This window comes from Piliocolobus tephrosceles, chromosome 2, assembly GCF_002776525.5.
Source record: "Piliocolobus tephrosceles isolate RC106 chromosome 2, ASM277652v3, whole genome shotgun sequence".
Classification (NCBI taxonomy): Eukaryota; Metazoa; Chordata; class Mammalia; order Primates; family Cercopithecidae; genus Piliocolobus; species Piliocolobus tephrosceles.
This window is the reverse complement of record NC_045435.1, coordinates 186,165,629-186,237,717: the sequence shown is the minus strand read 5'-3', so window position 1 is coordinate 186,237,717 and position 72,089 is coordinate 186,165,629. Positions and strand designations below refer to the sequence as shown.

The following is a 72,089-nucleotide window of genomic DNA, read 5'->3' as shown; positions in this document are numbered from 1 at the left end:
CTTAAATGGACCTTACCCTTAGAGCAGGTTAAAGTCACCCTTTCATGAATATATATTTAATACCCATTAATGCTGATAGGATTGACTTCTGTTTCTATGTATGTACCTGGAACATTTTTGTGTGTGAAAATAATACTCACTAATAATGAACCGCTGTCCTCTAGCTAAAACATGAAAACAAAAAATGCAAGGTGCACAAAAGCTCTTTAGAGCAAGCAAATCTGCGTATAGAAAAAACAAAAATTGTCATAAAATCCATTTATATTGGTATGTAGAAATGGAATCTGGTTCAAAATATGTATCTTCTGCCACTGCTGAGCTTAAGAATCCACCCAGAGATTTTTTTCAATTAAAATTCTGTGTACCAACAATAAAGTCTGCTACAGAGCTTTTAATTAAAAAAGCAAACGAAATGATATAAACCCACATTGTCTCTAGGCGCTGCTTGTATTAAAGGATTAGATTGATGAGATGTTTGGATTTTATTGTTCTAAACATGTGTTTCAGTTGGAGCTCTCAGACCTACCATGTGACGAAGATGAAATGTAAGTAAACACCAAAAAACTCCATGTTTTTATTTAGCATTAAAAAAATTCAAAGTATAAAAAAGGCTCAAGTCATTAGAAAAAGCCCAGCTGAGTTACAAATGATCATTATAATCAGAAGAAAAGTAAATAGTTTGTAAATGCAGGTTGCTCAATTTTTTTTTTAAACAAGAAAGGTAATTTTCATTACGATCAGCTTTGTTAAATAGGTAAGAGGTCTAGCTGATTTCTAGATATTTTTGCACACTGAATTTCTCTTCCACAAGGTTTCAAGGGTATTTTAAGTTCATAAAAGAATCACGATGTTATCTATGGCTGCCTCCACACTCAAAAATCACAGTGACCAAGGGAGGCAGTTTTCTGTATAACTCGGTGTAAAATATAAGCAAACTAATCAAAATTCTAACCTGTACTGTGTGTATATTTCAAAGTGCTCGTGATATGAATTATGTGAACAATTGACTCAGTTTTTTCACTTTTTGTGCTATAGACTTAATGGTTCTCAGAATTCTATTCAGGAGATGAAGAGAAAGTGCCATTTGTAATGGTACCGATAATTAATATCTGTAATTCATTGTGATTTAGTGTCAGCAAAGCACTTCCACCCAGCACTGTCTTCTCCTGGTTGCAGCCCTTACTGTTAGTCAGCTGTTTTCATTGCCTGCTACCCTCAAAGCCATGCTCTGTGTATAGCAGGAGGCTTATGCTTGTATTGCACAGCAGGGATTGGGACCATTCACCTGTTTCTGGTAGATCATCTTATGGTTAACAATCTGCTTATTAAATTTGTGCTGCTCTTTCAGCTTTTGCATGGCTCTCGATTGCTATTTCTTTACGTTAATTTTGGAACTGCTTTTTCCCTCTGTCTTATGCTGTTTGTGATGTAACAGAGGATTTGATTGCTTGCATGCTTATCTGACTCCGGATTTCCTGGCTGCCCTTATCTTATCTCCTCATCTTCTGCCTTTGACCCACACTAACAAAATACAGAAGTTCAGACTTGGAAAGGATCTTAAATGTTGAATCTAACTCTAATCAACGTGACAGAAAAAATATGGTATTAAGAAAGTTTTTATGCTGACTTTAGAGCTACTGAGGCTACTGCTCTCCCTTTTAGGTGAAGGAATTGAAACCTAAGAGAAATAGTAAATTAGTAGTAGGGCTTCAACTGGTACTTAGGTATCACATTCTTTGGCTACATCATTTTGCATCTAAGTGTCTGTAATGTTTGTCATTATTTAGTACAATCCCTTTTGAGTAAAAACAAAACAAAACCCTCAAATGAAATGTAAATTGGCAGAAAATAAAAACAAAAAGGAGAGTGGCTGGGAATGTAGGGTGGTTGTATAAGGTAAGAAAATGTATTGAAGATGGGCACAATATCTCAAATCTTTTGTTATCACAAGACAGTGTCAGCGGAATGAATCTAGAAGGAAAGTCACGCTGTTTTCTGCGGAAGTAAAAAGTCCCCTCCAACAAAATCCTCTTTCTCTAACTATATTTATACAAGAGACTTCAGTTTAGAATCACTTCTTTGATCTGGGACATTATCTCCTGTTAACATACACTACCCAGCCAAGAGACCATATTCATCCATTTACCAGCACTGCTATTAGACAGTAATGACACACAAACATGGCAGATTACAGTGAAAAGGACCATAAAGATGGCCTACTCCAAATGTCTTTGAGAAATAAGAAACACAAAAGGACAGTAACTTGTCCAAAGTTCACATGCAAAATGGACACTGGAAAGGGAGACTTGGATTGGGATGCAAGGGAGTATCAAAGTAAAAACATGAAACATGGGTTGCCTAGGTAGAGGCCATGGTGGAGGAGGAACTGATTAGCTAGAAATAAAAACATTGTATTAGTCAACTTCCATGTTCCAAGAATTGTGCAAAACAATTTGCATATATTTTCCATTAAAAAAAAAAAAAAAAAACTGGTCGATCGACCGGGTGCAGTGGCTAACCCTGTAATCCTAGCACTTTGGGAGGCCAAGGTAGGTGGATCACCTGAGGTGGGGAGTTCGAGACCAGCCTGGCCAACATGGTGAAACTCTACTGAACATGGTATTCTCTACTGAAAATACAAAAATTAGCCAGGTGTGGTGTCACACACCTGTAATCCCAGCTGATCAAGAGGCTGAGGCAGGAGTATCACTTGAACCTGGGAGGTGGAGCTTGTAGTGAGCGGAGATCACAACACTGCACTCCAGCCTGGGTAACAGAGCGAGACTCCGTCTCAAATAACAACAACAACAACAACAAAACTGGTCTATTTTATTATTACCTATTTAAATTTGTTTTCAAACACCAGGGTATGTTTTTCTGATCCAATCCAATTATTTTACTTTTATAACTCTATTTTTTAACATGAACAAAGCATTGCTGTGCTGTCTTTGTATAAAATTTAAATGCTAACAGTAATTTATTTTATGAAATAAAACATGACAGAGCCCCTCTTATCATACTTCTGACTTAGTCCTCTTCTGATAAATAGCCAAGGACACTGATGTGCATGAATCTACAAAAATAGATTGATTTATGAAACATAAATATGACTATACATATAAAAGATTCTGTAAATTAACTGCATTGATAGATTTTCTAATGACATACCACATCTTGCTTGGCTTCGATAAAGAGAAATAGTTTACTTAGGAGTAGGAAAGCAAGTTAAAATGCAGAGCTTGGACTTGGACCTGGGACTGACTCCTGAGGCCAGAATTTCAACCACAAAGTTATACTGTATATCCAACATTTAATCAATTACACATCTGATGAAATATCTGAGAGATACACAGTCCATTCATTCTTTGAGATACTGTACAATTTACTACCAGTTTCTGGGTGATATGATTGTGACTCATCTGTCCCTCAAATTACTGTAGCTGAATTGCACTTTGGCCTACTTTGAGAAATGATTTTTTAAAAATAACAACAAAAAAAAAATCATGAAATTTATTGTTGAATTTATTCTGAGAATACTATGGAAAACATTGTTCTTATGTTAACAGTGCTGTCTTTGTGAGGCCTCATAGCTTGAATTTTTCTCTCGGTTCTAGGCCAGGAATAGTTGTACATCTGGTGAGTAATGCTGTTCATTTTGTTAATTTTAGAGGACACTATATAACCAATATTCTCTCTCATTATGTTAGCTGCTAGGAAGCTTAAGTCAGATCTACAGTTCAATTCAAATTTTATATATGGTATTTACTATATTCGGTTTACGAACTGATCTCACTATTGGCCTATTCTCTTTGTCTGATCCTCACCAGGCTCTCATTTCCATTTGTTTTTAAATTTTCAGTATTTCCTTAAAGCATTTGGAACACGGGATACTGGATTCACTCAGGCAATACTCCACACAGTAATATGAGGTTAGAACTGGCTATTACTGTTCCCAGTTGCACCACTATATGGTGCTAAGAGACATGGACTCTGCAGCCAGAACATTTGAGTTTAAAACCTAGTTCTACCACTTCCAGCTATGCTAACTTGGGCAAGTTACTTAATGTCTCTGTGACTGAGTTTTCTCAGTTGTAAAAGGAGAATTATAATAGTATGACCCAAACGTATAGTGATGGAAGTTTGAGAGTCCGTTATTTCACATATAGTTACACATCTGATTTCTTAGAAGAGTGTCTGCCCTAGAAAATGCTGAGTGATGTAACAGAGAAACCAATGGAGCAACTCTGCATATTTCTTCCTGAATTTATCAAATTCATAAATGTATAGTTAATCTAAGGTCCACAGATTCTCAGCACCAAGAAGAAGAATAAAGATCAACTCATCTAAACATCCGTGTAGCACAGAAATCATCTCCATGACATCAAAGTAACAAAAGGAAATCGTTCTGATAAGGACAGAAATGATCTCCTTCAACAACTAATTCTAGATAATTCTTATTCTAAATGTCTTTCTCACACGTCATAGTCAGCTCTCACTGCCCCCTGATGATTATATTTCTTTTTGGCATAATCATACCGATTTGACCAATCTCTGAGGAATAATTTCATTTTCAAAAATATAACATTTCCCATACTGACTATCTTGGAAGTAATATTTGAGTAATTAGAATACTCTTACCTTTTTAGGAACTCAAAAAGTATCTGTTTAAAACTTGAATTTAAGAGAGAAATGGAAATAATGTTTAGGGAGGGGGGCATATGGAGCCAGAAGACACATGTGTAGTTCTCTGACTAGGCAGTGACCTCCCCACTTCCTTTCTCCACCTTAAGTCTTAGTGGTACACTGTGCAAAATCCGAAAGGTGAATAAACGATCTCAAAGGTGCCTGCAATTTGGAACTTACATGATTACTGCATTTCTCCAGCTAACTGCTTCCTAGTCGTGTTACTGCTTATCAGAAGCTCCACCAGAGGGTGCACCAGCTCAGAAAGAAAAAGTGAAACAAGTCGGTTTGGAAAATTGTTAGCCCAGAAAGAAAAAAAAACAGAGGGCCTTAAAAATTAGATTTAAGAAACAAAATGAGGTGGTTAATATTTAGAATTGAGTTCAACTATAAGTAAAGGGGCTATTTTAAAATAGAAAAAAAGAAAAGGAAGAGGAGGGAGATGGAATAATCCGTACTCCTGGTCATGAGCTTAGATGTCACAATTCAAAACAAAACAAACAAAACAAAACAAAACAAAAACCCTTCTGCTTTATTCACTGAATCAGGACACCAAGAGAATTTCCCCACTTCTGCCTCTTAAAAAATCTGTATTTTTAATGTTTTCATTTTTTAATGTAATATTTTAAAGTTCTTTTTACTACAAAGTGATTCATGTACATTACAATAATTCAAACAATAGTGAAGGGATAGCGTTCTTCATAATGCCATCCTCAGGAGAAGTGGGCACTTTAGTAGTTTGGTGTATATTTATGTCTGGTAGTAATTTTGGTGAAATCACTGTACTTGTGAAAAATAATATATTCAAAGTAAGATTGAAGTCTCTATACTACTTAGCAAGACTTATTTATAAGCATGTCTACATTATTTTTGATGATTTGATGATTTAATAATATTCCTTTGTAAGTATATCCCATTAATTATTTTTCACATCTTTTATTGGTGGTCATTTGTCTTAGAATGCTTTTTAAAGTCTTACTTCAGTTGCCATTTTTTTTCCAGCCATACCTGTGGATTTTTTTCTTTTTTTTGAGATGGGGTCTTGCTCTGTCGCCCAGGCTGGAACGTGGTGGTGCTATCTTGGCTCACTGCAAGCTCCGCCTCCCAGGTTCACACCGTTCTCCTGCCTCAGCCTCCTGAGTAGCTGAGACTACAGGCGTACCTTGTGAATTTTGCTGAACACTCTGTGTGCTCAGAACAAAGAGCAAACAAACAAAAAACAGATAAAAAAAAAAAAAAGCAGCAGAGATTTATACGTGGAGGGGGACGAAATCATCTGTAGGCTGGGTGATTGGTTTTTGTCTGAAACGTTTGTGATAAAATTTTTAAATGGACACTTCACATACGTTAAAAGTCATTTCTGACTGATGTGATGATGGGATGACACCCTGCCTCCTCAGGGAAGAGGACGCAATAAATTAACTGACATTTATGAATGTCTTCAAACTGAAGTGAACTGAGTTATTTTAACAACGGCTGAAGAAGATATGATTAAGTATAGTGTCTTCTCAGAAGCGTATCTGACGGTGAATAACAGATTTCCACTGCTGAAGCACAGAATACTTTAAAAGTAGTTCGTACATTGATGTATGAGAAAAGTCCATCAGCACATTTACATTTAGTGTGCCATGTTAGGCATAGTGAGGGACTCTACACTTGCCGAGTTATACCTTCCAAAAATCACTCTGTGAACTTTGTCTGTGAGCTTTTAAAACTTGTCTCGAGAATGATTGAGTTGTGGCTAGACACACACAGGAGGGTCAGCTTCCTGACTGAAGGAATCGACTTCTAACTCCTTGGTAAATGGTAGGTATGGCCACATTCATTCATTTTCCTCCTAGCCTAATTTCTTTCCTCACCGACTGTATAACAAGAATGCAAAGAGTTGTCCAATGCCTCCTATTCTCTACCAAGATATTCTTCCCTGGAGAATTTGAGTTTTACGTGACTGTGGGTTTCTAGATGAACAGTATATAGCTATAATGGTTATCTGCCTAACACGCAACACCTGTGATTTGTTGTCCCTGAAGAGTTAGTCACTGCCTTCCCAGTGCATAACAGTATTTGTAACTCTAGAATCAAACCCATTATAATGCAATTATCTGTTTATATATCAGTCTGATAATTTCACATTTACTTGTATTCTCAGTGCCTTGAATTGAGTGGACATAAACATGTGCATAATTGTGCTGGGTGTGGGGAGGTGTGGGCTGGTATGGGAATAGGTAGGTGATTGCTCTGGAGAAACAAGTGTGATCAATACCAATTTTATTGGGTAAAATAAATAGGCTTTGGCTCTCCAGAGTTCCAAGACTAACCCTCTTCCTTTATCACCAGGTGTGTAAATTATAATGATCAACACCCTAAAGGCTGGTATATCTGGTAAGGATATCTTCCGTTTGTTTTACATGACAGTTGGTGGTATATACACACTCTTTCTCCTAAATAATTCGAGATGGTACCTGAAATCATACAGCTTAAGGAAAGATTAGGGGTCATGCAAATGAATATAGAGATATCACTTTCAGATTGTTGGCCAATGTTTCCTTAAACACTTCTTGTGACAAAGGGACTCACTATTTTTAAAAATAAGTTTATTCTAGACTTGAAAATCTTTAACAGCAAAATAATTGTTATTTTTGAAAATATAGTAGAAAAAAACATTGTTATTGAAATCTCCCTAAATGACCCTCCACTGATTTTAGTTCTGGCCTTAAAAGCCATTCCAAATGACCACTATCTCTTCTATGAGATAATCCTACAGATTTTTTTTTTTTTTTTTTTGAGACAGAGTTTTGCTGTGTCACTAGGCTGTAGTGCAGTGGCACGATCTTGGCTCACTGCAACCTCCGCCTCCTGGGTTCAAGCAATTCTTCTGCCTCAGCCTCCCAAGTAGCTGGGACTACAGGCATGCACCATCACATCCAGCTAATTTTTTGTATTTTAGTAGAGACAGGGTTTCACCATGTTGGCCAGGATGGTCTCGATCTCCTGACCTCATGATCTGCCCGCCTCGGACTCCCAAAGTATTGGGATTACAGGCATGAGCCACTGCACCCGGCCCCTTCAGAAAGTTTAACCTCTTAAATCTTGACATTTGTATATTCTAAACTTAACATTGTCAGTTCACTCAATTAGCTGGTTATCTCCTTAAAGGCAAAGACCCTCTCTGCCTACTTTTGAATTCCTAACCCCAATATCTAAAGTGTGTGCAGTTGCTTAAATACTAACTGGATGGATGAATGGATGGATGGATGGATGGATGGATGGATGGATGAAGGGATGAATGAATGAATGGACGGATGCATGGATGGATGAATGGATGGATGGATGGAGGGATGAATGAATGAATGAACGGATGCATGGATGGATGGATGGATGTCTGAAAGGAAGAATGGATGAATGAATTAAGACATTGCCTTTTAGAAGAAGCCTCTAATTTCTAAGGAGAAAATGATTATTACCACCTGAAAAGATTCACCCTTTCTGAGGCCAGAGAATATTTCCAGTTCAGTGGAAATGTATGGGTGGTGGTAGGAAATTGTTTAAGGAACTCGGCGTCCCACATTGCTTGTGGCCAGTCTAGCTGAGTCCTCACCTCACTTCTAGGTAGTAATGGAAGCTCTTAACTTCCCCGCATGCTCTACCTCATTCTTTTCTCGGTTACTTTTGGAGTCAGGATCCTGCTGCTGGTTTTGGTGGCAGCTCTTCTCTGTGGAGCAGTGGTTCTCTGCCTCCAGTGCTGGCTGAGGAGACCCCGAATTGATTCTCACAGGCGCACCATGGCCGTTTTTGCTGTTGGAGACTTGGACTCCATTTATGGTGAGTTGTCTGTACACTTCTGGACTCTTTTTTGATCCTTTGCGGTTTTGTGGTGAATTGAAAAACTGTTCTCCCAAAAGCAGATGTGTGAACTTAGAAAAAGATGTGGCTTATTTGGAGACACCAATGACTGCATTGAGGAGACTTTAAAGGAGAAAATGTCATAAGAAAGGCAATCCCAGAAGAAAGAAAATGTGTCTGGGGAACTGACTCACAGTAAAGTATAAGGAAAGCAACTAAATAGTTTGTTGTTCAGCAAGCAGAAGAGAAGAAGTATGCAGGGTTGGGCAGTCCAGGTGAATGGTAGGGTTTAGGGTACCGAAAAGCATCTCTGAGCTTTTATTATCAACCTATCTTAACTTGTATTTATAATCTCATTTACTGAGTTTTCTATGCTTTACTGAACTCATCTGAAGTAACATTGAACAACACTTTCCAGACTGTCTGTGGTCAAGGCAGAATCTGAAATTCCGTGAAGTGGTAAGGGGAATGTCAATTTTCATCCCCTTTCATCTCAGCATCCTGATCCTGTCAGCTTCTGAGCCCCTCCCAAAACCATGCCCTTCCCTTCATTTTCCGGTTTGCATAAGGAAGTAAAGACTGCAGGAAATTAAGGGCTTAGAGTTATTTGTAGCTGCCAGCCTTAGCTGTGAGCAGAAAAAAAAACAACTTACTGATTTCTGGGAGGCCGTAACTGATAGCTATTTCCTCATCTTAAGTATTGTCTCAACCAGGACTGTTGTGAGACTTTATTCTAAGGTGCTGCATTACACACCACAGTTACCTCGAGAGCGCTTAACAGAGATCATAGCCAAAGCCGTCTTTCAGAAACTTGGGCCACCATGAAATTTGCAACAGATGGAGAAGGGTGTTCCCTGAGGAAAACTAACAGCAAGATGAAAAGTGGGGTAAAAATAAACAAAAATGTGTTAACATCAAACTTAGTTTTCTAAGATAATGATTATATTCACCTCCAGCTTTTTTTCTCCTTCAAAAGTTATTATTTAACAGAGGCAACACATTATCAGTTTGGGAAGGGGTTATTTTAGGAAGGATAATTAAAGTCTCCAAAACAATAGTTCTTCCTCCTACAATAAAAAGCACCTTCCACGGGGCATAGAGGGAAATAGGGTTACTGATCTTTTAACAAAATATGTTAGTCAAAAGAGTCAACATGGTAACATTGGACTATTTTTCTTTATTTACCTAGAGGTATTTAATAAGTCAATGCAATCATGCTTCTTTTATCTGAGCTTAAGTTTCTAAAAAGAAAAATGCAGCCTAGTATTTTCAGCTCTTCTCTCACTTTGAGAAAGACCTTTTCCTCAACTATCTTGAATCTTAAAAGAATTTTGTTTTTAATTTTAAGTGTATTATTAAGCTAGACAGTTATACTGTTAAAATTTTTAAAGCAGTTTATGTGCCATGGTTTTATACCTCTTTATCTAATGTTTTGCTATTTCTTGCATGGCAGTTTCCGGATATGCTCTTGAACTTGGCTGAACAGTCACGAGTATGAGAGAAGGTGTTGAGGCTGATGTGCTGCTTTAGCACACTGCATGTGCTAGCACTGAGTGATGGACGATAGACTCACATTCTCTATATTACTCTGAAATCATTCAGAACAGGCACAAAAAAAAAAAAAAAAAAAAAAAAAACCCTTGCGGGTAAATTGCTTTTTTAAAAAAATATGGTCACAATTTTTTTTTACGTCTGTCAAATGCTAAGCAGTAATTTGAGGATTTTCAGATATTATCTCTAACTCCTAAATATCAACTTGGAAAAGTGACTATTATTTATCTTAGAGGATGTTATTTACTTCTCACTCTCAAGGGGAAGCATGCATGCATAGATGTTTACTGCAAGTCAACGAATCGAGCTTAAACTGTCCAGAAGTTGGAATAGGGAACCTATGAAAACGTAGGCTGGTCACTGACAGCCCAGCCCATCCCTGGACACTAAGTACAGCCTCACTATTTGAACACCTACGCTTTTCGATAGAGCAGCTTTTCAATGGTAGGGCTTGTGCTCCAGGATCTTCATGCTCATTCTCACTCTATTCTTTCCTCCCAATTCCACTGGCTTAACTTCTGGATATCATTTTGCTCAAGAAACATTTAAACTCTTCCATCCTGAGATGCACTGCAAATCTCTCTACTACTGATTCCCATTACTTACTCTGTCCTATTTATCTTTTCTTGTGCCTATGCTGAATTGATTGTTAGGTTGTTCCACCCACTGCCCATGTTCCATCGTGTCCCAAGGATGCTCAGGATGGCAGGACAGGCAGGGAACAGCCATTCATACAGTCTTTGATGTGGATACGGTGCCCAGAGCTGAGCTTTGTGACATTCCTGTTTCTCTTCTCCAAAACAAAATACAAAAGAGCAATTTAGGAAGTGGTGATCTCCCATCTCTAGCGACTTCTTACCTAGTAATTTCTGGAAGTAAATTTCAGGGAGTCAATATTTTAAGACAGTTTGAAATCTGGACCCATGCTAAATTTATGTTCCTCACTGGATCTTCATGATACCTTCACTTCTCCATACAAATGATTCTTCCTACCTAATATTTCTACAAAAAGAAGCTGCTTTCCAAAAGGGAAGTTAGAGAACCCCTTGCTTTTGTGGCTACAAAGGAGGTGAGGGTCAAAACCGCAGCATCTACCTCCGCAGCTCCCACAGAGTATGTGCTCACAGCTAAGAATTGAGTCCAGCTGCCTCAGGATTCATACACCCACACTGAGGTTATGGGACTGTGCTTCTGAATTTCCCTCACAGTCCCTGTTCAGAAGAGAGAGAGAAAAATGAGAAATCTCTGGAATGACACAGGTGACACGTTAGAATATAAAATAAGGTTTCTGAACTCGCTGCCATTTCTTGAGCACAAAGGAGAAGATGGGATGTTCCCCACTGAATACAGAATGTGGGAAATGGGTCATTTGAAACATTTTAATGGAGAGACTAGATTTGATATATTAACATTGGGTTCCTCCCAGAACTTAAGTTTTAAAATTTTTATCCAAACTTATTTTACTTAATTATCTCCAATTATTGAATACATTAATTGAAATAGCTTGGCTCTTCTGACCTGTAGAGCAAACGGTTTGACCCTCAGGATCTCCTGGAAGCTGCCCTCAACTAAGCAGAACTCAGAGGAAACTTTTGACTGAGAAACTGAGGTGGTCAAATTGAGCTAATGTTAAAATACATAAAATAGAACATTTATTTCAATCAGAACTACTGATACTATTACATGGCACAGGTTGCCAGTTATTCTGATGAGAAATACTAAACAGAAAAAAGAAAACACTTGGCTTGGATTCTTCTAAGAGGTATTTAAGGAAGGTGTTGCCGACACAGCCCATCCCAATGTCTGGTGAGATTTCCTGTCTGGGACAGGTCTGTGGGATCTCACCCAAACACCACAGACCCCAGGAGCATTTCCTGGACGAATGTTCCTGTCTTTTCACAGTGCTCTGCTGATTCGGTCTTTAGATAACTGGTCTTCTTTCCTCGTCATAGGATCTATACCCCTGAAGTGTGGGTCCTTAGACTCAGGGGCTTCTCAAAAGTCTTTGGATTCAGTAGGAAAGATCTTGGCACTCACTTTGCTCAATGAACACTCTCCGTGTCCACAATATGTCAGGAAGCTCTTTACCCTTTAGAAAGGGAAAAATATTCCCTCTGATGCCCCCTGTTGTGGGCTGAGGTGTTTCCCACCCAATTTCATATGTTCAAATTCTAACCCCAGTTTCTCAGAATATGACTACATTTGAAGATAGGGCCTTTAAAAAGACAAAGACAATGAAATTAAAATGAGGTCATTGGGATGAACCTTAATTCAATATGGCCAGCATTCTTATAAGAAGATATTAGCACACAGACAGACAGGCACAAAGACCATGTAGAGACACAAGGAGAAGGGTGGCCATCTGCAATCCAAGGAGACAGGCCTCAGAAGAAACCCACCCTGCTGACACCTTGGTCATGGACATCTAGACTCCAAAATTGTGAGCAAATAAATCTCTGTTATTTAAGTGATCCAGTCTGTGGAACTTTGTTATGACACCCCTAGTAAACTAATACAACTCCTCTCTTGGGGAGTGAGGAGGAAGAAGAGGGGCTGTCAGAGAAAGAAGAAGAGGAGAAGATCGGAATAAAGTCAACAAGGCAGAGAAGGAGAAGATGCAGAGCAGGAGAAACAGGAAGAGGAAGAAGAGAAGAAACAGTTTAAAATCAGAGATATTTTAAGGACTAAAATTCAAACCTACTTATTTTATACAGACTCTAAATTCTTCTTTTTTTCTTCAGCCCCACTTCCTCTTCCTGGTCACAGCTCCAGAATCTCCTCCTCTTTCTTCTCCCCTTGTTATGCTCCCGTGAACTTAACTCATCTTCTGTATCTGGGTCTCCTTCACCATCTCTGCTATAAGCCAGAGAGCATCCACTCAATGCCCTCATGTCTTCTCAAATGGCATCATCCACGCCGTAGCTTCTGAGACCTTCTTAGTTCCTTCTCTGAACCATCAAAGATGAATAATTCTAGTATTACGTGGGTGTGTTGTTCAGCATCCATGTTTAGGTAATTTTTTTTCATTCATTTCAATGTTTTCTTATCTTAGTGTATCAGTCCATTTTCATGCTGCTGATAAAGACATACCCGAGACTAAGCAATTTACAAAAGAAATAGGTTTAATTGGACTTACAGTTTCATGTGGCTGGGGAATCCTCACAATCATGGTAGAAAGCAAGGAGGAGCAAGTCACATCTTACATGGATGGCAGCAGACAAAGAGAGAGTAAGGAAAATGCAAAAGCGGAAACCCCTGATAAAACCATCAGATCTCATGAGACCTATTCACTACCACAAGAACAGTATGGGGGAAGCCACCCTGCCATTCAGTTGTCTTCCACCAAATCCCTCCCACAACACATGGGAATTATGGGAGTACAAATCAAGATGAGATTTGGGTGGGGACATAGCCAAACCATATCACTCACTATCTTACCTAATTTAATAATGCCTTCAGAATATCTCCTAAGTGATAATACAAATGAAAACACAGAAGCCTTCCTGTATTAGTCCATTCTCACATTACTATAAATAAATACCTGAGACTGAGTAATTTATGAAAAAAAAAGTTTAAAATTGGCTTATGGTTCTGCAGGCTGTACAGGAAGCATGATGCTGGCATCTGCTTGGCTTCTGGGGAGGCCCCAGGAAACTTAAATCATGGCAGAAGGCAAAGAGGGAGCAAGCACTTCACATGGCTGGGCCAGGAGGAAGAGAGAGGGAGTGGGGAGGTGTTACACACTTTTAAACAACCAGATCTCATGGGAACCCACTATCACAAGAACAGCACCAAGGGTATGGTGCTAAATCATTCACAAGAAACCATTCCCATGACCCAGTCAACTCCCAGCAGGCCCCACCTACATTAGGGATTACAATTCAACACTGGATTTGGGCAGGGACACAGATCCAAATCATGTCAATGTACAACCAGTTTTTCCTCCTCTCTAAAATGTGGAAATGGGAAGTGAAAACACACATTGAGCCACAGACAGTGATTTTTTAAAAGGATTGTATGCAAACTTTTAGTAAAGATTGGGGGGAAAAAAGAGAAAAATCATTAAAATTCTCACATGACTGTCTGCATCCCAAATCTCTATTGTTTGTGATCATTGCTCAGCAGTTGATAAATCCAAGGACTGTAATTATGATAGGGTAAAACAGATACTAAAAATAGTTTTTAAAAAAAGATAAGGAGTTTGGTTTTGATTAGGTTAATTGTTTTGTTTTGTTTCTTAAATTTGTATATTAAAATAGGCAATGTCAAAGGAATTTTGGAATTTATTAAAAATGAAAGGTTATTTTTAATTACTAAAAACGAGGATGAAAGTAATGTTTTATTAAAAATAAAGTTGTAATGCTGAATAAAAACCCATATTAATGAGGAAGCAAGACATTTAAAGATAATGGAAAATGTTTGGAGTTTTGGAGGTGAGAAAAGGACAAATAGAGCTTGAGGCAGAAAAACAATTGACTATGCGTTAGAAAAGAGAGAATTGGAGAGCACAGGAGAGGGACTTCACAACTGTTTGCCCGTGTTTTTAATAAAACATAATCAATCACAGAACATTTAAATAAGGGTCCCTTTGCCTCTATGCCATGAGGTCTGTGGATTGCAGCTGGGTTCCCTCAGTCTTGACAAGGCTTCCCGATGAGGTTCCCTGCCTTTCCTGAGCTAATTGCAAGATGAAGCCCAAGGGGACACCCGTCCTAGGGACACTTACCTTGGCTTAGCTTCTCATTGGGGCAGATTGCTTGATAATGCAACTATACAATCTCTCTGACCCCATTTCTTCTGCAGTTTCAGGGATACTCTTCCCTCTTTTTTATTTCTGGGAAAATAGAAATACCAGCATTCCAGCAGTGATTATATATGAGTGCTCTGAGCTGGGGAGAAAAAAGAGGGCTCCAGAGAGGGGAACAAGAAGCAAGGTCTTACAGGCTGTGCTCTCTTCTCCCTCCAAGTCTCCCAGGATTCTTTTATTTTATGATTTTTCAGAAATGTCATTTCCCTATGTTTCATGTTGTATGTGTAAATATTCTGTGACTTATTTTCAGTAATAAAAAAGGAAGTATTTCATTCACAGATTTTCATGGAAAGACATGATAATAGTAATGACTCATTCATTGAGCATTTCCCAGGAGCCATGCCCTGTGCTAACACTTGACATCCTGAATCTCATTTATTCTTCCTTACCACTCTATAAAAGTTCACTGTCATTCTGACCACTCTAGGAATGAGGGAACAAAGGCACTTAGAGATTAAGCAACATAGTAAGTAGACGGCAGAACTGTGACTCAAATTCAGTCCTTCTGGCCACTCCCGTAGAAGAGAAAGGAATGAGGTAAAGGAAAGAGAAGAAATAGGTAGAAAGAACATGTAGAAAGAGGTGAAGTCTATTTGAGTGATTCTTAAAAACACAGGAAATCTCAACTCTGGCTATAAAAACTAAGCAGTAAGTGTATTGGTTTTACAAAATTAAACAATAAACTCTGATATCTTAGATAGCAGTTCTGTAAAAACTATAGGATTTTTGCTGGCATTTTTTATTCAGTTCTCTCAGTTTCTTAATTTGTCAAAAGATAAAAATGTCTGCTCTCCCCAGTATCCAATCACTTGATATTATATGTAAACATGCTTTGAAAAAAAATTGAAAACTGATATAACCTATATTTGGTTTTCAAAACTTCCTGAGCACATTGGCTTAATTATGTTTACCCTTGTGGTTTTAATAACAAGTTTAAGATCAACAGCAAACTTTGTAGTAAGAAGATAATGAAAGTTTTCTACGAAAGCAACTATGGAGACTCTATCACTGAGAGCACAATATTGACAGTGGCAATCGTAGACATAAATTGGAGCTAGTACAAATATTAGATGTGTCAAGTAGTTTGGTTGACCATTTCTAGGCAGAAAGAGAGTTACTTTTGACTTTGTACTGAACACACTAGGTGCAGTTCACCAAGGAAATAGCCATCATTCATTGCAAGTATTCACAATGGAGGAAATTACTGGGACAACTGTATTTTACCAGTCAGTGTTAACTCTGATTGATCAAGTCCCACAGACTTATCTGACATCAACCCAAACTTACAAACTGCAAAGGGCTCTAACTCCATGATACTTTTCATTTAATAACTTCTATATTATAATTAATAATGATAATGTCTAAATCATTATTTAACTATGAAAAGAGGATGGACTGAAAAATAATATTGTAAATAAAAGAAGATGCATGCACGTTCCTAGCATTAGTACAGTTCTTGACATATTGTAATAATAATAGTAAACCCTGATGCATAATTACTGTGCCAGGCCTTATTTTAAGGACTTTATGCTCATTTAGCCTTGCTTTTATAGAGGTAGACACTAGTATTATACCTTTATTGCCTAAGAGAAAACTGAGGTAAAAAAAATTATGTAATAACCCAAAAGTAGACTATTTAATCAAATAGATAACTCTAAGAAAAGTGCTAAACCAGAAGGTGAGACATATATTCTAAATACGCCCCACCCTTTACATACTTGAATTATTAGTCTTTGCTCTGGTATCTGTGAGATAAGAAATAAGACAAATGCAACTGTATGAAAATCCATCATTCTAAATTAACATTATCCGCTTCAAAGTAATCATTTTGAGTAATCTCCATATGGATCCTAGTGAAGCAGCTAATGTCTAATAATCAATTACTCTTTGAATTCTTTTGATCATTGTGTCATGTTGTTTGGAATATTCCTAATGGCATCAAATCTTACTCCTTTAAGGAAGGTCAGTAAACTTTTTCCATTAACAGACAGATAGAAATTATTTTTGGCTTTGCAAAATATATGGTCTAGGTGGGGACTACTTATCCCTGCCATGGTAGTACAACAGGAGCCATAGACAATATGTAAATGTATGAATAAGATTGTGTTTCGTAAATTCAATATACAAAAACAGCTGGAGGCCAGATTCAGTTCAAGGGACTAGTTTCTTTTTAAAGATGAATTTTTGGTGGTTGCTATTGTTTTGGCAAAAGGCAGTCAAAATCATTTAAAGGTGGGTAAAGATCCAGGTGAATATATCCAGGTGAATACCTATTCTTTATATATAAGCATTTATATATATGTGTGTATGTGTGTGTGTGTGCATGTGTGTGTGTATATATAAACCATCTTTATATATACAGCCATATATTAATATAAAGATGGTTATAAAATAGCACTATTTTTTTTGTGTGTGTTACCCAAACACCATCTTTCAAGGAAATACTAACAGTCAATTTCCAAAAGAGCCATTAGAGTAAGCATATTGTCTTTTTTCAAAGTTACCAGTTAGTGAAAGAAAAGGCCAGTTTGTAATAGTTAATGTCCTGTATTATGCCTAATGTAGAAGTCACGAGGTTTGATTTCAAAGTATTTTTTTAAATTTTAGAATATATTCCTTTATTGTGTGTGTATACCTTAAATACATGCTTTTCATCACTGAGCTTAACATTTTTACTATTTACTAAAGAGGAATAATTAATTATTTGTATTAGTTGAAGTTTGCAACCATAAATGTAAAATAATACAATTTTAAAAGTGATATTTTAATTTTTCTAATGCAACTTACATTTCCCATGTTGGGAGCATTAGCTGAAATGCTATTAGTGTTGAGGAATCCTGTTTTGTGATGTACAAAAGAGAATATTCCTTCTAGTTTCAGCTGCTAAATTGTAAATGCTTCTTGATGGATTAGACAATGATGATTTCATTGGTTCAGGTAAGCGATTTTTTTTTGCTATGGTGACTAAACCTTCCCTGCAAAGAGCAAGATAGTTGTAATTTTTTCTCATAGATACAAATAATTTTCTGTTGCTTTAGAAATGCCCAATTTTATTGGGCAGTTCCTGTACCTATGTTTTATGCTCACTAGAAAGATTACAAGTCTTCATCTTTCTCTTTCCAGGGACAGAAGCAGCTGCGAGTCCACCTGTTGGAATTCACGTTCAAACTCAAACCCCTGACCTATATCCTGTTCCTGCTCCATGTTTTGATACTTTAGGCTCCCCACCTCCATATGAAGAAATTCTAAAAACAAGCTGATTTTAGGTGTGGATTATCAATTTAAAGCATTAACGACATCTGTAATTCCAAAACATCAAATTTAGGAATAGTTATTTCAGTTATTGGAAATGTCCAGAGATCTATTCATATAGTCTGAGGAAGGACAATTCGACAAAAGAATGGATGTTGGAAAAAATCTGGGTCATGGAAATGTTTAAATAGTAAATTAGTGGGCTCTTGATGTGTCACTGCTGTGTCATACTTTTATGCTACACAACTAAATTAATGCTTTTCCACTCATACCCAAATAGGCAAAGATTAGGTGCTGAAAGTTGTTTCCATCACATTTAGGACTCCACTGCAGTATACATCACACCATTTTCTGCTTTAAACTCTTTCCTAGTGTGGAGTCCATAAAAATTATTATAATTTAACAATAGCCCAAGCCAAGAATCCAACATGTCCGGAACCAGAACCAGAACCAGAAAGATAATACTTGAATGAAGGTGAGGGGAGAGAGTAGGAAAAAGAAACATTTGGAGTTGAAGGGTAAAGGATAAATGAAGAGGAAAGGGAAAAGATTACAAGTCTCAGTCTAAGAGGTTTTATGCCTCAGCCTGAGGAGGAAGAAATTGTAGATAGAAGGTGAAGGAGATTGCTGAAGATTTGGAGCATGTTTAATGCCAATATGGGGAGAAAAGAAAAGTTCCCCTTTTATAGGAATGAATGTGGACTCCATAGTCCATAGTGTTTCCCTGGAGCCTCAAGGCTTGGCATTTATTGCAGCACCACGCTAAAAACCTTTGGCACAGATATCTGTTCTCATGAGGACTGCAGAAGTAGCAATGAGACATCTTCAAGTGGGCATTTTGGCAGTGGCCATCAGCAGGGGGACAGAAAAAACATCCATTGCAGATGCCATATGATCTTCAGCTGACAAATTTGTTGAACAAAACAATAAACATCAATAGATATCTAAAATTTAACTTGACCAAACTTATTTCCTAATCTTATTTTTCCAAATCTGTTTTATCCAAACCTTCCCCATCTCAGTTAACTGCAACTGTTGCTCAGGCCAAAAAATACTTGGAGCCATAGAAACTAGGGTAATCCTTTGTAATAAACTGTCTTAAGAGCAGTTTTAGGTCCAAAGGAATATTGAGCAGAAGGCAGAGAGATTTCTTATATACACCCGGCTTTGACACTTACATAACCTCCCCCATTACCAACATCTTTTGCCAGAATGATACACTTCTTACAACTGACGTGCCTATACTGACATCATTATCATCCGAAGTCCATAGTTTATATTATGACTTACTCTTGGTGTTGTACATTCTCTAGGTCTGGCAAATTCAGAATGACACGTACCTACCATTACAGTGTCCCACAAAGTAATTTCACTACCCCTGAAAGTCCTCTGTGCTCTGCCTATCTATCCTTTCTTCCCTCCCTTCTAAATCCAAACAACCACTGATCTTTTTATTTTCTCCATAGCTTTGCATTTTTAGAATGCCCTATAGTTGGAATCATACAGTATGTAGCCTTTTCAGGTTAGTTTCTTTAACCCAGTAATATGCACATAAGTTTCCTCTATGTCTCTTTTCATGGCTTGATAGCTCATTTCTTTTCAGGGTTAAATAAAATCCGTTGTCTGCTTTACCAGAGTTTATGTATGCCTTCACCTGCTGAAGGATATCTTGGTTGCTTCCAAGTTTTGGCAATTATGCATAAAGCTACTGTCAATATCCATATGCAAGATTTTGTGGAGATATAAGTTTTTAACTCCTTTGGGTAAATACCAAGAGCATGTTTGTTGGATTGTATGTTTAGTTTTGCAACAAAACCACTAACCTATCTTTCAAAGTGTCTGTACCATTTTGGAATTCTAGTGGCAATGAATGAGCATTCCCGTTGCTCCACATCCTCACCAGCATTTGATGTTGTCAGTCTTCTGAATGTTGGCCATTCTAATAGGTATGCAGTAGTATTCCATTTTTGTTTTAATTTGCAATTCCCTAATGACACATGATGTAAAGAAACTTTTAATATGTGGAGTAATCTTTTTATAATATAAGGAGCATCATGTACTTTTCTACTGGTAGTCTGGTATGTTTCTTCCAGGGCTATAATGTAAATCTTCAAGTGAAGGAAATCATTGCTTGTACTGAAACTAAGTTTTAAAGTAATGTTTCCTAGTTCTGGAAATCCCCAAAAACTGGAAGAGGATTTAATGGGGGTAAGGCCTTATGAAAGTGAGGGTGAGTAAAAGCCAGAGACAGCTGACTTAGTGCTGTTAACATAATCTCACTTGTATCTGCTGATGAAAAAGATCTGAAGAAGCTTGTGTTTATGTACTGCAGTAGTCCCTGGTGTGTGTGTAGGGATATGGTGAACAAAATGCTTTCATACATGCTATCAGATTTTATTCTAATGACAATTTTGTGACCTGGCTATTCCTAACTTCAAGTTAAACATGGTAGAATGAAGACGTCTACTCTCTTCAGAAACCTACTAAGATTATAGGAAAGAAATTAAAATGTTTTTAATTCACAGAGACAGAGATAAGAAGATGACAGTAAGAAGAAAGTTAATCATAAGACTTTAGTACTTGGAAAGATGAATGAGATGGACACAGACGGTTGTCATGATTGACTGAGACTTTGAGTTTCTCTACTTTGCTAAGTGTCATGGAAGAAATAGAATGATCAAGCTAATATTTGCTACGGCAATCCAGAAATGTCCAAGAATTAGAGGCAAAAGAAGTGAAGAGAATTCTGAAAATGATAATGAAGTTAATCTACAGGAAGACAGCATTGCAGCAGCCCGAAGAAGAGCCAGTTCCAATCAGAACATAACAGCAATGAGCTACAGAAAATAAGAGGAATGATTAAAGAAAAATATATATGTAACTTTAATGTTAAATTAGTAGTAAGTAGAAAACAGAGGAAGTAAAAAAAGGCATTTATTAAATCCATGAAAAACAAAAATTAGATTAACTATAAAATGGTTAAGCTATGAAAATTACAAATAATTGGTACTGTTAAAAATGGTTACGTGATGAATAATGTAAATCATATTTAAATTAATCAAAATTGTTAATATTTTAAAATATGTATTATTTATATTAACAAGATAGGCAAAGGGAAAAGGTTTGTGAAGGAAGGTGGCAGGATACAGTAAGAAACATAAATGCTAATCTCAGATTGTGGAAATTTAATTAATTAAAGGAAAAACCAAATGGTGCTAAAGCACATCATTTTAAAATTAGATCATAAATATTTGTAACAAAATACTAAAAGAGTTGAAAATTGTCGTCTCAAGAAATTGGACTCGGAGATAATGTGTGGGATTAGGTATGGCAGAAAAGTACTGATTTCTATTACGATTCTATAGCACTACTTGACTTTTAAAATGAAGTTAATTTACTTCTTAAATAGAAAGAAATATAAAATTAAACAAGTACATGAGGTTTGGCACTGTTATAGCTTGTGATTCCAAGCCAACAAAGGAAGTCATACTATAAAGAAGTAAAAAATGTAAAACATATCTTCAGATAATGGGGCTACAGGTGATTTTATTTTTTATGTTTCTTGATTTTCTAATTTTTCAATAATGTATATATATATACTTTTATAGTTGAAAAGCTCACAGATTCTACTATAAAAAATAGACATAAAAGATATCTCTCTATCTATCTATCTATCTATCTATCTATCTATCTATCTATCTATCTATCTATCTATGCATGTGTGTCTGCTTTCATTTAACAGATGAGAAAGTGTGGACCCTGGAAGAGGATTTGACTTGCCCAAGTTGTATAGCTAATTAGTGTAAGAAGCAAAACTAGAGACTAGGTATTGTCATCTTCCAGTTCCTATTTCAGGTATTTTTCCACTATGATCTTCTAACTTTAAAAGTGACTATAATAAGTAAACATCAGAGAATGATCAATATAACTACATTGACCTCAAATGACTGACTCTAAGAAGAAGTTTTTGTTTGTATCCTATGAGCTACATATGTTACATCCCATTCTGTTTACAGAGCAGGCAGTGGTTATAATTAACCCTTAGAAAAGTGTAAGCACATCTAGAAACAGGGCTAATGATTTAGCAGCTAATTTGCCTAAGACAGTAGTGAAAGTCAGAGTTGAAGTAATCGGAATTTATTTTAAAGTTACTTGCATTTATGGGTCAGTGCACTTCAAACAAAAGTACCTGTTTGGTGTTGGTTGGTTGATTGGTTTATTTCTGTGTTTGTAATAGGACTGAATTTTTTTTCTTCCCATGTTAAAGAAAGTTATTTATTTATTTATTTATTTTTGGAGACAGAGTCTCACTGTCACCCAGGCTGCGGTGCAGTGGTGCGATCTCGGCTCACTGCAACCTCCGTCTTCCAGGTTCAAGCGATTCTCCTCCCTCAGCCTCCCGAGTAGCAGGGATTACAGGTGCCCCCCACAATGGATGGCTAACTTTTTTTTGTTTGTATTTTTAGAGGAGATGGGTTTTGCCATGTTGGCCAGGCTGGTCTCGAACTCCTGACCTCAGGTCATCCGCCCACATCGGCCTCCTGTTATTACAGGCGAAGCCACAGCGCCAGGCCAAGAATGTTCATTTTTCTAAAATGAGGGTTTTTTGGGTTTTTTTTTTTTTCTTCCATTTTTACTAATGAGTGTAGCAGTTTCTTTGAGCATCCACCAGAGGGCATGAAAGCCAATCTATGATTCCAGCCCATTAGCTAGATTCGACTTAATGTCTAGATGAAACTATGAAGCTGAGTTACTACTGATATCAAATTTTTGACGGACCCTACCAGAATGGAATAATAATGAGGTTCACATTTGCAAAAAGGTATCTGGTTTCTTTCACAAGATAGCTGAGCATCAGGTGAGATGCCTGGCATCAGAATGTAGAAAATTTGAAATAGAAACCATCTTTCTAAGGATGAGGCCTATGAGTTTCAGGTGTCTACAAAGGTAGGCTAATTTGTGCATATAATGCCCACGTGGTATGCAATATCTACGACACAAGCCTTATAGGTCTAGCCTATATCATTGTTACCTGACTGCAAGTTACTTTTTTATTTTCAGTTTCGTAGTTCCAAATTTGTGTCATTTACGTTAAGACCACAACTTTATAAGAGACAACTTTAAAATTCAGTATCTTTCACAAAAATGAAATAGAGCTGGGATAGAGTTAAAATAGCATTCATGTGGACAATAAAATGAAACTCACTCAGAATATTATATTTAAGGCAAAATGTGAAATTCTTCAGAATTGCGTAAGAGAAAATGAAATAATGAAAATGTGTTGGCTATAAAATCACTCTGTTGAGAGTGATTAAAAAAAAAGAAGAAAGTAAATAAATATACTATACATTCCAAGGGCATCTTTTACTTTCAAATTCATTTTGCTTTGTGATTTTGTACAAAATAATCCTATGCAGGCATTTTTGAATGATTGATTAGTATTAGATGATGATATAAAGTACCATTTTTGTTATTAACAGAACTAGCTACAGTTCTGTGAAAATGAAATAAATGTAATGCCCCTTTACAAAATGGAATAGGTTGATAATAAACGAAATGAAATTTGTATTTGTGCATTTGGAAAATAGTTATTTTTTCTCTGAAATTATGCCAATTTATGCCTGTGATCTAACTCATGAAGAAAATAATCTGTATCAATCAAAATGCTAGATTTTTATGTTATTAAGATAAAAGTGGCATTGCTCAGAATTACTGACACTGTTGATGAACGCAGGTTGCTTAACTTTACTATTATGTTTGTTGGGGAGGATTTCCTCTTTGGAAAATCCGTTTTGAGACATGATAAGCAAAAGTCATACGAGTTCCCTTTTTCTAATAATTAATGTAATAATGGGTCTCTTTATATTTAATAAATAGCCAATTTTTTCCCATACTACAGAAAAGCTGGCCATACAAAATGAAGTCATATCAATTTAGATTATTCTCTCTTTTATATACCTACACCTAGGTAAACTTATAATGTTAGAAGAATCTTGGGTACTACTAATTGTCTTCTACATTTAGAAGGACTAGAGCTATTATCTTATTTTGAAGAGTATTGAGAGGTGCAAAATTTTTTTTAAAAGCCTAAATATTTATTAGAAATAATCAGTGTACAATTTCATGCTTATCTAATATTCTGTGGACTGCTTTGCCACCTGTGACATGGTCAAAAACTATATTGATGCTATATGAAGAGAGGTGGAGTAAGAGATGTAATGCCAGTCTCTTAAGAGTGGCAAGGCATTGCTAGAATGTTAAGTATCCCCAATAATGCAAAATTTCTTCCATCTTTATTTTTTCTGCTTTTAGCAAGGTTTATTGACTGCTTCAGTTTCTGCTATATTAACTAAATTAACTTATATGGTTCCTATTTACAAAATTTGAAGATTTCTCTTTCTGCTGTAGAGATCCCCTCTGACACCCTCCTCTAATCAATACTTGCCATTCAATAGCTTTATAAAGAAAAACCCCACACACACAGTACAATATTTATTTTAATTAAGAAAAAGGAAAACTACCATTTGAAACTAAGGGATTTCTCAATCTCTTTTCCCAATTCGCTTAGTTACATGGGCTTAGCTTCGCATACAATAACCTAATTTAGAAAACAGCAGAAAAATTTGATGATTTTAACAACTATTTTCCATCTATGTTTTGTAGCTGACTTAGGATGACAGTTAAAGGGGTCAATGTTACTTTTCTTTGTCTTACTTTATCTGTACATTATTAAATGTAAAGTCTTCCTTACAAAAGCATCCCGTTTACTTGATTTTTGCTTCTATTTTTCTTTTCAACTCCAATTTTGTTTTTCTCCCCAATTATCATCAACAAATATTAAACTTGCCAGTTTTGTGAAGGCAGGCTAATTTCTGCAAAAGTAATCTTACAGTATTTCACATCTTCCAAAAATCTCCCAAGCCCTGAGGCAAATAAAAACTACAGAAATTAAAATTACAGTACTCAGGCATGACATCAACCCCAAAGTGTGAACCATTTTCGTTGCTGAATTTTGGATCCAGTTGAAACATAGATCTTACAGACTACTGCAACAAAATAAACATGGAGAAAATTTATATTAAGGAATTGTTGTTAGTATTGTTGAATGTGATATTGTATTGTGGCTATGTTGATAAAGTCTTTATTATATAACTATAATGAAGTTCTTATGAGTGGAATTATATGACTTCTAAGATGTTTTAAATAAATATTTTTACTTTCTTATATTTTGGTTGTGGATAAAGCCTATACATTGAATGTAAACATATGTCAATTTGTACTTGCTAACTCTGATACTATACTATTCTATTTATACTTGCTAACTCTGATACTATTATGGCTATGCTTTGCATAAGCAATGAAACTTAATAAACTATCTTTCCTCTTGCTTAGAGTATATTTAATGGTGAGAATAATACATGGATTAACCCAGTATGTACCAAAATTCAGTTACTCACATACAGACTGAAAAGTATTTCTACTTATATTACTTAATGTATTTTAAAGTCAAATTAGTTTCAAACTGAAATGTTTTTTAAATTGAATCTTTGAATTATATTACAAATAGAAAGTGACTTTTTCCCGTCTACATAAATATAAATAATGGCTATAAAATAAAAATATTCCATGTACCACCTAAATACGTTTCAAATGCCATTTGTAGTAAGTATGTCACCCTTTGAGAAATTCATTCATATATATGCTACCAAATTGGAGACACAACAAAGGATGAACTAGGAACAAGAACAGTATCTTTATAATTCCCCATTTTCAGAAACACACGTCCAAGCAATTAGTGAAAATAGAAAAAGTTGCTCAATTGGCTCCATTGTGCTCAATTTAATTAAATAAATGCATATCAAAACAACAATATAATACTACTGTTTATCCATAAGATTAGCAATATTAAAGATGTTTAATATCTTGTTTTGGCAAGAGTATGGGGAACCAAACACTTTTATACAGTGTTAGTGGATGTATAATATAGTGCAGCCTTTTTTGAAGGCCAATTTGGCTATGCGTATCTAAAATTTTGATGGATATTAACATGCTGTCAACATTTCTACTTTTGGACACAGTTAGATATTAATTCTACAGCTATAATGCTATAGGAAGGCAAAAATGTTTCTAAAAGTATATTCATTGCAACATTGTTCATAGTAGCAAAATCTATCAACAGTGATGATGTTTAAGGGATATTTTAGACAAATATTGGTATATTGGTACAATGAACTATGTAGCTATTAAAAAGGTCATATAAAACAAATATCAATGAATAATTAACTCTAGTCATCTTACTATACAGTAGATCTCTTAAATTTATTCTTTCTGTCTAAATGTAATTATGCATCATTTGACCAATATCTACCTACCCTTCTTCCAACTAACCAAGGATCCAGGCTCTGGTGACCACCACTCCACTCTCTATTTTTATTTATTTATTTATTTATTTTTAGATGGAGTTTCGCTCTTATTGCCCAGACTGGAGTGCAGTGGGGCGATCTCAGCTCACCACAACCTCCGCCTCTCAGGTTCAAGTGATTCTCCTGCCTCAGCCTCCCAAGTAGCTGGAATCACAGGTATGCATCACCACGCCCCGGTCATTTTTGTATTTTTAGTAGAGATGGGGTTCCTCCGCGTTGGTCAGGCTGGTCCTGAACTCCTGACCTCAGGTAATCTGCCCGCCTCGGCCTCCCAAAGTGCAAGATTTCTGACTCCACATGAGTGAGACCATGTGGTATGTGTCTTTGTGTGCCTGGCTTATTTCACTTAATGTAATGTCCTCCAGGTTCATCCGTATTGTCATAAATGACAGAATTTCCTTTTTTTTTTTTAATGGCTGAATAATATTTATTGTGTATAGATTCTTATAGACTTAGACATAGCATTATTGCATGTGATGCCATTATTTTTAAAGTCTCTATATTTTTATTATGTTATTATAAAAAATAATGGAAAGTAATCACCTTTGTAGAAAGAAATAGTTAAACATGACTTCAAAAACTTGTTCTAGGGATAAATCGGTATTATTATATACTTCTAAATCACTAATATAGTAATTCTCTCCTAGCTTTAAATTTTTTCTGTTACATTTTAAAAGTTTTGAAAGAAAATATCTAAGTTCATTAATGTCACAGCATGTGTATATAAATTTCTAGTTCTATGAAGAATTAGCTAAGACACTCTGTGGCAATTAGAGTCCCATTTCTGTATTTACCTCTTTCTAAAGTTAGATTTAAATGAAAGCAAATTGATTCAGATAATTAAACTAGTAGATGTCAATATAGAAGACTGCTTTGCAAATACAGCAATAATCTAGATAAAATTATCTTCTCTATATACTGTTTTAAACATGTTTTGTAATTTTAGAAAATTTTCTAGAATATCTTTATCATCATCTTCTTTCTTTCTATATTTTATATTCTTATATAGTATCTAACTTTCAATAAGAGCCACTGAAAAAAATACTAAATAAACTACTTTTATAAGAAGTATGTTAAAGCCAATACATCTTCTTATAGGAGGCATATGTAAGTTATTTTTTAATGACCCTGTTATTGGCAAATAAAATGATGGCTATGGTAATCATTCATTTTATTTCTTAAAATATATTTCTTCAAAAATATTTAGATTCATATTTAAATTGAGCAGCAAGTCAATTTCTAAAGTGAGTAAGTGGCAGAGATTTCTACTGTACTTAAAAAGAAACAGTTGTTCATGCTTTCAAGCAAATTCAATTTTGAGCCTTTATGACATCTCAAGCATTCATAAAATAAAACCTATGTTTAGAGGAAATCAAAGAAATACTCCTTGACTTTATAGTCTGAATAGACTACTTGATTTTAATCCCAATAAGGATCGTGTATGTGTATACCTTTTGACGTGTATGTATAGTCAATTATTTTTAGTAATATATCTGTATGTAAGCTAATATTGATTGTTAGGTTTTAATTCAATGTATTTAATAAGTTTAAAGCTTCCAGTACTATAAACCAGAAGACTGGCTGGGCGTGGTGGCTCACACCTGTAATCACAGCATGTTGAGAGGGCAAGGAGGGTGGATCATGAGGTCAAGAGATCGAGGCCATCCTGGCCAACATGGTGAAACACCATCTCTACTAAAAATACAAAAATCAGCTGGGCATGGAGGCACATACTTGTAATCCCAGCTACTCAGGAGGCTGAGGCAGGATAATAGCTTAAACCTGAGAGGCGGAAGTTGCAGTGAGCCGAGATCATCCCACTGCATTCCAACCTGGTAACAGAGTGAGACTCTGTATCAAAAACTAATAATAATAAAATAAAATTACATGATGAAAAACATAATTAGAAAGCTGAATAGTTGTACTATTCAGTTTCCTTATATGGAAACAACTTTAACTCAGATCATCTTCTTAAAGTAATTTTTAAACTTGAGTCAGTTAACTGACACTATGCAAGCTGCAGAGGAATCATGTAGGGAGTGTATAATAAATAACTTCTGGAGTTCTGGTATAATATTATTTCTTGATCTTGATGCTAATAGTGTTTTCAGTGTGGAAAATTCATCAAATTATACACTTATGATTCATGTACTTTTCTGTAGGTATGTTATACTTGAATAAGGTTTGCACAAAATAAAATACAAGTAAATATTAAAACACATAATTTAGAAGGAAACAAAAGAATATTATCATGACTTTTGGTAGGTAAAGAATTTTTGTCAGAGCACAAAATCTGACAGCCATAAAGGAAGAAAATAATAAACTGGACTACATTAAATATAATTTCTCTTTATCAGAAAATATCATTAATAAGAATGTGACACATAAGCTAAAAGGTATTTGCAATATGTATCTCTGATAAACAACTCATATCAAACGTATATAAAGATTAGCTACAAATAAATAAGAAAAATACATACAACCCAATAGAAAAATTAGAAAATAAATTGACCATGAAATTCAGTATATATGATATCCAAATACATGATAAACATATTAATATGTACAGGACTTCATTACTTATCAGAAGGATGAAAGCTAAAGCTACAAATTTTTATTTGTGGATAGCAGTACATATAGACACTAGAATGGCTAAAATGAAAAAAAAAGATAGATTATACTAGGTGTTGGGCAAATATGTGTAGCATGGAACTCTGATATACTACTGTGCAAGGGTAAATTGGTACAAATGCTTTGTAAAATTGTTTGGTAATATCCACTATATATGAACATTTCTATACCTGTTATATGGTTTGGCTCTGTGTCATCACCTAAATCTCATCTCAAATTGTAATCCCCATGTGTTGAGGGAGGGACCTGTAATCCCCAAGTGTTAAGGGAGGGAGGTGATTGGATCATGAGGACAGTTTCCCTCATGCTGCTCTCGTGATAGAGAGCAAGTTCTCATGAGATCTGATGGTTGTATAAGTGTTTGACAGTTCCTCCTTCAAACACTCATTCTCTCTTGCTGGCCACCATGTAAAATGTGCATACTTCCCATTCTGTCATGATTGTAAGTCTCCTGAGGCGTCTCCAGCAATTCAGAACCATGAGTCAATTAAACCTCTTTCCTTTATAAATTAGTATTCTTGGGCAATTCTTTATAGCAGTGTGAGAATGAACTAATATAGTTAATTTGTATCAAGGTAGTGGGATACTGCTATAAAGACACAGAAAATATGGAAGCAACTTTGGAACTGGGTAACAGGCAGAGGTTGGAACAGTTTGGAGGCCTCAGAAGAAGACAGGAAGATATGGAAAAGTTTGGAACCTCCTAGAGACTTGTTAAATGGTTTGGACCAAAATGCTGATAGTGATGTGGACAATGAAGTTCAAGCTGAGGTGGTCTCAAATGGAGATGAGGAACTTAGTGGGAGCTGGGAAGATTACTCTTTCTATGTTTTAGCAAGGAGACTGGTGGCATTTTTGCCTTTGCCCTAGATATCTGTGGAACTTTGAACTTGAAAGGGATTATCTGAAATTGGATCTTACGTTTAAAAGGGAAGTAGAGCGTAAAAGTTTGGAAAATTTGTAGCCTGATGATGTGATAGAAAAGAAAAACCCATTTTCTGAGGAGAAATTTAAGCTGGCTATAGAAATTTGCATGAGTAATAAGAAGCCAAACATTAATAGCCAAGACAATTGGGAAGATATCTCCAGGGCATGTCAGAGACCTTTGAGGCAGCCCCTCCCATCACAGACCTGGAAGCCTAGGAGGAAAAAATGGTTTCATGGGCCAGGCCCCTGGCTCTGCTCCTTTGTGCAGCCTTGGGATTTGGTGCCCTGTATCCCAGCAGCTCCAGCTCCAGTTGGCACTAAAAGGGGCCAAGGAACAGCTCGGGCCATAGTTTTAGAAGCTGCCAATCCTTGGCAGCTTCCACATGGTATGGGGCCTGTGGGTACACAGAATTCAAGAATTAAGGTTTGGGAACCTGCACCTAGAGTTCAGAGGATGTATGGAAATGCCTGGATGTCCAGGCAGAAGTCTGCTGCAGGGGTAGAGGCTTCCTGGAGAACCTCTGCTAGGGCAGTATGGAAGGGAAATGCAGGGTTGGAGCCCACACACAGATCCCCACTGTGGCACTGCCTAGTGGAGCTGTGAGAAGACAGCCAACATCCTCCAGACCCCAGAATGGTAGATCCACTGACAGCTTGCACCATGTGCCTGGAAAAGCTGCAGACACTCAATGCTAGCCCATGAAAGCAGCCAGGAGGTGGGCAGTACTCTGCAAAGCCACAGGAGCGGACCTGCCCAATGCCATGGGAACCCAGTTTTTGCATCAGTGTGACCTGAATGTGAGACATGAAGTAAAAAGAGATCATTTGGGGGCTTTAAAATTTAATGATTGCCCCACTGGGTCTTGGACTTGCATAGGGTCTGTGGCCCCTTTGTTTTGGTCAATTTCTCCTATTTGGAATGAGAACATTTATCCGATGTCTGTAACTCCATTGTATCTTGGAAGTAACTAACTTGCTTTTGATTTTACAGGCTTCTAAGTGGTAGGGACTTGCCTTGTTTCACATGAAATTTTGGACTTATACTTTTAGATTAGTGCTGAAATGAGTTTAGTCTCTGGGGACTGCTGGGGAGGCATGATTGGTTTTGAATGTGAAAGACATGAGATTTGGGAGGGACCAGGAGTGGAATGATATGGTTTGACTCTGCGTCCCCACCCAAATATCATCTCAAATTGTAATCTCCATGTGTCAAGGAAGTGATCTGTATTCCCCATGTGTTGAGAATAGGAAGTGATTGGATCATGGAGGCAGATTTCCTCATGCTGTTCTTGTGATAGTTAGTGAGTTGTTATGAGATCTGATGGTTTTATAACCATGGGACAAGAACCTGGAACTCGCCAAGCTGTGTGTGGCAGGAACAAGAAAGAGGTGTAACATTTGTTGATACTCAGATCTCAGGACGCCCTGTGCGAGAGCTGTAACACTCCTTGGGGCTTCACAGTTGTTGGCATCTCCAAGTTTTCAGATGCCACCACATTACCCTTGTCTAGACACCAATGCTCAATGTGGAAGCTGCTTGTGGCATGCCTGGTCCAGCCACAGGCTGAGTGCAGAACCTATGGTGGGTATGGGATCCGGGCCAGGGCATGAGCTGAGTTCAGTCTGCTGAGCTGAGTGGACAGAGTGAGCCTAGCAGGCTGGAGCACAGCCCCGGGCAGAGGTCATGGCAGCCAGAGATTTCAAGCTGGAGAAGCAGCACTGGAGGAATTCTCTAACACAGTAACCCTCCTTCCCGCTTGCCAAGCAATGGGGGAAAAAAAAGCTACTGGGTGCCATTCCCTCCTGCTCACCAAACTACAAAAACTGCAACACTATTTCTTAACATAATATTGATTGTATAGGTATATTCACACTGTAAGAATCTAGCTATAAACTTGTCATTTTCTACATACACTCCAACATTAAGATTATTGAAAAAAATATTAATAGGCCTGTGTCGAGAACACATAGGAGTTAGCTTAAGAAGTCTCTATTGATCAAAAATTTAATAATTTGAGTATCAAAACAATAATGATTAGAGTGGATTAAACATTGAATTAAAGAAAATCTATAATTCTATAATGATACTCAGAAATGGAAAACTAGTAAAAAATTGTACACATAACTCTTTAAGAGAGTGACCATATGGCCTTGCTTTCTGAGGAACATCCTGACTTCATGATTAATGGCACTCACTTTTGTTCTCAAAAGTGTACCAATTTGGAAAATAAATTATCTATCGTATCACTAACAAACAAGCTTCTTAGTTTGTATTAGTAAATTGGTGAATAGAGGGAAAGAACTGAGTATTCATCCTACCCTTTCAGGCTAACTTGAACAGACTCCAGTGAAGGGGAAAAGGCTTATTTTACAGAAGAATTTCTATGAAAGATGCAGATGCAATAGAATTAGAAAGTTCTCTTTCTACAAATCTTTATGAAAGCATTAGCTCAGTTAAGAATTACCAGTTGTTAAAACTATCACGTATATGGTTGATGAGTAATATGGTATTCCCATAGTTTCACAATAACACTACATTGATTACTTGTTTTTATTAATGAAATATATATATATATACTTCTTTACTGTGGATTAATATATGAATATATAAAATACTGCCAATTGGAATGGCAGATTCACTGACAGCTTGCACCCATGTGCCTGGAAAAGCTGCAGACACTCAATGCTACCCTGGATATATAAACTCCACCTATTAATCCATATTAAATCCATATATTATATATCAATATATTTATATGTATCCCTTTATATAGATTCCATATATATATATGTATATTCTCTCTGTGTGTATATATACATACACACATGCACAGAAAAGTTGAGGGATCAGCTCACCAACTTTCTAATCCAGTGAACAATGTTAGCATTTAAACTAAGAGTAAATCAACCATGTATTAGGTCTCCAGCTATACTGTCATGTCACCTATGGTGTATTCTACAAACTATTTAGCTTGATTCCATCTAGTCTTTAGATTTAAACTCCAGTTACTGAAAATATAAGGCATTGACAAATTAAGCAAGATGACATCCCCAGACAAATCCAGAAGGTGGAACAAAGGGTACAAAAACTGGTCCTATTGTTTTAACAAATCAAGGTCAGTGGAAAAAATGTAACTTGATTAAGAGAGACTTAAGGGACATAACAAAATGAAAGGCAGATCCTTGTTTGGTCAAAGTAGCTGTGTAGAATATTTTTAAATGTTTGAGGAAATTTAAACATAGACTAGGTATTAGATATGAAATGTATTGTTACCATAAATCAGAGGTAGTTAAATAAGAAAAAAGTAAATATAAAGCAACATATGAAATGATCTCTTCAAAAAGAGATACATATTTATATGAATGTCTTTATGGGTATGTGCATAAATGGAGAATATCTGGGAGGCTGTGTAGAGATTCAATAAATTTTAGGAGTAGTGATGTCCCAGGTAGAGAGAATATGGTGATAATTTTGCCTTAGTATTTAAATAAGATATATTTTTGAATATTTGTGTTTTTTACATAAAGATTTTACAATGCACATATATTGATTTTACAATAAGGAAAGGCTAATTTTAATTTAAAAAGTTGATCTTAGAAAGAAAGTAGTTACTTAAGGGGTGCATAAGTAGCACTGTCCAATTAAAAAATTTTTTTTTCTTTTCTTGTATTGCAATTAATAGGCATGCCTACATTGTAGTACCCAGTATTTAGTGAGCTATTTTAATGTTTCAGTCTAATAATCTTACTTGTATATGCTTTTGGATTATATCGCTTTTTTCTTTCTTGCCATGTTATGTCACAACCTGTCAATTATTACAGCTTCATCAGTTAGTATTTGCTTTGCTGTTCACTAGTTGCCATACAAAGCATAGTCCTCTTTATGCTTTATTTTGGGATACATCATTAAATTACAATGAATTAGAAATGAATGTTTCAAATAAATTAAAAAAACAAATCTTGACATTCCTCCCATTACATACAAAATGTTTTAATTGAGAAAAAATTCAAAACAGTCACACATATCAATTATCATCATAGTTCTCTGAAATGTTTTCTTATACAAATGAAATATTTAAAATGAAAAAAATTACATTTTAAAAATCTAATTAACTAATTATTTTTGTCCTGCCTTTCCCCACAAGGATTTCAAGAGACTTATTGGAATATATAAAGCATGACAGACAATAGAGTATAAAATAAAAATGGGAATAAATGTTAAAAAATAATATTGAGGGGAAAACACAAAATTAATTTTAAAAGGCATAGAATAATATCAAATAACTAGTGAGTATGATTTACAAATATTTTTAATGTCAATTACACAGTTAATAATAAAAATGAGATAAAGTTAAATCAATTCTGTTAATTCTCCAACTAGATTGGAACTGCTTCGGAGAATACTGTTAAAGATACTGTGGGAAGCAATAAACAACAATCTCGGAACGCTAATCCATGTAGTAGGAATCATAATCTCATTTTCACATCATTCTTTGTTCTTTAAATTTGAAACGCTTATTTCAAGGTCTTTATAAATTCACAACTTAATTTTTTTTTCTCAAAGAACTAATTTCTGGGTGGGTGAGTTGATATTCTTTTCAGGCATTGCAAGGGCACCTTAAGGGTACTAATATTATTAATGTGAATGACAAGTAATTAGAAAACTGGAGATTAAATTTTACAAACATTTTTTAAAATGCTACAATTAAAAAAATTCAAGATGATTACATTACGAATATGAATGAAATCTCATTAGCGACTTCTTTAAATGTATATGTAATTCTGTATTTTCCCCAAAACCCATTTTATGAGGAACATTCATTTATTTATTTATTTTTATTTTTTTAGATGGCGCCTCGCTCTGTGCCCAGGCTGGACTGCAGTGGCGCGATCTCGGCTCCCGGGTTCACGCCATTCTCCTGCCTCAGCCTCCGAGTAGCTGGGACTACAGGTGCCCGCCACCACGCCCGGCTAATTTTTTGTATTTTTAGTAAAGACAGGGTTTCACTGTGTTAGCCAGGATGGTCTCGATCTCCTGACCTCATGATCCGCCCGCCTCAGCCTCCCGAAGTGCGGAGATTACAGGCGCGAGCTACAGTGCCCCACCAGAACATTGACTTTTTTTTAGTAGAGTCGTGAACCTTTATTTATTTAAATCAACATATATTTGTTGAATTTTGCCATATGTCTAATATGTTGCTTGGTGCTGATGATTCAGTGGTGTGTGGGCACTTGAATTGGTGAATTCTAACATAGTACATTACAATAGTATTTGAATGTTTAATCAATAAATGAGTAAATTATCTGGTTGAGCTATTACTTCTGCAGTCTAATAATTTGGCAATATATCAGCAAAGCCAGAATAGTGGCGAAATAATACACAGATCCCTTATGCTGTTAGTGAGGTGGAAAGTCACCACGAGCTCCAGTATCAATTCAGCATTTGCCTTTGACATTTGGGGGCGGGGGGCAGATCTTGTCTTTAACTCTTACCAGTGGCTGCTATACAAAGTTATTTTCTTTTTCTGTTTTAATACAATCAGAGTAATGGTAGGCATTGATATACTTATATGAATATAAAAGAAAAATCTTCCTCAAAGTTATCAAATAATTCACCCACTTGTTAAAAGTACAAAAAGTGAACCAAAAGCTAGGGAGAAAAGTAAGTTTGTCCATCTTTTCGAAGATTAGGGTTCCTGGCCTCTTTTAAGATTGCTTTCTACTTAAGCATTATTTCATTTAATAGTACCATGTCATAATCTCTAATGCTATATAGAAATCACAAACAAACATTTCTACATTCTAGAAGACTTATCTTAAAATATAGGGAAAGTGTGTGCGTAAGGAAGAAGGTTAGCAGAGAGAACGAGGGAAAAATATGACAGTAATAGAAAGGAAAAGTATAGGAGAGTCAAACATTTTGATTAAGCTAGCAATTAATTTAGTTCAATACGAATTCTAAATAACTGTTTCTGGATTGACTTACTATTTTATCAATGTAACCATATTGATTAATTAAATCATATGTAAGCACAGACTGAGATGTGCATTTTACACCCTTGTGTCTATAGCATACATTTTGGCAGTCTCAGTTCGAGCGGCTGAGTATGACTTGGTCATGGAAACACCTGCAACTGAATAGGCTTTCCTCAAGGAATAAGGATAGCTTCTCCCAGGTCCAACATCTGTTTGAAAGAGATATAAAAATAAGTAGGACTCAGTGAACTTGGGAAAATTATAAAACACCATTTTATATGTTTTTCCTCAAAAGGCGCAAGAATATAGATAGTCAAAGAAGGTATCATTTTGGAACTCTAAGAAGAATCCTAGAAGACAATTTAAGATTTTCATTCTGAAAGTTACTTTTAGGTTTAAAATTCAGCCAAGTAGATTTCCTTCTATTTTTTTCTTCATCAGGAGAGGTATTCCCTTAGTTTTTTAGGTGATATTTTTAGAAACTCAACATAACATGTTAAATTCTCTAAAAAGACATATTTGGCTGGATCTTAGTCCACTTCTCTGTTTAACACTAAACATACATTAGGTTGAGTGGGTGAAGATATATATGTATGTATAACTGTAATACAGCAAAATATATATACATTTATATACATGTTTATATATAAAATTCACAACTACAACCATGTCCAATATTCAAATGTATAATCGTTATTTTAATGTATTACAATTGATGTATATATACCTATATATGCATACAATTATAAAAGTATAATTGTATATATGTATATACACATATATGTATAATTCTAATATACATATACATGTATATGTATGTATACATATACATACTTATATGTATTCCTACCTGTTACCATTAAAAATTCCAATTACCACTAAAAATTCCAATTGTTCAAGGGCAACTGAATTGTAATACTCAAACATTATTACCCAGTTAGTGTTATATTAATTGAAAAATAAAATTCACAATTACGACCATATCTAATATTCAAATGTATAATAGTCATTTTGATGTATTACAATTATACATATATACATGTATATGTATATATACTATATGTGTATATATACATATATGTATATATACTATATAGTATATATACATATATGTATATATGTATAATTGCAATATGTATACTATATACATATATGTATATGTGTATATATGTATAATCGTAATACATTAAGATAACTATTAGACATTTGAATATTGGACATGCTTGTAGTTGTGGATTTTATTTTTCAATTAATATAACACTGGGTAATATATTTTTCAATTAATATAGCACTAACTGGGTAAAATATATATTTGTCAATTAATATAGCATTAACTGGGTAATAAAGTTTGAGTATTACAATTCAGTTGCCCTAGAACAATTGGAATTTTTAAGGTAATAGGTAGGAATTCAAATAAATAGCTTTTTTTTTTTCTTGTGAAATGTGTTTCCACTGGATTGGGAAAAATGATAGTGGAGGCAAGGAAGTTTGCTATTTTATTTTATTCTTACCTTTAAAAAGGTGTAAGCAGCAAGTGAGAACGGCTCCAGCCAAAAAGCAACCCAGAGACCCAGCCATTCCTAGCCAACAGGACCAACCAAATTTATATTGGATACCAAGAAATATATTGTGCAAAACCAGAGTAGAACGTTCCACATAGACATCAACAGCATACCACACAGAGCCAATGATTCCTGGGGTACCTGAAAGAAAGGGAGGATGCCACAAATAATAGGGGACATTTTCTGAATTTAAATCCAAAAATACCTGTTTAGTACCCAAAATGGCTGGCATCATCCAGAGAGGTAAAAACAGAAACATGGATTCACGGGCGAACCAAAGTTTGGACACTTCTGTCTCTTCCTTTTGCTTTCCATCTTGTATCTTTTTAAAATTTTATCTCAGTTTATACATAAAGAAAATACAAAAATGAAATAATGCAGTGCTCATCTGTTTGTGTAAATAGAAATTCGTCGTTATGGTTTTCTTTGATTTTCTTGTCTTTCCAATGCCATGTTAGTATTGTATAAATGAAAATATTAGAAACAAAGTCAAACAAAACAGAAAAAGAATATAGTCTAACACAAACAACATAGAGCATATGTTCATTCCATACTGATTTTTTAATTGTCAGTAAATGCCATTATGAGTATTTAATGCTCCCTCTACCCCCTTTTGAAGCTATGCCATCTACGTAATGAGCACCCATGTGAAAACTGTTTTTAAAGTCACTGATTTCAGTGTCTTTAAGTCAAAAACAAATAATTGAAGTAAAAATTGTTTTTATTTTGAAATAAACCTTTATCTAATACCCCCACACCATATAAGAATGGAGCAAGAAATGTTATTCCCTTTGAATACATCTCCACAGATTAGCCTCTCTAACAATTAACTGGTTTGAAATGACACCACTAGAGTCCTGGTATTTTAAAGGTATAAATTGCATGTCGAAGCCTGGATGCAGTAAAGAAATGTGGTGAGTTGGAGGACAAAATACTGTATTGAAAGAGTGTTTTTTTGAAATATGTAGTCTCCACACGCTCAATGTCTAGCGAAGGCAATTAGAAGAAATCAGTAATCTATATGTTGCCTAAGTCTGCTTGAGTTGGATTTTCAGTTACTTACTTCTAAATGTATGCTTACTGATATCCTGAAGCTGTATCAACATTAGTGTTAAGATCACGATCTTGCCCACCAATACCCAAATAACTGGATCCTGCTTTTCCTTCATTTCAAAATTCTGCTACTCTGTGCGAAATTAGATGCATGTCTTCACAAAGAATCTCTTTAGATTACTTTCTAGAATTGTTTTACTGTCTAATGAAATAAATATTTGTTTTTCCCAAATCTAAAAAATAAAATAAAATATGTAGTCTCCAAAAAATTTTACATTTATTTTCCCCTAGAGAGTCTGTGATATCTATTTAAATCACTATTTAACTATATTCTTCTCTTAATTGTTTAATGTAAGAACTTTAAGAAGGATCAGATAGGCCGGGCGCGGTGGCTCACACCTGTAATCCTAGCACTTTGGGAGGCTGAGGTGGGTGGATCATGAGGACAAGAGATCGAGACCATCCTGGCCAACATGGTGAAACCCCGTGTCTACTATAAATACAAAAAGTAGCGGGCATGGTGGTGGGCACCTGTAGTCCCAGCTACTCGGGAGGCTGAGGCAGGAGAATGGCGTGAACTTGGGAGGCAGAGCTTGCAGTGAGCCGAGATCGCGCCACTGCACTCCAGCCTGGGTGACAGAGTGACACTCCGTCTCAAAAAAAAAAAAAAAAAAAGGACAGATAATAAACACATAACCTTTAGAAAATGCAGTATATATTGCAATAGCATTTCTATAATACCATCATCTGCAGTTTTCAGGTAGAAATTCCTTTTCTAAAACTTCAAAAGAGATTATAGACTTTAAAAAATAAATTTTATAGCACACTAATTCTAAATAATGTTTCCAAAGCTTAGGACATGCTTTGTCTTTCAATTTAGTTATTTCTTCAGTCACTCCTATCAGGATTTTCTTCAATGACTTATTTTTTAAATGTTATTTGTTTTGTTGCTTTGTGTAAGATGGGTTATTTACTGACGATGCCTCAAAAATATTCTGGAACAAAATTGCATAGCCGTAAATAATTAAATAATATTTAAATCTTAAATGAAATACATTGTATATTAAAAAGTTCAATGCTGTCAGTAAGTGAGATATTGAAATAAATGACTTACAGAAGGGAAGAATTCTAAATTTTTGTAACTTTATAATACAATCTGAGGATTATTAGGACATTGACTTAACATTTCGGTGTCAAAAATCAGGGAGGCCCAAGTTTTAAGCATATAAAGGGTTAGGCAGTCAGCTAAGAGTCTGCTGTGCCCACATTGCATCTTCACATAGCGATTCAGGGTACATGTTACTACCTTAGCTTCATGCTCCTTTGCAGATTAGGAAACAGAGACATGGGTGAAGATACCACACATACAGATCTCCAAGTGTTTTTAGTTCCAAACTCCATATCGATTTACCACCCCACATTGCCCGGTCAGGCTCCCACTTATATTCGCTTTGTTAGCAGACAAGAATTTTCCTGCTAACAGACAAGAAGAAGACATTATGTTGTAAAAGAAGAGGACTGGCTGGGCGTGGTGGCTCACGCCTGTAATCCCAGCAATTTGGGAGGCCGAGGCGGGCGGATCATCTGATGTCGGGAGTTCGAGACCAGCCTGATCAACATGGAGAAACCCCATCTCTACTAAAAATACAAAATTGGCCAGGCATGGTGGCACATGCCTATAATCCCAGCTACTAGGGAGGCTGAGGCAGGAGAATCGCTTGAACCTGGGAGGTGGAGGTTGCAATGAGCCATGATTGTGCCATTGCACTCCAGCCTGGGCAACAAGAGTGAAACTCTGTCTAAAAAAAAAGAAGAGGACTAAGCTTTGAAGTTGAAGACAGACCTGAATAAAGTATGATTTTGCTGTTTCACTAATAAATACTATTTAAAGTGCTTTTTGATGTGTTGTTTATTAGTCAAGCTTGACTAATAAATATGCTTGAGTAGTCTTCAGAATTTCAATTCTTTATCTGTGTCGTAAGTGGGGATAACAATATGATGTGTTTATTGTTACATTTATGAACAAATGGGTTAGCACATGGGACAACATAGGACTTGGCACAATTGTGAGTTTATTGTTAAAAAGAGTTGGTGGAGTTGGTGGAGGTGGGTACAGGTAAGGAGGTAGAAGTTTGGGGTTTACTTTAGGATTTTAACTTTAGTAATAATCACAAGATAAATTATTTTAAAACTTGAAGTTATATAACTTTTTAAATGGCTAAAACATAGTTTTAGAGCCCCTCCCTCCCTCCCTCCCTCCCTCCCTCCCTCCCTCCCTCCCTCCCTCCCTTCCTTCCTTCCTTCCTTCCTTCCTTCCTTCCTTCCTTCCTTCCTTCCTTCCCCTGAGATAGAGTCTTGCTCTGTTACACAGGCTGGAGTGCAGTGGCGCGATCTCTGCTCACTGCAACCTCCACCTCCTGGGTTCAAGCGATTCTCCTGCCTCAGTCCCCTGAGTAGGTGGGACTACAGGCGTGCACCACCATGCCTAGATTTGTATTTTTAGTGGAGATGGGGTTTGACCATGTTGGTCAGCTGGTTTCGAACTCCTGGCCTCAAGTGATCTATCTGCCTCGGCCTCCCAAAGTGATGGGATTACAGGCATGAGCCACCACATGCAGCCTGAGAGCTTCATATTTTGTTCTGAGATATTAACAAAAAACTAATTACCTGACTTCAAAGCTAAAGTAAGCAGGACTGGTAGATGTGATCTCTAGTTTTTCAATCTAGAAAAGGAAGCCACATATAATCCAAAAATGAGCAGCTTCACCACAATACTCTCCTTCACCTCAAGTCCTTAGTAGAGTCAACTACCCCAGTTGCTAGTCCAGCCAGACCAGTACCTGCTATTAGTAATGTAGTTCCAGCAACAAAGCAGATGCGGACTTTGATGTACGGCTCATCAGGGAGGAATTTCACGCAGTCAAGACCAAGGAGCAGGGTGAGAAATCCAAACCCAGCTAGAATATCTGCAGTAATCATCAGTGCTCGAGTTACCACCAGCTTCACTGGAAGACCAGGGCATATGGTTAAAGCAGAGTCAGAGGAAGGAACCATATTAACTCACAGAGATACAGCAAGAAAACCAGACAAGTAGGTAACATTAACACACCCCACTGGTAAAAGTCAGACTTTGTATGAACTTAAACATGAGTACTCCTAATGTTTAAAACTAAAAAAATGAGATTATTGACATCATTAATTGCTTTACCACAGGTTACTACTTAGTTTTGTTGGTATACTAGCAGACAGCATCTTGGTAGACAGTGGGGACTAAATAAATGTTTTCCTTTTTGCCTCCTGCCCTGGAAAATGTCTCATTCACAAATATTGTAGCCAATGGCTGAATCGAAGGTAGCATATCTGCTCTCCAAAAATTTCTTAATAAATATTGAATAAATAAATAATCACTATAATTGTTTAAAATTTTATTTAAAAATAATAATTGGTTAAAATTTGACACAGGGAAGCAGAATAAAATATTTCAAGACTTCTTTGGGTCAATTCAGGACAGAAGAAGCCATCAGGAGATCTTTAGAAGAAGGAGAGTTAGTTTGTGCTATGAAGTAGAAGATAATTTCTGGAAATTAGATCATTTTCTCTTTCAGCTATTTAAATCATGACTCTTCTTGGCCAATATTACATATTAAGCCTTCAACCTTGCATTGTCAAATGACCATATTTTAAAGCTACAGACAGTAAGAATAAGAATACATGGTAGACAGTCCAGGAAAGAAAAGATCAGGAAAATGAAAGTGGAATAGCAGCAATCATCTTCTGTAGCAGAAGCATCTTCAACTGTGAAAGCCTCCAGAACTCTGAGTTATAGTTATGCTGAGCTCAACTTAGGGAAATCATATCTCAAATAGAAGGTTAATTAACTGAAATCAGAATTACTACTGTTCTAGTTGGCTGATGGATAAGAGTAATAAAATGTATTCCTTTTATGGTACAGCAATTATGTTTTATTTTCATATTGATCTGGGGTTTCCTTGCATTTTAAATAATTTTTACCCAATGGTAGGTAACCTTAGGGTTTATTTGGAAACATGTTGCTTGCAAATATGCAGACAATATTCCTGAACTTAAAATAAAAAATTTATGACTCATCTGAGAGAGAAAACCAATGCATAAAATCAGTCCCAACCTCATTAATAGGTAAACATACTATTTATAATTATCTTAATATATATGAATATTTGTCTCTAAAACACAATTCATAAGATCTCAAAATTTAGCATTATTTCAGAAAATTTAAGTGTTCCAAATCTAAGACTCATTTTTCTCAAAACTGAGGAAAGAGAAAAATATGTAACCTATTAGATAATAACACTATTTCAACATATCTTCTTGATCACTAAATAGCATATACAAGCAGGCCTCCTGCTCAGGGCTCTAAACCAAAAGGTCTTGTCCTTTGGATAGCCTCCCTTGAAATTTTCCAAGTACTCTTTTGAAACCTGAGACTACCTGGGGCCAGCTATACCATCAGGATAGGGTGGTCGGAACTCATCCAAACTCTCCTGGGCCTAGATCTTCTTCCCTTCGGAACGCTCCAACTCCTATCCTACATGTAGGGTCTCTGAAGAGCCTATGGGGTGGACCAGGGGCCCCATGGCCAGCCTGGATCCAGGAGGGGATTCCTGAAAGCAGATAGGTCATGTTGGCCAGTAAGAAATTTCTTTTTCTGGAATCATGTGAGATTTGACTGTCAGAATGCTGTTAATATGCTGATTTGTGGGGACTCAAATTATCCATATCAAGTGGAGCCATGACAAACAGATTTGTCTGGATTAAACACCCTAAGTATACAGGACAGTGGAAAGAGTTATCTAATTGTAGTTGTATGAAAGATAGCAAAAAGTAAAAATAAAATCCTACTTCCTCATATGTAATATCCTAACCAAGAGGGCATAGATATGTCATTTTCCTAGAGTCCATTTTCATCTCTGCTGTCTTTAAAGAAGATGGAATTTTTTAAAGAAAGGTAATGGGCCGTTAGTGTCTTATTTGAAAGTAACAGGTTAAAAAAGGGAAAAATGTGACGGCATAGGTCAAAGATGAAAAAGGAACATATTAAAATATAAATGGTGGTTTTCTCTATGTAGTGAGCTTATGAGTGATTATATTTTCTTCTTGTACAAATGCATATAACAGTATTTAAAAGCTTGAAATACTTAATCTTTCATTTTCTTCTCAGCTTATGAATTAAAATCCACTTTAATGAATTTTTAGAATAGGCTAAATGTTCATTCCTATTCAGCAAATAGTGTTTCTTCGTAACTATTTCACACAGAGAGGGGAAAAGAAAAGGAATTAAGAGAATCTTTTTTAACAAAAATAAAACAAAGGCCTTATGAACTATGTTTTAAAAAATGTTCCAGGCACCCAACTTTTAAATAGCAGATGAAGAATTTTAGAGCACTGCTCCTTTTAAGTGCTTTCCTCTGGACTGAAATAGCAGTTCAGGGGCAAAGTCGCATTCCAAGGGTTTAACTTTTTATTTATCTTGAGAAGAGAAGTTGCTTTATGGTGCCATCACCCATCATTTGCTTTGAAAGAGACTAAAACCACTTTGCTCTTATAACAGAACAGGTATTTCTTAGCAGGGTTCAATGTTCTTATAAATAAATAAACACCACGGAGAGGACTGAGAGAATCAACGGTAAGATTTTTAAATTTAAGAGATTTCTTTATTCATAGCAACATGGGCTCTGCTAACATGTAACTATTTATTTATTTATTTACTTATCATTTTATTTTTGAGATGGAGTCTTGCTGTGTCTCCCAGGCTGGAGTGCAGTGGTGCGATCGTGGCTCACTGTAACCACTGCCTTCCGGGTCCAAGTGATTCTCCCACCTCAGCCTTCTGAGTAGCTGGAACTACAGGCACCTACCACCATGCTCAGTTAATTTTTTTTTCTTTTTTTTTTTGGTATTTTTAGTAGGGATGGGGTTTCACCATGTTGGCCAGGCTGCTTTAGAACTCCTAACCTCAAGTGATCCCTTGCCTCGGCCTCCCAAAGTGCTAGGATTACCGGCGTCAGCCACTGCACCTGGCCTTAACTGTAACTTAAAGCTAAAAGTAGGGAAGATAAGGGAGCCAGCTTTAATATTGCCTATAACAGGGTGTCACATGTGTTGGTTTTTTTCTTCCACTGATCCCCACAGTCTACGTCTTTGTCTCTGGCTGTCTACCTCTTTCTGCCTCTGCCACTGTATCTTCACCTCTCTTTCTTAGCAAACCTTCAATTGAAATAACTGTAAACTTTCTATTTGAACTAAGTCATAGGTTAAAACGTCTCTGAAAAGCTTTCCACTTAACCTGTCCAGTCTAATCATGAAATTACAGCACCCTAAAGAATTCATCTTGATTAAAAAGCCATTTACTTTAAGCCTACTGTGTATGAGGCACTATGCCTAGCCCTTTGGGGGACAGAGAGATGAATAAGATAATATTTTTCCCTCAAGGAATTTACAAATATATGAGAAAAGAGAAAATGTGCTAAAGTATATATTTAAATTCACATTTCCAAGACGAGCTCAATTTCTAACCATTTCAAACTGGACCGAGCCTTAACAATGTACAATAGAAAACAAAGCACAAAATGGAAACCTGAACTCAGTTTTCTGTCCCTTTCCATTCCTGGCAAGCAGCTAGAGCTAAGGCATACGTACAGGGATGTTCCGCAAATATGGAATCGTAGTCATCGCAGGTGCGAATTCCATCAAAAGCATTGGTGACGCATTCCCACCAGAGGCCTCGGCATTTTGTGCTCACCTAGATGTCAGAGAAGACACCGCGTGAAACAATTCATGCAGGCACACTTCAGTTCTCCTTGATCAAAGGGAGAAGTTGGCTGTTGTGTTTGATAGTAAAGTAAGTGGTTACATGCATGATCAGAGTTTCATTTACAACAAACAATACATTTTAGAATATTTTCCCTTAAGCACTGACAATTGAAGCCTTTCTGGGTCAGGAAATGAATCCACTTCCTCAGGTAGGGTGGGGGTAGAGAAATAAGTCATGTCCAGAAGAGATAAAAACAGAACTAAATATATTTAAATATCGATGTCTGCTTCCACCATTGAGTTATGGTTGTGGAAAAACATCATTTCATGTCTCTGTGCTCACATTTACTCACACACACACAAAAAAAACCATATGACAATAGATGATAACTGTTGACACCTTGAGTCTATTAGAAATATATATTGCTTCTTTATCATGAATACTGAGTTCCATGAAGAAAAATATTATCCTTATATATGGAGTTTATAAATGTAAAATAATTAGCAAAGAAAACCAATAAATGAAAAGATGCCAATAAATAAAATATATAAAGGCCCCAAGTCTTATTTCTTGCTCCAATGATATATTATAAATGCTTAAGCTATGTAATGGATGTAAGCAAATTGAGCATTAATTTCGTACAACTTGACAACTGTAAACCATTTTTACTTGGAAATGATGTGCAGATGACTCTAAGCATCCACTTAGAGCTAAAAGTTACCAGTGCCCTGAACCTTCTCACACTTTATCCACAAACCGTAAGTCACAGTAGATTTCTTAGAATCGTAAACATGCCGACAGAAAATAGTTTCAGGTGTGCTTGACAGAGCTCACGCATATGGAACAGAGCTAACACAACTGTTTCCTCTGACTTGGTTATGGATTCAAATTACCTTGTGTATCTGGGGATAGTTTAGTAGTTTATGAGTTATCTTGGAAAACAAAAACTTAATTCTTTCCCCAAGAAAGAATAAAATAACAGCAGGGTGGGAAGAGGAATGCGAAGGAAGGGGGTTAAATTGCTGTGGGAAGAAAAAAACATAAAAACACTTTACTTTTGAAAATAAAATAATATTCAGGAATACATGCACTATGAAACTCTCTGCCCCATGCTGTTTTTTGAAGCATGTTGTGTGCCAAATAAAATTCTACTGCTTGCAACTTCATCGTGATTCTGAATGTTGTACCTCTAATCTCTAATACTACTTTATATGTAAAATACTTATCATTGGTGATAATTATTTGATACAGAGTGTATATCATGAAGCAGTTACTATTTAGCATATTATTATTTTTCTTATTTCTTAAGGGACCTCAAGAGATATTATCTATCATCCATTTTACAAATGAGGAAATTGGGGCACATGAAAGTTAAGTGATAACCCCAAGAAAGCACAGGGCTCAAACACAGCAGTGCGTGGGTGTGCTCCTAAGCATTGCAGTGTATTTAAAAGCCATTCTTTATGATCCAACAAAGCTCACTATTGGGCATTTATTCACAGAAAAGGAAATGAGTATGTCCGCACCTCCATGCTCTTTGTGGCACTATTCACAATAGCCAAGATATGGAATCAGCCTAGATACCCAACAACAGAGCAATGGATAAATACCATGTGGTATATACACAATGGAATACTATTTAGCTATTTAAAAATATGAAATTCCTTTACTCAAGTCAGCATGGATAGAACCGAAGGACATAATGTTAAATGAAATAAGCCAGGAATAGAAAATTAAACATTGCATATTTTTATTCATATGTGGAAGCTATAAAAAGTTGATCTCGGCGGGGCGCGGTGGCTCACACATGTCATCCCAGCACTTTGGGAGGCTGAGGTGGGCGGATCACGAGGTCAGGAGATCGGGACCATCCTGGCTAACATGGTGAAACATGTCTTTACTAAAAATACAAAAATTAGCTGGGCGTGGTGGTGCGTGCCTATAGTCCCAGCCACTCGGGAGGCTGAGGCAGGAGCATCGCTTGAACCAGGAAGTCGGAGGTTGCAGTGAGCCAAGATCGCGCCGCTGCACTCCAGCCTGGCGACAGAGCGAGATTCCGTCTCAACAACAACAACAACAACAACAACAACAACAACAACAACACCACGCGGTAAAAAGCAAGACAGAGGATACTGAAGGCTGGGAAGGGTAGGGGTCAGGGAATAAGGAGAGATTTGTTAAGAGATACAAAATTGCAGCTAGATAAGAGGAATAAATTCTAGTGTTCTGTACCAGTGGTCCTCAACCCTTTTGGCACCAGGGACCGGTTTCATGCAGACAATTTTTCCATGGAATCAGTGGTTAGAGGGTTGGGGATGGTTTGAGACGAAACTGTTCCAGCTCAGATCATCAGGCTTATAAGGAGTATGCAACCTAGATCCCTCGCACGTGCAGTTCACAACAGGGTTTGCACTCCAGTGAGAATCGAATACTGCCGCTGATCTGACAGAAGGTGGAGCTTAGGAGGTAATGCTCTCTTGCCCACTGCTCACCTCCTGCTGTGCAGCCCAGTTCCTAAGAGGCCACGGACTGGTACTGGTGTGTGGCCTGGGAGGTGTGGACCCCTGTTCTATAGCACTCTAGGATGGCTCTTGTTAATAATGGTATAATTTCAAATAGGTAGCAAAAGGATATTTAATGTTTCCAACAAAAAAAATATAAATGTTTGAGATGATGGCTATGCTAATTACCCTAATCTGATCACTATGCATTATGTATATCAAAATGTTACTATGTACCCCGTTAAAAAGATGCATATGCGCTAAAAAAAAAAAAAAAAATTGTTTAAACAGTTAAAAGTGTTTAAAAACTTTTTTTTTTTTTTTTTTTTTTTTTTTGAGGCAGAGTCTTGCTCTCATTCCCTGGGCTGGAGTGCAATGGTGCGATCTCAGCTCACCGCAACCTCCACCTTCTGGGTTCAAGTGATTCTCCTGCCTCAGCCTCCCGAGTACCTGGGATAACAGGCATGGGCCACCACGCCAGGCTTTTTTTTTTTTTTTTTTTTTTTAAGTATTTTTAGTAAAGATGGGGTTTCTCCATGTTGGTCAGGCTGGTCTCAAACTCCCGACCTCAGGTGATCCACCCACCTCGGCCTCCCAAAGTGCTGGGATTACAGGCGTGAGCCATCCTGCCCAGCCTAGAAACATGTTTTTAAAAATAATTCCAAATCCATTTTAAGATAAAGTAATCCAGAATTGGGTATTGGATGATAGCTTTGGGTGAAGTAAGCCCTAACTTGAATCTCATCCCAAGGCTATTATTCTGCAAACTTCACCTTGGCATGTTCTTCTTTAGGTTTAAGTTGGAAACAATGTCATGGACTTTCTGGAGGATTATCTGACCCTGTGTAACACAGAGACCAAAAAATCTAATGATAAACAGCTATCTTGTGAAATTCAACACATAAATTTCTAAATAATGTGAACATCTAAATTTACATGTGTATTACATAGAAATTAAATTTACATATGCATTAAATATTAAATATAGATTGACACTCTTACTATGTATGTTGTAACCTTGAGGAAGATCTTACCTTTTTTGTCCCTCAATCTCTTTATCTGTATATAGGATGGTTATAAGAATTAAAAATCACAAATATACACACAATACAAATGACATGCTTGATACATAAAAATTGTGGTATTAATGTGCTTAAACATCATGATGACTTGAGTAGTGGCTGTGTTAGGCTTTACCAACTAACCACAGTGAAAGTGGAGAAAGAGGGCGGTCTTCAGAAAGATACGTCCACATTCTTACCACCAGTATATGACCTTATTTGGAAAAAGGATCTCTGGAAATGTAACTGAGGACCTTGAGATCATATTGGGTTACCCAGGTGGGCTGACAAGTTTCATTAGAAGAGACACACAGCAGGAGAGAAACAGACAGAAAAGAAGGATGCAATGTGACCGCTGAGGCAGAGATTGGAGGGATACAGCCACAAGTCAAGGATGCCTACAGCCACCAGAAGCTGGAAGAGGCTAAGAACGGATACTTCCAGAACTTTCAGGGGCAGCGCAGACTTGCCAACTTCTTGATTGTAAGCTCCCAGCCTCCAGAACTGCGAGAGAATAAAGTCATCTTTTGTTAAGCCACCGAGTTTATGGTCATTTGTTACGGCAGCTGTAGGAAACTAGTATATTGGAGACGGCTTGTACAGAACTGCTGTATCATAACAGAAAACAGAACAGAAAACCTTCTCAAAGCTGCTGCCCCTCAGTCTCTTAATTAACAGGAACACACTGCATCTGGTTCACTTTAGCTCGAGCTAGGTGATATGAGTTTGAAGCCACTGTGCTCTAAATCAGACAGCAACTGTCCACAATTTCTTACTAAGCCAGCCACTAAAACAAACTAGCCTACTATGGTCATTCCTGTCATATGTGACATTATTTAGAAAGTGATCTGAAATGCATATTCAAAAATTCTTATTTTACACTAATAAGAGTATTTCTATCTTGCCAAAATAATTCAGTAGTGGTATCAGTTTCAAGGCTATTGATCATTTACCTGCAATGACCATATTTAGAAAAGCAATGGGCTCATTAGAGAAAAAAAGGAATCCAATTTCATTAGGTATTAATGCTCAGGGGCACACTAGTAGACGGCTTGGTATTCACACTCAGTTAAGGTGCGTGAGAATAGTGGCTGTAATTAACTAAACTTCTGCGTTAATATAGCACTTACAGGAGACACCCTTAAAGGTGCCTTTGTGCACAAAAGACAAGGTTACAATTTTTCATGTTTTTTATTATATTTAGGAATGCTCTCTGGTATAATTTATCATCTTCATTTACTTATTCCTCTGTTGTAAAATGGCTTATTAGAAACTAAAAAGCAAGCAAATCTAAGTTCTTGAAAATTTTAAGACAGGGTTCTTAAAAAGCAGACTGATGTTTAAAATATTATAGCTAACCTTTCTTAAATGGTAAAAAATGCAAATGTTAAGTAGTAACTTTTAATCTGACAGAGTTGTCTGAAATAGAGGATTCTAAATTTAAAATTTATCCTTCTAACATGCAACTTATATATTGATAAATAACATTAAAACAATGCTAATTTATACATTATTTCAATGAATATCTATTGTTCCTAAAAGTGAAGGGTGGGTTATCTCCTAAATGGAGAGAAGTAGGTTTATTTAAGGTATGACAATAAAGTAGAAGTCACAAGCATGAGGAAAGCAAACAAATCTCTTAATTAGTTGCCAATAAAGTATAGAGATTTTACAGAACAGTTCAGATATCAGGATTCCCTTAGAAACTTGGCCTCTCTGGGTACCTGAACTCACCAGTCTCACGAAGCAACAACTAGCAAGAAAGAAGTGGCTGCTCCCATTTAGGTGGGGCTTGGGCTCACCAGGTCCCCCACAGATCCTGCCCAACCTGCCTCTCTCATGAATGCTGGCTACTTGGTTCCTTAAGGCATTGGAGTTTTCTCCTCCTGGTGTATATTAATTATGCTAATGAGAATAACTCCCCTTGCTCTCAACCTGTCAAACTTCTACTTATTATTTAAGCCTCATTTTAAAGGCTTCTGTGTTTCCATTAGCCTCCCCACCACCCAAGTTTCTCTAGCTGACATTTATCATTTTCTACCCTGAAATCTGACAGGAAGTTGTCTGTATGATTATAGCATTTAAAATATTGCATTATTCAGCCATAAAAAAGGATGAGTTTGCGTCCTTTGTAGGGACATGGATGCAGCTGGAAACCATCATTCTTAGCAAACTATCACAAGAACAGAAAACCAAACACCGCATGTTCTCACTCATAGGTGGGAACTGAACAATGAGATCACTTGGACTCAGGAAGGGGAACATCACACACCGGGGCCTATCATGGGGAGGGGGGAGGGGGGAGGGGGGAGGGAGCATTGGCAGTTATACCTGATATAAATGATGAATTGATGGGTGCTGATGAGTTGATGGGTGCAGCACACCAACATGGCACAAGTATACATATGTAACAAACCTGCACGTTATGCACATGTACCCTAGAACTTAAAGTATAATAAAAAAAAATTGCATTATCTTTTGTACGTGCAATTACAGGCCATCTGTCATTCTTCAAACTATATTTATTAAACGCCTGTTATTTACTAGTCAACATGCTGACTATATTAATGCTGGAGATACAGCGAAGATAAAGACAAACATGGCAGCTGGCTTCAAGGAGTATACAGTCTCTTACTCTTGGTACATAATAGGTGCTTAATAAATGTTTATTGAGGATAAGAAAATCTCAGTTTTTCAATCAATTCATATTAACTCTCATTGGAAGTTTGGAGTAGAGAATGGTTATTATATGCACAGTTGCTACTTAATACATGCAATTTCTACTTGACTACACAAACAAAAACAGCTAAATACAGAAGCTGAAGAATTATGATTTAGACTGAAGAGCTTACATTGATTTGGTGTCATTCTGGACCTTGTTTACTCAACTGGCTCTGGAAAGTGTTTACTACAGCATTAAAAATGAGTAATGTCACTTAAAAGTGTTAGGAAACCATAGAGATGATGACTCTTCCTGGTTGAGTTATAGTGGCATAAATTAGTTCCTTAATCCTGGGATTTCTTATTCTGGACTCTGTAGCAGTTTCCCATTAAGACTTCTCTATCCTAGTCTTTCCCAGTTTCTCTTTTCTTATCAGTCTTAAAATATAAGCAGCAACAATTTTGCCTGCCTTGTCTTTTTATATATCTTTTGAGAATTAGAAACACTCAGAAATACTTGAGAATTAGAGACATTGAACAATGTTCAGCATTTATCTCTTCTCTAGTAACATAGGAAATCATGTCTGTATGTGTATCTATCTATCTATTATCTGTCTATCTATTATCTATCTATCTATCTATCTATCTATCTATCTATCTATCTATCTATCTATCTGCAGAGAGAGACAGTAAATATACAGAGTAGATTTTGTAAATGTTTATTGCTGTTATCCACTATCAAGCAAGATTTTTCTTTGTCAATATTCATTAAGATTATAAATGTACAGACAACTAAAAGTAAAATAAGCTATTAAGACATATAATTTTAAAAAACCACCTTACATATACAAACGATAAGAATTTATAATTTTCACACCACTTTACCATCCATGTGCGAATATATTTTAACATTGAAGATGTAACTCTCCTACTTAGATACCTACTTAGTACTTACTTAGATATATTTATTAAGATGCAGAAGTTTTAGTAATATTGTAGTAAATAACGTTTGACCACTAAAACTGGAAATATTTTCAATTTCAACATAAAATGCATTTGAATTTTTCAACTAAGATTCTGAACATTTTACTTTTACATTTTATTTTATATTTTTTACTACCCCAGGGCCTAAATGGAGTCACTACAGGCCTTAATAAAGATGAGGGAGCAAGACTAAAATAATCATAATCAATGTTGCCTTTTCTTTTTACTTTATATCCTGTATTTATAAGATGTGAAAGAAAAATATCACTTTATTGGCTAAAATTTGTTTTAGTTCTGGTTATTTGTGGAGCACTGGCTAAAGGTATAGATCATAAGAAACGGGGTAATGCCAACTGAGTAGAAAAGTAAAATTTTGTGTTCTTCACAGGTATATGACCTAAGTTATGTATCTCAACTTTCTAAATATTTTCATTTTAACATTTTTAAATGTTTACATACATTAAAACGTTTTCCTTTTAAAAGTATGGCATTACAACTTTGCAATGATTATTGCCCAGTGATAAGGATCACAATTTATGTTGAATGAATTATTACAAATTATCAATTTCTTTTTTCTCTCTCTCTTTTTATTTCTCTCTTCAAAGCACCAAGCAAAAAGCCACATTCTCTAGCCCAGAATATATTCTTCATCGACTTTATTAGATATCCCAAGAATCAGATTTTTATTCCAATTTTATTTTTAAAAATGAGCCAAACACATATCCTGAAAATATTTAAATTATAGCAAGATATAAAATCCTGCTTTTTTAAAAAGTGGTCATTTCACTACAGACATACTTCTTACTTGAGGTTCAATGTGAGATTTTCAATAATCACCTCATATTTTATCATTAATGTATTCATTCTTTCAACAAGTAGGATAAGTATGTTCCTGGGTGCTCTATCAACTCATGTGAGGGAATGCATCATGAGTTCACATTAATGTACATCAGTGCTAGGTGCTTAGGAAATCATGAGATGAATATGAGAATATTTGTTGCCTCAAACATCTGCTGAAAGAGTTTAAAATCAATTGGAAACTTAAAACAAGTATACAATCAAAGGGCAAGCTGGATATAATAATTTTATGATCTACTTTATGTTTAAAAGAATTGTAATATTATTAATGCAAATAGAAATCCCAGAAGATAATCTGATTATAGAGATAAAATAAATATTAATGTGAGCAATTTTGTTTTGAGGTAATAAAATTTTAATCATACTAGTGCTTAGTATATAGCAGATTCTCAATAAATAATTAATAAAGATGGACTGAAAATTAAATCTTCTTGTGAAAACACTTTTTCCTTTTTATAATTGAGAGATCAGTAACTGCTGTGTGAGGAAACTATTTCAGTGTAAACAATTAAGAATTACATATCTTGTAGTTAACATATTATGTTATTATCTCATAATTTATTTTCTTTGTCAAATGTGAGCATTTGATAAATAACTTTCACTGTTTCACTTACTGTCTATCTTATTTCACTAGTCAGACAAAAAGGAAATAGATGTAAATATAAAAATGGGCGGCCGGGTGCGGTGGCTCACACCTGTAATCCCAGCACTTTGGGAGGCCGAGGCAGGCGGATCACCTGAGGCCAGGAGTTCGAGACCAGCCTGGCCAACAAGGTGAAACCCATGGTGAAACAAAAAATACAAAAAAAATTAGCCGGGCATGGTGGCACTTGTAGTCCCGGCTACTCGGGAGGCTGAGGCAGGAGAATCGCTTGAACTCAGGTGGTGGAGGCTGCAGCAAGCCGAGATTGTGCCACTGCACTCCAGCCTGGGCAACAGAAAGAGACTCTGATAAAAAAATAAAAAAAAAAAACCAAACGACAGCTTTAGAGAAGTAAACAAAATTTCTCCAAGAGAAGCAATACCAAAAATAGGAATAGAATTTAAATCTGCTATTTCTCTGTTCAGCAAACATTATGCAAAATGTCATCTCCTTCTCCAGAACAAAAACAAACCAATAAACTGCAAATAGACAATAATATATCTAATATTTATTGGCTGATTCATATCTGCCTGCTACTGTGGCAAATGCTTTAGAGACACAAGCTCATTTAATTCTCACAAGAAACTTATGATGTGTGTATTACATATTCTCATTACTGAATAGGAAATGCGGTTTACAGCTACTTAAGAGTCTGTCTAAATTCGTACAGCCACTGCCTGGTAAGGTGGGATTTAACCTCAGCTCCCTCTGATATACAGTTAAATCTGTAAACTTCTCCACTGTAAAGAATTGTGTTCCTACCTCTAAGTATTGTATAATAAGCTAAGCAGAAAAAAATACTAGGATGGTTCAGGGACATTGCTCCATGAAGATTTCTGTATAGCTACTAATTTTCATTCATGTAAGCTCTTGGTGAATAACATCACCAGCCCTCCAATTGCCCCAGATCAGAAAGGCAGATTTCAACGTTGACTCTCTCTCCTCATCACCTACTTTCCCACTTGCAGTCAATTATAACTCTCATCAATTTGACATTTTTAGAGTCTCCCATATTTCATATTTCTTCATGCTTGCTGCCACTCAAGTTCAAACCACTATTGTTTCCCTTCTGGTCTATAACAAAAGTCTCCTGGTTGTTCTCCCACACCTCATTTTCCCTTCTAATCTCTCCCCACAGATAGCCAGAATGATTAATCTTTCTAAAATACATGTACATATTGCTTACAGTGACAAACCCTTGCCGATGGTATAAGATCTATATTTTACATGCTATGCAAAACTTTTGATGACCCAACCCTATATTCTTTTCTCTAAACTGGAAATTCTTACTATGATGAAATATATGAAATACCACAAACATGCAGTGCTCTTGTACCTTGATTTCAGTTCCTGCCATTTCCTGAGTTTGGAATACTCTCTACTTCTCCTGCTTCACTCACCTGTTCTTCAAGTCCTAGTTTAGATATCTCTTCTTTTGGGTAGCTTTCACTGGTTATCCAAGACCAAGTGAGCCACCCGCTTACGGTTTTCATTATCATAGTATCTGCTGCATCATGCTGTAACTGTCGGTTCACCTATTTGTCCCACTGACTACACTGGGAGCAGCCTCCAGGTCTCATCCTACTTCATAACCCTGTACCCACCATGGTTCCAAGTATACAGAAGTTGTCAAAGATTATTTGTGAAATGACAAAACAGAGAAAGAAAAGAGAGAGAAATGCAGGGATAAAGAGATGAAGGAGAAAGGGAAAGAAAGAAAAAGAAGGATATAGGAGGAAAAGAGAAGGAGGTAAGAAAAGGGAGGAAAAGAGAGAGGGGAAATAAAGAAGAAGAAAGGAACAAGGAAATGAAGGAGAAAGAGAAAAAAGTTGGAATGAAGGAAGGGAGAGTGTATGAAGTTACAGAACAATGGAGGACACTCCCACTAGATTCCCAATGGAAATGCCTGGGGAAGCACCAGACACCACCAGTCCATTATGAGTGTCCAACTCTTTGGAGTTTCAGACAGTCATGGAGACCTGATGTTAAAAAAAAAAAAAAAAAAAAAAAAAAAAGACTGAAAAGGACCTTAGAAACAACTGAGTTCAACTATATAATTGAAAAAACTGAGCCAAAGACAAGAAATGACTTGCTTAATAGAAGACAGTTAATAAGGCTTAAGATGCAAACACACGCTTAAAAAATCTCAAAACCCAAATTCTCTTCTCCCCATCAGTCTTCTCAGAGACACAAATGAATCAATAATGACAGGAGCAGGATGGCAGCTGAGGGCCTCTAGTCACTGATTTAGGGTTGTGCACATCGCAATTCTGTGTGCTATTTTCTTTCCTAACATTTTTACCCAATACAAAGAACTTCATTCGAGATAGGTAGAGTGTGGTAGGCAAAAAGAATATCTGAGCTTTTTCTGCCTCCTGCTTTGTGTTACTCACTTTACTCCTCTAACAAGCCCTGAGCTTTTCCTCACTTTGCACTTTTGCCACTTTGTCCCCTCATCTGAAAGGCCCCTGCTGCCATTTCTACAATTTGAAATGCTTTACATTGTTTCAAGGCTTTGCTCAAATGCCTTTTCTTTCATGAGACCTGCTTCGATGTCCCTGATAGGAAGTGATCATTGTATATTTTCTTCCCCAGTGATACCTTGCTTATTTCTTTCTCAAAATAGGAATTTATTTATGCTTTTTATTATAGTTACATGTGTATCTTTGTTTTCCCCTCATTAAATGTGCACTCCTGAAAGGCAGAAGCCATTTTTGCTTTATCTTTGTCTCTTCTAGTAGGAGTAGCATCATTCCTTTTATATTTATAATTGCATATATTTTTTATATTGAATTGAACCACAAAACTCTTCTAACTCCCATGCTAACATCATCCAAAAATACTAAAAACAACAACAACAACAACAAAAAAAACTAGAAAAGTATAATACTCCTTCTTATTTAAATTGTCTATTGGTATTCCTTTTTTTTCCCAAAAAATCAAAACAAAACAAAACACTTGTTTCATTGACTTTTGTCCAACAATTGATTAAAGTGGGCTGTTGTGGTCGTTCACTCCTATAATCCCAGTACTTTGGGAGGCTGAGGCAAGAGGATCACTTGAGACCTGGAGTTGGAGGCCAGCCTAAAGAACAGAGAAAGTCCTTGTTCTTACAAAAAAAATTTTAAAATTAGCCAGTTGTAGCAGCATGCACCTGTAGTCCTAGCTACTAGGGAGGCTGAGGTGGGAGGATCACTTGAGCCTAGAAGCTTGAATCTGCAGTGAGATACGATCGCAGCAGTACACCCTAGCCTGGGTGACAGCATGAGACCCCAAAAAAAATAAAAATAAAAACTTAAAGTAAGTTGTTATATGGAGCAAAGGTGATATATAAATGAGGATGGGGGGGCAAGAAAAGAGAAGAGCAATTGAGCTAGTATCAGAACCTTCAAATTTGTGAATAATATAACTTTCTATCCTGGCCTGTTGAAGTAGCAATTATAAGAGATTTTTGTCTCTTTAAAAATATTGACAACTAAAGAGATTGCTGAAAGAGGAGGCTGGATTTGTCACAGGATTCTTCTTTGTTTTTTAGATGGAGTCTCGCTCTGTCGCCAGGCTGGAGTGCAGTGGCACAATCTCGGCTCAGTGCAACCTCCTCCTCCCTAGTTCAAGCGATTCTCCTGCCTCAGCCTCCTGAGTAGCTGGGACTACAGGTGCACGCCAGCATGCCCAGCTAATTTTTGTATTTTTGTTAGAGATGGGATTTCACTATGTTGGCCAGGATGGTCTCAATCTCTTGACCTTGTGATCTGCCTGCCTCGGCCTCCTAAAGTATTGGGATTACAGGTGTGAGCCACCACGCCTGGCCTCTTCCTTTAAATGTGAAGGCTTCTTGGGAATATTATAGCAATACATTTTAAGTATGGGAAATAAGAAGGAAGCTAAGAAAAATTAACTATTTTTCAAGGTTAGCAAGGGTTTACTTGAGGTGTGTAACCTGGACTGCTCCTTCCATTCATTTTAACTAGAAGTATTATTTCATGGGACAGATGGCAAATTGGTTGGTTGTACTAAAATGAGAGAAGACACTTTAAACTCCAGGACTCTCAATCTCTCTCTCAGCAAGGTTTGACCCTTTCTAAAACTATTTCTTAACAAATGAAGTTAGCAGTTATGTCAGCTTAAGCAGAAAGACTTTTAAATTGTTTTAGAAAATATTTTAACAATGCCCCTAAATGGGATTTTACATTTTTTTGCATTTTAAAAAACATAATTGTAATTATGCTCAAGTTCACCATATTTCTTATTCATCGGCTACCACTGGCCATCTAGATAATGGCAAACTAATGACAGCAGAATATTTTATCTGTACTTTTCCCTGAGCACTGCTCAAAGGGCATTTATTTCATTCTCTGCATATATTTGTGGCCAGATAAAATGCATCACTGGGCTCACTTATAGCAGACACCCTTTACAGTAGTTCAATTCTATCACAATTTTTGGAAATGTAATTTTCTAGCATGAAAGAGGTATTCATAACTCCATTCGTTTTGAAATGCCATGCTGAAGTCAGAGGAAAATTAAAAGCAAGGAAAAGTGAGTGGTAAAAATAATGCACAGCAAAATAGAATGATTATTACTTTCCATTTGGAACTCCAATTTGAGAGTTTAATAAAGAAAATTAGAAGAAAAATATATAAACTCACTCAAGTATCTTTGCCAAACTTTACAGAGGTGACATTATAGCATTTGCTAGGGTAAATTGTTCCCTTCAGGATGCACAGTAAAAAGCAAATTGTTTTGCTATATACTCCTTTTTCTGAGCTCTTGAAATATTGTTTCTTTTTCTTACCTGTATTTTCCTAAGCCTCATTAATGAACAACAGCTAATTCTGAAGATGTGGTTTTTTACTCAGTTCTGCCTCTCTCAGATTCCTGTGGCCACAGATAATGCTTTTGAACTTCAAAATTTCTTCTTTCTGAGCTTCTCCAATAAGAAAAATAAAATCCTCAAACGTGAACCCACTCACTCATCTTTTGCATAGTAGTCAGTTCCCTGGAGCAACTCATTTTAAGGGAGGATTTAAGTCCATGCCTGTCCCCTGTACATTGGGATGCACTGGAAAGACCTTTTCTCCCTCAAAATATTTTCTTTTACTTGGAAATCATTAAGATAATGTTTTTTTCCTATTGCATGTTAATTGGGTAGGTTTTGCATGCCTTGCATTTTCTTCCTCAATGTTTTAGATTATTAATACTCCTTAAAAAAGTCTATCACACTATTCTTAATGCTGTCATCAAGAGTAACAAATTTATCTTAGAAAAAAGGGTGGTAACGAAATGTTATTCAATTTGATATATGCAGCAATGGAAGATGTGAATTTCTGGAGGTCTCAGTAGCAGAGATCATTTAATTACCCTTCTGCAAATTTATCCTTATTTAAAAAAAAAGAGGAACTATTTAGTAACTTCATCTGTTTAATGGGATAACAAGACCTACCTCATAAATTACCTATGAGGATTAAATGAGCTGACAATGTAAAGACTCAACAAATAGTCAGTCCATGTTGCCTATCTTTGCTATCATTAGCCTTAGTAAAGATACTGAATGTTGTGTGTGGCAGGTGGACTTAGCGAGAATTTGGGCTGGCCTGGGTCACGAGAAGAAGTTGCTATCTTACCTCCAGAGAGTCATCAGCATTCACCATCCAACAGTCAGTCCAGGTGGCCACAATCAAAAACCCAGTAGAGAAAAAGGCAAAGAAGCAAGCGATGTATTGAAGAAGATCCCTCATTGTGGCAAGCAGCCCATCCAGTTGGCAACATGGGCAGACACCAGCCCTGACCCCACCTAGGTGGCGAGTGTCAGTCTTCTGTGTTTCTGGTACCTGGGGATGTGAAAATGCTGGTCTTTTACGTTTTCTCACACCCTGCCGCAGGTGTCTTGAGTTGCAGTAAGAATATTACAAACAGGCTGTAACCAACAGTGGGGTCCTGGAGGTTATTATCCGAAGCAACCAGCCTCCAATCAGAAGCCAGGTCAGTGCAAGGGCTGAATGTGTTTCGGGTGGGGGAGAGAGGAGTTCTGTAATGTTTTCTGACCCACTGTGGGCTAGTGGTGCTCACCAGACCAAGTGCCAGTGCTAAGACAGGGGAAGGAGGAAGGGTCCCACCCCATGCTGGAGCCTGTAAACTGATCCTTCTTAGGCCCTCAAGGAGAGTGAACTATTCTCCCCCTCAGAAGAAGGCTACATGGTTGACTGAGTGTTATTTTATTGTTAGGACTATTTTAATATTCACTGACTACCTTAGACAGACAGGCCACTGGCGAAACTATGCTAAACAAGTGCTTGCTCAAGGGAGTTTGCATTCCAAAGTGTTGTGTAGAACAGCCCCATGAAGGATTTGTAGCACCTGGGCGGCAGGGATAGCCAGGGCTCCCACCCTTTCAGCATCGTAGAATGGGAACAAGTGTGCATTTTAATGCAGACAGCTCTGGGTGGAAATCCTTGCTCTGAATTTATGGTCTGAGAGCCCTTGGGCTGTAGTTTCTGAAAATGCATGCATTCATATTTTCTTTAGATAATGTTTGTTCTTCATATGAGGAATAAAAGATATTGTGTCTGTAAGTCACTTAGAATAGTGTCTGTCAATAATAGCTAAATGGAAAATATTAACATGACTAAGAATTTCATATATTATTACTTTTCCCTCATGGACCAATGTTTGAAAACGTGTCTAATAAAGAAAAAAAAAAAAAACAGGAAGAAAGTTTGTTCCTTTTTTGTAAAAAAAAAGTTTTTAATATAGAACAGGGGCAACTGGAATTTTACCTGTATCTGAATAGGTATCCTTAATGGGTCTAAAAATTCCATAACCAATACTCTTTAATATGCTTCAAAAAGCACATATATCAACATTTTCTCTTCATCAGGTAGACTTCTAGATACTTAAATAAAATTTTTGAATGACAACAGTGAAAAGAAAATGATGATTCTTAATGTAGGAGAGAATGTCAAAGGGGAGACAGAGTGAGAGAAAGAAATTGGGAGGGAGAGAAAGAAAGGAGCAGAGAAAAGTTGAGAAATAGGTAATTACTCTGGAATGAATCAGCTACTAAGATATTTTACTGACAGCTCATAAGAGGATTACATTTTTCCATTTGAAAATTATTTGATCACAATATATAGTATAAAAGGCTAAAATCAGTACTGATAAATCATTATTACAATAATAAACTTTTGTGACTAAACTTTGTTTATTTCTAATTTTAATTCATTTTACTCAAGTATATAAAATGTAAATTTAAACGTAAAAGCTGCATGGAAAACCATAGGTGGAATAGAAGCTTAATTATTTCTATATACAGGGTCTACAGTGCCACCCCTGCAATCCAGAGTTTCCCTTTTGAGGTTTCAGTTACCAGTGGTTAATTAAGGTCTGCAAAAATTACATGGAGACTTACATGGATAAACAATTCATCAGTTGTAAATTGAACACTGTTCTGAATAGCGCGATGAAATCTCGAGCCATCCCACTCCACGTGAGACATCAATCATCCCTCTGGCCAGAGTTTCCACACTGCATGCACTACCCACCCCTTAGTTACTTAATAGCGGCCTCAGTGATCTGACCTACTGTTGCGTATAGAGTGTGTAGGGTCCCGTACTGTCCTTCGTTTCTGACATCCACTGAGGGTCTTTGAACATATTCCTCAAGGAGAAGGGGGGATTACTGTACACATTAGCAATCGTTATAACTAGTCTGTGAGGTACATCACAGATGCTTTTATTTTACTTATTTTATTTAACAGTTGGGGAAAAAAACATACCTGTTTTTTAAGGGCTCATTCAAAGAATGTCATTGCCCATGGAATACACACACCCACACATGCTGCTTTGGTGAGTCAGAGAATCTTTCCTTATGCCCTAAAATCTAAAATGGTATGAAGATTTACTCTGTTGATCCGGGAGAGCAAACCAATTCCAAAAGCACATGCCCTTTGCAGGAAAAGTCCTGGACTTGTTGCTGGCGTTTCATGCAGGGGCCTTTCACAATGTGCTTTGCCTGCTAACAGTGTACTCCAGGGCAGCAGTTCTTCAACCTGAGTGTACACTGGACTCTCTAAGAACACTTGTTACAAATGCAGACTCAGGAATTCCACTCCCAGAGATTTGGATTCAGGAAATTGGAAGTGGAAGCCAGGAATTCTTATTTGACATGTGTTTTGTATAAAAATTCTGATTTTGAAACAGATGGCCATACTTTGAGAGATGAGTTTAAAATGACAAAAGAAAATCAATTCTTTAGAGTTATATACTACAAATCACAGACAAAGCTTTAGAAAAGAGGATATCCGAATTCCATCTTTGCTACAAACTCTTCCCTAACTAGCACCAGTAGATCCCAAATCCAAATATCAGAACTTAATTGAGAGAAATTTAAAAAAAAATGCTGAGCATAGGTACTCCCATATGCAAACACACACATGCGCATACATATCTCTGGAAATCAGATTCTTTCACAAAAAAAGATCTAGACTATAACATTCATTCGCTCCTAATGGTCACTGAACATTATATGTGATTGGGAGTGGGGAATTATTCAGGTAGCTATAGCATTGTTCCTGAATTCAAGTTTACTACTTTTAGAGAATAACATAAAACAGTCAGGCTTGCATGTTGATTTCTGTGAGTGAGGCCATAATATAACAGGAGATACAAGACAGGAGAGTCACGCAGACTGACGGAGCAGTGAAGACTTCACGGATGGGATGTGAGTGCACTTCTAAGAAACGGGTAGGGAGTTGTGAGGATGGAGGGCACAGATGCAGAATAAACTGCTCACCAATCTATATAGACACATCTCTTTTGCATTCTGACCCTCCCTAGGCTTCAACATTTTGGTTTATCAACTCTTTTACAGTTTAATTCCATTCCATCCAGCATACATTTATGAACAGTGTACTCTGACTCTAGTACTTTCTCTTGGGATACAGAGGAAATAAATGATTGGAAGAACTCATCCGAGTCCTTGAGAGGTTTACTCTTCAGTGAGTGGTCCAGAAGCAGGAAGCAAAGAACTCCATTCACGTAATTCTGACAACAGTCTTAAGTTATAATACCACTCCCAATAAGAGTACATGGCATATTAGTTAGAAATATGACGTGTTTTCTAATTTATTAAAAACATGAAGAAAAGTTATCACTGTGTGTTGCTCAATAGGGTTTACAAAATATTTTCAGATACATTATCTCATCTAAGTTCTGTGAAGACAGACATCTTTTATTCACCAGTGCATTCTACATGCTTAAAATTCTACCAGGCATATGATAGGCTCTCAACAAATGTGTACTAATTTAATTCTCAGAGCCCCCACATTTTACAAAAGAGGGAGTAATATTGGACTTTCCTCTTCTGAAACATTCAGGGTCCTTCAGGATGGATACCAGGCTAGCAAGAGTGTCCTAGTCATCTTTGCAGCTCCAGGGCTATTCATTCTGCAAGATCTCTAAGACCAGCATTTTGGTCAATTCACTATGCACCATGCTCCTGCTCACCCAGTGCTTGCACTACTCCTGGATGAGGCTTTAGAGCCACCTGGTGATCAGTCAAATGACATCCTTAATCTAGCACCCTGGCTGTTGGTCTATTAAAAGAAGTAATTATAGAACTTTAGGTATTGCAATTGTCCTTTTGGACTGCAGGGGGAAGCAGCCTTGCATTTTCAGTTGAACAGAACAGCAAGTTCTTGTGTCAAGAACAGCATGCTTTTGTGTTAATTCTGTTGTTTCCATTAATGTCACAAAATGTTCCCTCTATATTTATTAGGATAATATGCATTCTTAGAAGGAGTAAACTGACTTATACCATATCCTATACATAGTCTTCTTACTCCCTTTGAAATTTCCAGTGCTCACTGGAAAAATCTAAACAATAAAATCAATTGCTGTTCTCAAAGGCCATGCTAGCTATAACTAATGTAAAATAAAGTGGTGGTTAAAAGCTTGGACCTCAGAGTCAGGCAGACTTGATTTTAGGCTAAGCCCATTTATGTATGACAGATCTTGAGCAAGCTGTTTAACATTTCTGAGGCTGCCTTCTTGTCAATAAAATGAGAATTATGAATTTTGTCCCATAAAATGGCTGTGAAAAATGAATAACGTTTGTAAAGGTCTTAATGCAGTGCATAGAACTCAATAAACAAGCAATAAATTGTAGCTAGTATGATTTTTATGTTTGTTGTTTTACATATGTGCCATGCATATACATATGTATGTATGTTTCTGTGTACATATATGTATATCTATATTTATTTTTCCATCTATATCTATATATAAAACAACTTAGTAAGTTGAAAACCCAGGAAAGTAAAAGTATAATCATAAAACAACTTCGTTTTTGTCTCCTATGGTGCTTTCAAGTCCATCTGGTCTGGGCCTATTCTTCCCCTGACCCTTGAATAAAATATAGGGCAAGTTCTATGACATTTATGTCATTTTCAGGTAATATTTCAGGTAATATAATGTATTTTAGTCATTTCAAAGCACAAAGACACTGCTTCATTCCAGTGATGTGAATATCTGCGCCCCTGTACACAGGCCGATCTCTTTATAGCCGCTCCTCCAACATGCAGTCACCCTCCGTCACGCAGGCAATGCGCCTGCTACAACTTTTGTTCCTTAGATTTCTTAGCTGGAGATGTGCAGAGGTTTACCTTGTTTCTCTTTTTTATTTATTTATTTATTTATTTATTTATTTATTTATTTATTTATTTATTTATTTTGAGACGGAGTCTCGCTCTGTCGCCCAGGCTGGAGTGCAGTGGCCCAATCTCAGCTCACTGCAAGCTCCGCCTCCCGGGTTCACGCCATTCTCCTGCCTCAGCCTCCCGAGTAGCTGGGACTACAGGCGCCCGCCAACACGCCCGGCTAATTTTTTGTATTTTAGTAGAGACGGGGTTTCACCGTGTTAGCTAGGATGGTCTCGATCTCCTGACCTCGTGATCCGCCCATCTCGGCCTCCCAAAGTGCTGGGATTACAGGCTTGAGCCACCGCGCCCAGCTCTCTAGATCCAGGGAGCAAATACCAAGTGTTCAGAGTAGACGAACTGAAGTCTTACTCTTTAGGCTTAAAGTGAGATTCAAGAACTCTCAGTGTCTGCCCCCTCAATGGTGACATAAAAGTGGTACTCAGTGCATATCAATAGCTCCCTCCAAAAATTATCTCCTAATCTCTAACTCCTTTCTTGGGGTTAATTTTATTTGCTTTTTGTTTGTTTTGAAGGGGAGAGAGAGAGCTGGTCCACTAGGGGCTCCAAAACTGGTTCTCAGACACCATTTTTGCAACTCCGGCCTGGGTCTTTTCTTTCATTTTGGAATTTTGTCTTTATCGTCTAGTGGTCTCAGTCAAAACTAAGTCAGAAATGATTCTAATTTAAAATTCTATTACACTGGCTTATGTGATGTTGCACTGGAAGTCTAGAGTTCATTTTGGGCAGACCGCACCTGGATTTGCTGTGTTTACTCTTGGGTGCCACCATTTATGATAAACCCCAACTAGAGAAGTTTCCAGTTAGTGAGATCCATGAGATTGGCAACTATCTCACATGAGGCATGACTGAAGGAAATTGGGACAAAAACAGTGTTTTAATTTTTTTAAAAAGGGAACAGAGCAAACGTGACGGTGGGTTTTTAATAATGGTTGGATGGCCCAAAGGAATTATGATCTTTCTAGCAGGCTTCAGAGAACATAACTAGAAAATATTGTAAAAGCACAGAGAAGCAGAATTATGCTCAATTAAGAAAGGACTTTCCAAGAATTAGAACTGACTGAAAGGGAAATGGTCTGGTTTGGTGGGGGTTCAACTAGTAGTAGGATCACCATTGGTACAAATGTTACCTATAAAATTCATGAATCAGTTCATGATGGGAATAATTGACATCTCTGATGTGGAGACTGCTTGGGCAAGCAAGGGGCCCTGAAAATTGTATGTTCTTTATGTATCTGTTTTCTTACATAGAATTTGAGTTTTACTTAAGCCATACCTCAGCAATTACTCAGTGAATCATTCATCAAAAACCAACCTCAAATTCAGTTGCAAGGCATATGTTGTTACTCATTCTGTAACTTATTTCACCTGGAAAAACAAGATGTTCATCATGGTACAACATGATTAAGCAATGAGGGGTGTTTTGAGTGAACCAGGTTAGAATAAATCTAATGCGAAAGGTTAACGTTTTACTCCCTTTGAGTTAGTAGACAACTCATGAAGTCATTCCGGCATAAAACCTTTCTCTTGAATGTCCTACACCCTTCCACATATATCCTATGTTCATTATGAAATGGGACATAAAATGAATCTGTCTGAATTGGGCTTAATCTCACAAGTTGAGGTTTTTTTTTTTTTCTTTTGACTCAAACACTTTCAATTGGTCATTATTAATATTCTCTCACCATTTTGTATTTCCTTATTCTTGTTTTGTCTCCAAATATTTAAGTATTCTCTCATGAGGTCGATGTTAGGTCTTCTTTATAAATGAAAAATACTATGCAAATGGTAAGATTTCAGTGTGTATTTAATCCAAGTTGGGCAAGGAAACACTGACATTGCCAGGAAATGTAGAACACTCTCTATAAACTGTTAGGTTGAGTCCTTATCACTGCACTCATGCTAAGCTTCCCAGTCCAGTTAGCTTAACTGGTGTGTTCTTAACTCAGCACATCTGTTCTCACTTAAACATTCTGGAGTGACAGATACACAAAAGGAGTCCCTAACTATCACAGTAGATGACTAACTTTCTATTTTATTCCAATACTCCGGTGCTAAATCACATCAGGGACAGAAATAACGTATCAAGGGCCTTGAGGCAGTAGGACAGAGTATTAAATTAAGAAGCAGTGAGTGAGTACTTTGGTATGTCCAGAGTTTAGCATATGTTTAGGCCAGCATAAGAAAATGAAGCTGGAGTGGCAGGTTATGGTCACATTGTGGAAGATCTTCAGTTCCAGATGAAGGAGCATGAATAAATTTGAACTTATCTTTGAGAGTCACTGAAGGTTTTAGACAAGAGAGTAACAGTGATCATGCAACAGACAGATTAGGTAACATCCTTTGTTAACTGCTACCTGTAAACTTAAACTTCTATCTACTTACACTTTTAAACCAGAGTGAACTCCCACCAGCCAGGTATGGGGAAGCTAATAAAAACAAGTTCTAATCAACTGTATTTTAGGAAATTACCTTGAGTTCTCTCCCTTTACTCTTCTTCTTGCTGTTTGCACTGCACCTGCATCACTTCCCTATCTTCTAATGGCTTCTTGAATTTGCAGCCTTTGTAGTTTGTCATTTATATTCCAGTGCTGACCTTTTGGCTTGAGAATCGACTCTGGGTTCCCTATCTTTCACACTTAGTATTCCTTAGGGTGCAACTTGTACTCACACTCGTCGTTAATCTGAATAATCTCCATCTTGTCCTATTTAGCTCTGGTACCTGGAACCCTATCTTGCATCAGTTAAATTTATAGAACCATTTCCATTTCCTTTTTCTCAACAAGGGGAGGCAACTTCAGACTTTGATTGTCCTGATTTCTTGATACACAACTAAAAATTCTACTAATTTATTTCCTCTATTTATTTATTTATTTGTTTGTTTGTTTTGAGACTGAGTTTTACTCTTGTCACCCAGACTGGAGTACAATGGCGTGATCTCAGCTCACTGCAACCTCCGCCTCGTGGGTTCAAGCAATTCTCCTGCCTCAGTCTCCTGCGTAGCTGGGATTACAGGCAAGTGCCACCATGCCCAGCTAGTTGGGGGAGGGTATCCAATAGTATTTAGACTCTCTGTAGATTTTGCTAACTTTCTATCAAATGAGATATTTTACTGTGAGCGTTCTAAAGAGATCCTTCTAAGATGACCCTGTAATCATATGGGGATATTATGAAATTTTTAATACTACAGACAAAAAGAAAAATGAAAAGCTTACAGAGCTGCTTTTGCATATGGCGATGTAACAGGTATGACAACAGCTTTTTCATAACAATAATAAAAGTGGGAAAATTATATGAAGCAGCTCTTTTTTTTGTTTGTTTTCAAATTTTAAGTTCAGAGGTACATATGCAGGATATGTAGGTTTGTTATATAAGCAAACGTGTGCCATGGTGGTTTGCTGTACAGATCATCCTGTCACCCGGGTATTAAGCTCAGCATTCATTGGCTATTCTTCCTGATGCCCTCCCTCCTCCCACCCCCTGTCCTCTGACCATCCCCAGTGTGTGTTTTTCTGCCTGATGTGTCCATGTGCTCTTATCATTTAGCTCCCACTTATACGTGAGACCATGTGGTATTTGGTTTTCTGTTCCTGTGTTAGTTTGCTGAGAATGATGTTTTCCAGCTTCATCCATGTCCCTGCAAAGGACATGAACTCATCCTTTTTATGGCTGCATAGTATTCCATGGTGTATACACACCACATTTTCTTTATTCAGTCTATCATTGATGGGCATTTATGTTGATTCTATGTCTTTGCTATTGTGAATAGTGCTGCAGTGAACATATGCATGCATGTGTCCTTATATTAGAATGATTTATATTGCAGATGAGATATTTTACTGTGAGCATTCTAAAGAGATCCTTCTATGGTGACCCTGTAATAATGTAGTTTATTTTGGAATGTATTTTACATTCAAGAGGCTAATCATTTTAATAGAAAAATGGACTGGAATTATAGAAACTTGGTTTCAGTCCAAGGTACGCTTCAGAATTTTTAAGCTTATATTATATTGAAATGAAGGAGGTGAAACTTTGACAATCGTTCAGTCAATCTGGCTATTATAGAAAGCCAGTCTATGTAACTGAGGCTCAACAACAACAAATCAAGTATATTTCTTTGCTTATGCCTCAAATTAGCAAAGGTCTATAGCCCAGTTTTTGAAGAATTAATGGAAATAACTATCATTATTCCTCATTTTAGTCATATTCAACTAGAGTATATAAACATTTGTATTTATTTTTATTTCATACAAGACATAATTGGAAAGGCATCATATCACCATTTTATAGATGACAAAAATGAAGACTGTATATTAAGTGACTTATTCAACCTGACACAGCTAGAAAGTGGTAAAATTAGAGTTTGGATCCAAGACAAGCAAAGTAGAACACAGGCAAACATCCAGTGGAAATTATGAAAGCCAATGTAGATGAGTCAGGGAAATGGAAGTCCTCCCAAGGAGAGTGAGGCCTACTCAAAACTGGCACTTATTCAGGAACAACCTTCCATTTCACATGTTACTTGTCTAAACGCTTACTCATCAGGATCCTACAGCAGGATTCATATGTAAGAACTCATCGGCCATTGAACAGCATGGAATCAGGGCCTGGCGCTCATGATATTTGGACTGTAATCCTGGTTTCATGAAAGCTCTCTGCTGAAATGATGAAGCAAGTCCCTTCATTCCTTTGAATTTATCAGTGAAGTAGTTTCAATCATGAGTGATCCTGAGTGATCAGCCCTCAGGGAAGCATCACTCATGAAAGGTAGAAGGTTCTATTATACTGTACATCCTGTTCTATACATGTGTGAAAACCTTGTGAGTTTTACCTTCCTTTAGAAAGAACTTCTCTCATTTTTGTCTCTTCTCTCTCTTGTCTGCTGATTCTACCTACTGAGACCTTCCTCCATCTTCAAGGATCTTCTCAATTGCTGTCTTCTTATAATGTGAGCCCTCATTCGCATGTGACCTTTTCTTTGAATTATTATTAGCTCTTTGCTTGTTGGAATAATAATTATATAAGAAGTAGTCACTATTATAAGCATGTGTTTAATGGACGAGGAGACAGATGTTTGGGGTGGTAACTTATCCCAGTTTTTACAATAAGTACATAATGGAGCCAGGATTTAAACCCACGTTTGGTTGACTCCAGAGAACATGGTCCTAAATAAAACTATGCAATATAGACTTCTACCTTGTTATCTCCATATCTTTCTCTACTAGATTAGTGGAAACTCCTAGTTAAAACTGGAAAGGACTTTGGAGATACTCTTGTTTAGCAATTCATTTTACAGATGAATAAATGAAGGTTGCAGGCAAGTATTTTACCCAGAATGACAGCTGTTAATAAGACACATAAGACTCAAACCTTCTTTACTTTACACTTTTGGCTCTACCTCTAAAATTCATAAGGGTAGAGAGGGCACCTGCTCACCCTCTTATCACTCACAGAATTTACACACACATCTTGCTCGTAGCAAGGGCTTAAAGAACTATATTTCACTGGAATTTTTTGGCAACCAAAGATCACTAATCAGAAAACAGAGAGATTTTAGAGGTTATCATGGTGATTAATAACATACATTGAGTACAAACCAGTAACTGTTACTTATTTGCATATCTAAGGAGACTTTAAACAGAGAATCTCAAAATATAGAGTTGTTTTGTTTTGTTTTGTTTTGCCAGCGACAAAACTCAACTAAACTTATTTGCAGAGATGAAACTAACAGAGCCCCAGATGGAACCCAAGAGTACCAACTCTTATGATAGAAGGATAATGACCATGTGACCTCCATTTTTAGTAAAATGTTTCAACCCAAGTATTTAAACAGAAGTGAAAAAAAAAGTTATTTGGATATCAAATGCATTAGCAGCAGCATTTGTTTGGTGCTTCCTTTACCACATTCCTATCGTTTTAAAGATTCTCATCAATAGCAGAGTAAAATGCAAAGTATTTAACACGACATGCAAGATCCTTCCCAAGCTGGTTCTTTTCTTCTCTAGATTCACTTCTCATGCATCCCTAATATGTACCCTGTTTTTTTGCTATTCTGAAATGCATACAGTTCCTTTAAACCCAATAACATTTTCAATGGCATCCAGAAAAGGCTCTTCCCTTTGCCTGGAAGATTTCTGTCCTTCCCCTTTCCTCTCTCCTTCAGCACTTAACTAGCTCCTCTGCCTCCTTCTAGACTCAGTTTTCATCATCCAATAGGTAGTTGATTCTCAAGCCTGTTTGATCACCAGAGTCACCTGGGAGTTGCTATTAAACATCAGATGCCCAGAGAAATAGTGATTTACAGGCATTGTCATTGCTTAAAATTGAATCACCAGGAGATTCTGAGAAAGCATTGCCTGAGATAACTTCTCTGAGTCTACCTCTTTCTGTTACATCACTTATCAAACTGTCATTCTCTGTGTCTCTTCTCCCTACCAGGTTGGGAATTCTTTATGAGCAGAGAAATACGTTACATTTCTCTAGTGGCAGCATTAGATCAGTGATTAAGTTTGGATACCTAAATGAATATATTAGGTTGGCAAATCATTAGCTTATTTACTCAAATTGTTTCCTCTGCCTACAATATGACCATATACACACCTTTATTTTCCTGTAACTTTTTCAGAGTCTTTTGGTTAAAATTACTCTCTCCCTGCTGTATATTCCCATGGCAGATACTTTTGTTGATTTTTCTCTCATAACACTTTATAGTCTTACTTATATTTATGTGTTTGTACATCTCTCCCACCTAGTTCTCAGCTCCTGAAGTCGGAGACTAAGATTTTTTTTTTTTCAATTTTGTGACTCTTTCAGTAGTCATCAACATACCTCTCATTTCTGTTGTTAAATCATCAAAATTTTATATTTCTTTAGTTTCTTAATCTTTCATATCATTGATATTCTCAGAATAAAATCCTTATGACCATTTAATATTCCTCAGAAATGCGGTTCTCCTGCACAAGTGCTGGGGAAAGTCTTATGTGCTCAAATTAGGTACAGGATTCTCAGTAATAAATCTGTAATTGATAGTTTCAGCACAACTTATTGTGAAGTCAGTGATGTGGATTCCTTTGAGAATTTGCCTCAAACATCCAACCCTATTGTTCTTTCAGTTCCAAGTTACACCTAGTAGTACCTGCCACTAAAACAAACAAAAAGTATAAGAG

General features: G+C 36.6%; 2 protein-coding genes across 2 annotated transcripts in view; one reads left to right on the top strand and one right to left on the bottom strand.

Moving 5' to 3' along the window:
• Nucleotides 1-19,089, top strand: part of TMEM207 (transmembrane protein 207) — a 20,721-nt gene extending 1,632 nt beyond the window's left edge. The window contains exons 2-5 of the mRNA XM_023214660.1: nucleotides 508-545; nucleotides 7,021-7,065; nucleotides 8,363-8,505; nucleotides 18,011-19,089. Coding sequence (XP_023070428.1) covers nucleotides 508-545; nucleotides 7,021-7,065; nucleotides 8,363-8,505; nucleotides 18,011-18,147 — 363 coding nt within the window. The 3' untranslated portion in view covers nucleotides 18,148-19,089. The remainder of the gene's footprint in view (nucleotides 1-507; nucleotides 546-7,020; nucleotides 7,066-8,362; nucleotides 8,506-18,010) is intronic.
• Nucleotides 19,090-36,171: 17,082 nt separating this feature from the next.
• Nucleotides 36,172-60,399, bottom strand: CLDN16 (claudin 16). The gene is made up of 5 exons (XM_023214896.2): nucleotides 59,834-60,399; nucleotides 45,387-45,489; nucleotides 41,552-41,716; nucleotides 37,608-37,799; nucleotides 36,172-36,305 (listed from the first exon to the last, which is right to left on the bottom strand). Exons 1-5 carry the CDS (start codon nucleotides 59,945-59,947, stop codon nucleotides 36,172-36,174), a joined length of 708 nt encoding a protein of 235 aa, XP_023070664.1. The 5' UTR covers nucleotides 59,948-60,399.
• Between the last annotated feature and the right edge of the window lie 11,690 nt (nucleotides 60,400-72,089).

Excerpts from the sequence above, each read along its gene's own strand:
- CLDN16 (XM_023214896.2), bottom strand. The coding sequence starts at position 59,947 with ATGAGGGATCTTCTTCAATACATCGCTTGCTTCTTTGCCTTTTTCTCT. Across the intron at positions 45,490-59,833 it reads ATGCTGATGACTCTCTGGAG|GTGAGCACAAAATGCCGAGG; the intron begins GTAAGATAGCAA and ends TCTGACATCTAG. Across the intron at positions 41,717-45,386 it reads CATATTTGCGGAACATCCCT|TGAAGCTGGTGGTAACTCGA; the intron begins GTACGTATGCCT and ends CTGGTCTTCCAG.